Below are 72,089 nucleotides of genomic sequence, written 5' to 3'. Positions count from 1 at the left end.
GCTCGTCTGCCGGCGGTGGTGCCACATTATCCATTCTCATGCCTTCATCAACGCCCAGATGCACGGTGCTACCTATGGACTCCTTTTATGCCCCCTTCTGCCACTTCATCCACTTTATGTAACAGCGGACGCAGACGGTGAAATCCACACATCTGAGCTAAATCACATCTCCAAATGGGGAGTTCTTGCTACCTGCAACGGTTTGGTTCTGGAGATTCTGGAGATGGACGCCAAAGATTACTGCCTCCTTGTGAATCCTGCAACGAAGCAGTCATTCCTCCTCCCAGCATTACCTAGACGCCTATCCTATGGCTGGCTCAAGTATGGTTTTGCATATTCTGCAGCTTCCTTGGCGTATAAAGTGATTCAACAGTACACTGTTTGCCAATCGCCACCACGCCTAGCAGCTGACTACGGTGTGTTGGAGTTTTAACTCCATACTAACTTACCTAATTTTTGGGGATTTATTTTGTTAGTGTGCGTTAATGTGTGTGTTATGCTCACATGTACTCCAACATTATCGTTTTTGTTTTGCGCTTTCTTCATCGTTGTTTTGCAGAGAGTATGTATGCAGGGGGAGTTTACAGCAAGGGGGAGTGTATGTGTTTTGTGTTTACAGCAAGGGGGAGTGTATGTGTTTTGTGAAGAAAGGCAAAAATGGGGAGTTTGTTGGAGTTATTTTTCTAACTCTAAATTAAACTCACAAATGCTTTGTTATTATTTTGCTCTTTCTTCACGTCTTTGGTTGATAGGGAACTGACCAAGTCAAGACTAGGAAACCTTCGGCTCCTACAAAGAAGGAAGTGGAAAGGAGAGAGAGAGAGAAGCTCTTGTTGAGAGAAGAAAGGAGCTTGTTGGGCAGCTCCTAAAAACAAAGAAGGAGTGGCTTGAGTAGACTAATTCTTTCAACCAACTCAACGGTCACTCAGTCCACTACCCAACCCACGAATTCTTACCTTGGAGATCAAGTTCAGAAGATCTATAAATACCAAGGAGGAATTCAGAACAGAACACGATTTGAGCGAAAAGATTTCAAGCTTTAAGAGTGATCTGTGTACGAGTGTTGTGTCTTGTGTTAGGTTAACATTAGAGATAGCATTCATTTGTTTGGTCAGATTTCGGAGCATAGCTCTTGAATCTAGTTTTTGTTTTCTTGTAAGAGTGTCGGGTGTTCAAATCTTAGTCATTGTAAAGGTTTGAACGTGAGTGTTCACTCTTCATTTAGTCATTTTGCCATAAGGCGTCTTCAAGTTATAATTAATAACTTGAAGAATTTTTCCATCTTTTTTGTGTCTTCCATTTTTATTTCTGCTGCAATTTTTCTTTGTGTGCACTGGTGTGGTTGCCCTAACACAGTGCTTAACATCAAAGTATGAAGGAAGCAACACTTTCAATTGGTAACAGAGCCAACACTCGACACACTGAGTGTGATCCTCGTTGTTATCGTAACAGTTGCTTCCACATGGAGCCTGGCAATCTGGGTTTTATGCGACCACCAATTCTTGATGATGAAGAGGACCCTATTTCCAACAGGTATGGTTCAGATTATTATTCAAATTTTATGTGCTTTAATGCCTGTGTAGGTGACACTGAAGAAAGCACCGCAGAGGTCATACATGTCGTCATAGAGCTCAAAAAGCTTTATGACGAGCTCCTTGGAAAATGGAAGAAGCAAGGGCAGGAGCTTGAAAGTTCAAAGGATGAGAACACCAAGCTAAAAGCATCCTTGGCGAAGCTTGAAGTATTGGTTACTCAAAAGGAAGTCAAGCTCGATCACATCACAAACCAACTGGACGAAGCTCAAGCTACCATCAAGAAATGGAATTCGAGCCAACATAGGTTTGATGATTTTGTGTCCGCAGGTAGCATGGAAACCACTGGATTAGGATTCAATGTTATGCCCACACCTGCGCCCGCTGTTAACCCCACACCGGGGAAAACAAAAGTAAAATCAACCCATGGGAATGAGTTTGTGGTTGAAGGAACTCCCATAGAGCAGAAACAAAAACGGAGAAAAAGGTATGTATGCCATTATTGCTTTGAAATTGGTCACATACAACCGTTTTGTTTTAGGAAATTCAACGACGAGAAGAGGATTTTTGTTAATGCAAAGAAATCTAAAGCTAAGATGAAGAAAAAATCACAGAAGGTAAGGAGGAGTGTGATGAGATGGGTAAGGAATGATGAGATGAAATGCAATGTTGTGTTTACTGCTTTTAAGACTAACATTTCAGGCTCGTGGTACTTCGACAACGGATACTCCCGTCACATGACAGGTGACAATGCGCTCTTGAGTAAATATCAGGTATGTGACGGAGGATATGTCTCTTTTGGTGGAGGATTGAAAGGTAAGATCATCGGTAAAGGTATTTTAAATGTGCCTGGACTACCTACTGTTAAGAATGTGTTTCATGTTAAAGGGCTTATGGCAAATCTCATTAGTATAAGCCAATTATGCGATGATAATTTGCATGTTAAGTTCAACAAAGATTCTTGTGAAGTGAATGATAGTCAAAATTGTTGTATTATGAAGGGTCAAAGATCGGTTGATAATTGCTATTTGGCTGATGAACCAAAATGCAACAAGGCAAAAATAGACGATAGCATGTTGTGGCATCAACGATTAGGGCATACTAACTTCAAAAATCTTAACAGGCTATCAAAGATGGAGGCAGTTCGTGGACTTCCCATACTGACACAAAAGGAAAAATTTGGGTGTGAGAATTGCCAAAAGGGAATGCAGATCCATGCTACACACAGTGCTGTCCAGCATATTGAGCAACATTTCGGCACAACAAGGTGCTTCGAGCTGATTCATATGGATTTGGTAGGTCCAGTTGAAATCGAAAGCATTGGAGGAAAATGGTATGTATATGTTTTGGTTGACGATTTCTCAAGATACACATGGACATTCTTCCTACGTGAGAAATCCGAAACCTTTTTAAAACCTGGTTTACACGAATTGCTAATATGTGTGGTGTGAGAATTTCAAGAATAAGATCTGATCATGGCCATGAGTTTGAGAATGCGTCATTCTCAAAGTTTTGTGAAAATAAAGGAGTATTTCAATAGTTTTCGGCTCCCAAGACGCCACAAGAAAATGGAGTGGTTGAACGAAAGAATCGGACACTGGTGGAAATGGCAAGACTGATGCTAACCTCGAAGAACTTGTCAAAACATTTCTGGGCAGAGGCTGTGAACACAGCATGCCATATTAACAATCGGGTTAACATCAGACCAGGTACGTTCAAAACTCCGTATGAGATATTGTGGGGTAAGAAACCAAATCTCAAATACTTCCATGTTTTTGGTTGTGTGTGTTACATACTGAATGACAAAGAATACCTCATAAATTTGATGATAAATGTGATAAAGGTATTCTTCTAGGGTATTGTAGTAGCCCGCTCTTTTATTTAATTTTTATTAAGATCAGTGATTGCAATAATTGTGATATTGCATCTTCAGTTATGGTAAATCCAGTGTTTAGTTATCAACTAATTCAGCTCAGAAATCTGAATTTGATGCCATTGCGTGATATGATCGCAATTGAATTATTGAAGCATTCAATAATTTATTATCCAGTTTAATAACTGACTTAGCGAAGTCAAGTTATTAATTTATATGCGATAGAAATATTATTTCTATTATTTACTTGGAAGTCGTGATCTAATTCCGAATTTAAGAACGAGTTAAATTAGATATTTAATTCGTAGAGAGTTATAACGAAGCGTCGTTATTTAGTAGAACCCAATATTAGTTTTACAAATACTTGATTAATTAATCAAGGCAAGAGATTTTTATTAGTCACCTCAATTCTATTTACTTACAATCATCATTTTTTTCACACTCCCTACGCTCCTACACTATCAATAGAGTATACAAAATCAAGAAATAAAATATGGATAGTACACGCATAGCAGCCCCTTTTCTTTAACTCTGCTAAGGCCATACTCTTTTCCCTGCAAAAGTCACAATTTAATATTTGAAGCCATGCTAAGATACAACTAGGATCAGACGCACCCTATGATGAGTACTCCACTTTTCAAAGTCGCACATGGAATTCCACTATTAGTCAAAAAAATATGGCAGCCACCAACCAATTTCATTTTTGTCAAAAGTTGCAGCAAAATTTCCACTCTTGCTGTAAATAGTTTTTCAAGTTTTGCGGGCTAATCTGCCTATAAATTGAGGGCTTCATAGAAGCCTGAAAATCACCAACTACGATTCCCCCTCCTTCCTTTATGCACCAAAAATCATAGAGAGTTTATTTCAGCTGCAATCTGGACCCCAAGAGTTTATTCACTCCTGAATTCATTAGCACAGCAGCCAACCAAGCACAAAACACAACTTTGCATACTTCTTAAGCTCAAGTGAGCTCCCTTCGTCGGCCCGTTTTTTTTCGCCGACCAGCCACTAGGCCGTGAACCAGGAACGTGTACTTGTTCCTCCATCTTCAGGCTACCAAATCCAACAATCGAAAGGCCGAAGCCTTCTTTGTATTTGCCTGACCAAAGGCCGCAATATCCTTCGGAGGCCAACGTCGAATTCCCGACTTAGCCACCGGCCAACTTACGGCCTTCGTTTCTCACTATCCTTACGAGGAAAAAGGATCGAGAAACCACCGTTGTGTAGCCTGATCTACCTCGCACGAGGAAGACTAAGTCGTAGACCTTCGCGGCTAAACACCATCGCGGAACGACGACCAGAAAAACCCCCGGTGAACAACTTCCATTAGTGCTCACTTGGACAGGGGTAAGTTGACGCCCTTATTTCGATGCATTCCCGTTTCTATTATATTATGGGAAATTTCTGGGGTATAGATGGGAGTGTGGTGAATATTCGTACAAAGTTTCATGTCATTTGAACTTTGTTTACTACCCTTTTAAAATTCAAGATGTCTACTGCCAGTATCTGCTGAAACTGTCATGAGGAAGATGATTAGGTTAATTATTTCAGTAACCATATGTTGATATTTAGCTCTCAAATTTTTATTGTATAACGATATATGTGTTAGCTAACTGCATATACAATTGGAGGTCATTCCGGTAACGTTTGCTAGTTTTCAAAAATCTGGACTTTCAGTTGGCAGAAACTGCCGAATCTGGTAGGCGATGGGAAAATCGCTATATCTCTTAAACTACTTGGAGTTTTTCAACATACTTTTTTTTCAATTAAACTAAACTCAAAGAGGTTTCTACTGATATAAAATTAGACTCCATAAGAGTTCGGAGTCAAAGCAGTTTATTAGTTGAAGTTAAGTCTCTACAGTTTTGTTGAGATGAAATGATTCAAAATAATTCATATTAAGGATTTTAAAGTTTTATTCGACCACGCTAGACGAGAATTAGCTAAATCTATTAACGAGGATTAATAGTAGAATTCCCGATTATCGCTCAGAAGATTAGTTCATGCATACAAGATTCATGCACAGTTAAATTACGCTTTCTCATTAATTGAGAATTTTCCTCGAGCCAATGTCTTATTTTATATTCTCGTGATTAAGGTCAAACGCGAGAGTAAGAATTACTCAAGGAGTCACAGTACCTTAGCAAAACCTTGTTATCAGGTGGGCAATTTCTTACGCGTAAGATAAAATGCTATTAAAGAACTATGCAAGTTTTATGTTTTATTATGCCTAAATGAGTTAAGCTTTATTATGCTTCACGCTAAATGATTTACGCTATGCTATTTATACTATTTACGCCTATGTAATTTATGCTTTGTTACGCTTTAATAATTTACACTATGCTATTTACTTTATTATGCTTAAATGAGTTAAAACTTTATTTCTCTTTATTATCTACGCTTGTCACGCTTTAATAATATACGCTATGCTATTTACGCTTAATTACGACTTAAATTTTTATTATTTATTATTTATGCTTTGTTACGCTTTTAAGTGATTTACGCTTAAGTGAGTTACGCTTTGTTACGCGCCTATGTAATTTATGCTTTGTTACGCTTTAATGCTTTACGCTTATTATTTAACGCCTATGTGAGTTACGCTTTAATGCTTTATGCTTATTATCTAATGCTTATGTGATGATGTTAACGAAATCGATTCCTGAGCGGATAGCTATCTTGTCAGGATATATATTTATATATGCAACGCGACCGTGAGTCAATGAGAGGGTTGGCCGGTCAAACGTCCGTTGAGGGAGGCCTCCCTCAACGGTACGATGCTAGCGTCTGTTGGGGGAGGCCTCCCTCAACAGTACGATGCCGTGTCCGCTGAGGGAGGCCTCCCTCACGGCGCGATGCCTGTGTTCGTTGAGGATCTTCCTCACGACACGATGCTTATTGATATGACTTTTGATGATGAGGAATGCACTTACGCTATTTATGAATTTGAAAATGATAGTATGCAAAGAACTTGAAAGAAGATTCATGTCGCTTATATGATGCTGTGGTTGATGATAAAATGTTAAGCTTATAATTTAGTTTTTGGCAACTGCCCACTAAGTACTTTTGTACTTAGCCCTGCATATGTTTATGAATGTGCAGGTTGAGCTGTGATGAACGATGAAGTGTTGCTGAGTGGAGCTTTTGTCGAACTTAGAATAGGCTCAGAAAGGATATGTGTCTGCATACATGTATCTCAGTCTTGCCTTCCGCTGCAAACACTGATTATGATTTAGTCAAGTCTATAACTATATGCCAATTACTCTTCAAAGAAATATCTAATGCTTACTCGGGTTCATCGAGTATTTTTTTTTAATTAAATGCGTCAATGCTTCAATGTCTTAAATTTTATTTCAAGAATTAATGCTAGATATTAATGTCTATAATCGAGTTATGAATGAGTCAAATGTGCCCTTTCTAAACCCCGCTTCTTAAATCCCTTCCCTAGTCACGATTTCCCGGATTAATTATCTCTAATTAAGGCCGGTCGTGACAGAATGGTATCAGAGCAGTTCGTTTGCTCTGAGTCTAAGAGTTTATTTAAGCCAAACTTAGAATGGAACACTAAAGTGTCTAGAGTTCAATCGACAAAGCTCAGCACTTCATCGCATCACACTCAACGAAGCAGAATGGTAAGCTCTTCCATGTTTTGAGTAAATGTTTACGAAAAGTGCGAATTATCGTAATAACAAAGTGTGTAACTGTCAATAGCTATGTTATGTTTGAAGGAAATGATTTACGCAAGCACGGTTAAGTATGCCTATGGTAAGAGTCCCTATGAACATAGAGCTATTAAGATATGAGATCACCACTACGACAGAACATAGAAGCAAACATACAAGAAATTCGACTGTATCTTTTGGTGACTATAGTGAGGACAACAAGATAAGTGATACGTATAGAATAAATTTTTAAACTCGTGATTTTATAGCCGCTATAAATCTCCATGACTTATGCCTAAGTATCCAATTTAGATGATGTGATATTATATGCTTAAGAATTTTTATGACTCATGGATTTGAGATGCTAATGACCCTTAAAGCTTATTACATCAATGTTGTCATTGAAGTCATGACTTGTTTACAAGTTATAATAAGTTGACCTTACAAGAATTCTTTTGAGGCTTGTATTAGATTATGCTAGAGTGTACTAATTGACACATCCCTGCTATCAGAATACCGCCTAAGAGGGGTCGCTCTGTGAGAAGCAATAACAATCGCAGAAACCATAATGCCATACCGGAAGAACCCAAAATGATCGAGATACTTGAAATAATTTGCGATCAAGAAGTGTAGAAGATAAGGAACAAATTAGTTACCTTAAACATCTCAGAGTATGCAAATTTCGGGACGAAATTTTGTTAAGGGAGGTAGTATGTAGTAGCCCGCTCTTTTATTTAATTTTTATTAAGATCAGTGATTGCAATAATTGTGATATTGCATCTTCAGTTATGGTAAATCCAGTGTTTAGTTATCAACTAATTCAGCTCAGAAATCTGAATTTGATGCCATTGCGTGATATGATCGCAATTGAATTATTGAAGCATTCAATAATTTATTATCCAGTTTAATAACTGACTTAGCGAAGTCAAGTTATTAATTTATATGCGATAGAAATATTATTTCTATTATTTACTTGGAAGTCGTGATCTAATTCCGAATTTAAGAACGAGTTAAATTAGATATTTAATTCGTAGAGAGTTATAACGAAGCGTCGTTATTTAGTAGAACCCAATATTAGTTTTACAAATACTTGATTAATTAATCAAGGCAAGAGATTTTTATTAGTCACCTCAATTCTATTTACTTACAATCATCATTTTTTTCACACTCCCTACGCTCCTACACTATCAATAGAGTATACAAAATCAAGAAATAAAATATGGATAGTACACGCATAGCAGCCCCTTTTCTTTAACTCTGCTAAGGCCATACTCTTTTCCCTGCAAAAGTCACAATTTAATATTTGAAGCCATGCTAAGATACAACTAGGATCAGACGCACCCTATGATGAGTACTCCACTTTTCAAAGTCTCACATGGAATTCCACTATTAGTCAAAAAAATATGGCAGCCACCAACCAATTTCATTTTTGTCAAAAGTTGCAGCAAAATTTCCACTCTTGCTGTAAATAGTTTTTCAAGTTTTGCGGGCTAATCTGCCTATAAATTGAGGGCTTCATAGAAGCCTGAAAATCACCAACTACGATTCCCCCTCCTTCCTTTATGCACCAAAAATCATAGAGAGTTTATTTCAGCTGCAATCTGGACCCCAAGAGTTTATTCACTCCTGAATTCATTAGCACAGCAGCCAACCAAGCACAAAACACAACTTTGCATACTTCTTAAGCTCAAGTGAGCTCCCTTCGTCGGCCCGTTTTTTTTCGCCGACCAGCCACTAGGCCGTGAACCAGGAACGTGTACTTGTTCCTCCATCTTCAGGCTACCAAATCCAACAATCGAAAGGCCGAAGCCTTCTTTGTATTTGCCTGACCAAAGGCCGCAATATCCTTCGGAGGCCAACGTCGAATTCCCGACTTAGCCACCGGCCAACTTACGGCCTTCGTTTCTCACTATCCTTACGAGGAAAAAGGATCGAGAAACCACCGTTGTGTAGCCTGATCTACCTCGCACGAGGAAGACTAAGTCGTAGACCTTCGCGGCTAAACACCATCGCGGAACGACGACCAGAAAAACCCCCGGTGAACAACTTCCATTAGTGCTCACTTGGACAGGGGTAAGTTGACGCCCTTATTTCGATGCATTCCCGTTTCTATTATATTATGGGAAATTTCTGGGGTATAGATGGGAGTGTGGTGAATATTCGTACAAAGTTTCATGTCATTTGAACTTTGTTTACTACCCTTTTAAAATTCAAGATGTCTACTGCCAGTATCTGCTGAAACTGTCATGAGGAAGATGATTAGGTTAATTATTTCAGTAACCATATGTTGATATTTAGCTCTCAAATTTTTATTGTATAACGATATATGTGTTAGCTAACTGCATATACAATTGGAGGTCATTCCGGTAACGTTTTCTAGTTTTCAAAAATCTGGACTTTCAGTTGGCAGAAACTGCCGAATCTGGTAGGCGATGTGAAAATCGCTATATCTCTTAAACTACTTGGAGTTTTTCAACATACTTTTTTTTCAATTAAACTAAACTCAAAGAGGTTTCTACTGATATAAAATTAGACTCCATAAGAGTTCGGAGTCAAAGCAGTTTATTAGTTGAAGTTAAGTCTCTACAGTTTTGTTGAGATGAAATGATTCAAAATAATTCATATTAAGGATTTTAAAGTTTTATTCGACCACGCTAGACGAGAATTAGCTAAATCTATTAACGAGGATTAATAGTAGAATTCCCGATTATCGCTCAGAAAATTAGTTCATGCATACAAGATTCATGCACAGTTAAATTACGCTTTCTCATTAATTGAGAATTTTCCTCGAGCCAATGTCTTATTTTATATTCTCGTGATTAAGGTCAAACGCGAGAGTAAGAATTACTCAAGGAGTCACAGTACCTTAGCAAAACCTTGTTATCAGGTGGGCAATTTCTTACGCGTAAGATAAAATGCTATTAAAGAACTATGCAAGTTTTATGCTTTATTATGCCTAAATGAGTTAAGCTTTATTATGCTTCACGCTAAATGATTTACGCTATGCTATTTATACTATTTACGCCTATGTAATTTATGCTTTGTTACGCTTTAATAATTTACACTATGCTATTTACTTTATTATGCTTAAATGAGTTAAAACTTTATTTCTCTTTATTATCTACGCTTGTCACGCTTTAATAATATACGCTATGCTATTTACGCTTAATTACGACTTAAATTTTTATTATTTATTATTTATGCTTTGTTACGCTTTTAAGTGATTTACGCTTAAGTGAGTTACGCTTTGTTACGCGCCTATGTAATTTATGCTTTGTTACGCTTTAATGCTTTACGCTTATTATTTAACGCCTATGTGAGTTACGCTTTAATGCTTTATGCTTATTATCTAATGCTTATGTGATGATGTTAACGAAATCGATTCCTGAGCGGATAGCTATCTTGTCAGGATATATATTTATATATGCAACGCGACCGTGAGTCAATGAGAGGGTTGGCCGGTCAAACGTCCGTTGAGGGAGGCCTCCCTCAACGGTACGATGCTAGCGTCTGTTGGGGGAGGCCTCCCTCAACAGTACGATGCCGTGTTCGCTGAGGGAGGCCTCCCTCACGGCGCGATGCCTGTGTTCGTTGAGGATCTTCCTCACGACACGATGCTTATTGATATGACTTTTGATGATGAGGAATGCACTTACGCTATTTATGAATTTGAAAATGATAGTATGCAAAGAACTTGAAAGAAGATTCATGTCGCTTATATGATGCTGTGGTTGATGATAAAATGTTAAGCTTATAATTTAGTTTTTGGCAACTGCCCACTAAGTACTTTTGTACTTAGCCCTGCATATGTTTATGAATGTGCAGGTTGAGCTGTGATGAACGATGAAGTGTTGCTGAGTGGAGCTTTTGTCGAACTTAGAATAGGCTCAGAAAGGATATGTGTCTGCATACATGTATCTCAGTCTTGCCTTCCGCTGCAAACACTGATTATGATTTAGTCAAGTCTATAACTATATGCCAATTACTCTTCAAAGAAATATCTAATGCTTACTCGGGTTCATCGAGTATTTTTTTTTAATTAAATGCGTCAATGCTTCAATGTCTTAAATTTTATTTCAAGAATTAATGCTAGATATTAATGTCTATAATCGAGTTATGAATGAGTCAAATGTGCCCTTTCTAAACCCCGCTTCTTAAATCCCTTCCCTAGTCACGATTTCCCGGATTAATTATCTCTAATTAAGGCCGGTCGTGACAGGTATTCCTCGAATAGTCAAGCCTTTCGGGTTTTTAACTTGAGAAGCTAAACGGTTCAAGAATCTGTCAATGTGGTATTTGATTATTTGAGTAGTGTTACAGATGAGAATGACATGGAATATCAAGTGATAGAAGTACTAGTCCCTTTGACAGATGCAACAGAAGATGCTGAGGCAACATAAGCTACCACATCAAGGAATGCAACAGAAAATGCTGAGACAACAGAAGCCACCACATCACAGATCCCTGAAGATCAAAGTGACAACGAAAAAGATATGGTAGCAGATGTTCAAAAAGGGAGTGAGAAATGTGAGCCTTCTCGAAGAATACGCAAAAATCATCTAGTCTCTCAAGTGATAGGTAATGTGAGTGATGGTGTGAAGACACGAGGTAGAGCACCATTAGATTACCGAAAAATGATTTGCTTATCTTTTATTTGCACGTCTTTGCCTGATTTTATGTGTTTTGTCTCAAAACTTGAACCAAAAAATGTTAAAGAGCCTTTACGTGATGAGTTTTGGGTATTTGCCATGCAAGATGAGTTAAATCAATTTGTTCGGAGTGATGTTTGGTATTTGGTTCGTAGACCTACTGACAGGAATGTGATCGACACAAAGTGGATATTCAAGAACAAATTCAATGAATGTGGAACGATCGTGAGGAACAAAGCCCGGTTGGTTGCTCAGGGCTATACTCAAGTTGAATGGGTGGATTCCGATGATACATTCGCATCTGTGGCACAAATTGAGTCGATTAGATTGCTGTCGAATTATGGTGTGATGTGCGATGAGATGATGGTGTACTGTGATATCATCAGTGCAACTAATATCTCGAAAAATCTGGTTCATCACTCAAGAACCAAACACATTGAAATCCGACATCACTTTATTCACGATTTGGTGGAACAAGAGGTAATCAAGCTAGACTTTGTTCAAACCAAAAATCAAATTGTGGATATTTTTACAAAACCCTTGGTTTTTGAGAGATTTACCACATTAAGAAGGTCACTTGGCCTTTGCTTTCGTGATTAAATAAAGAGGGTTTATTTGTTGCATCATGTGTAAAGTGACTATTCTTTTGGATGCAACGTGTTTTTGCCCGTGTGATGGTCTCTGTTACTATAACATGTTCCTCTACACTAACTCAGCATATGTGTGTGTATAATTTATTTAAAGCACAGAAAAAACCAAAGTAGTTTGGAGGCACGGCGTTCGCTGCGACGATGCTACCTTACAAAATGGTCATCCTCGATTGCTTTCACAAGTTTAGACTAGGGGCACGTCGTTCGCTGCGACGATGCACTCTATGTCACTAAAAATGAGTGAATTTTACTTGATAATGTGCTTGTATGTGTGAATTATGAAAAGCTGAGATATGTGTTAGTGGATGTTATGGTAACATGGTAAATCATATTAGGCGTAAAATCTGTAACGTTTGGGAAGTTACCAGTGTCCGATTTTTTGTGGGATCTCTCTCTCTATCCACGGTTTTTTGTGAATCTTGAAGCTTTCCATGATTTTTGATTTGTGCCTATCTCTATCTTGGTTTCCTTAAGTTCTAACCCTAAATTTCAAAATTGTGATGAAGAGATATTTCAACGATTTTGTTTTTTGAGTGTTTGAATCTGTTTTTCTCTATATTTTTTGCCATGCAATCACATCATCTTCATCACTCTTCATCATCATCTTTGTTTGACGTAGACAACCTTTGAACTTCTCAAGTTGTTTTTAGTGTTGCGGCAGATGCTATGGTCACAGTACCAGTGGCAGATCTTCGTCTCCAGAAATTCTTGGATTTCTTGCAATATGAGATTTAATGCCATAACTCTTATTTGTATTTTACTTCTTATTGGTGCTGTTGGGAAATCTGCACAGATAGGATCGCATACTTGGTCACCCGATGCTATGGCGGTTTGGCCCATTGCTCGAAAGAAGTTTTTACGGGATCCTTATCCACCAAAATTTTTACTTCTGGTTCCGGCGAACGAATAATCATTGAGTCCTCCTCTTTCCGGACAACACATACATCCGCTTTAGCTACTCATATTGATTGAACTCTCCTAGCAAGCCTAGCTACACATATTAGTTTAGCTCTGAACTCTCCCCTCAACTCTAGCTCAGGTGGACCGTGTCCAGAAAGGAATTTCTCTAGCAACGCGTCAACGATATGGAACTCTACCATTTGAAAACAAAGAAGAACTTTGTCGAGTTTCTTTCTTCCCAAAAAGGGGGAGTAGATGATGCTGCAGCAGATGCAGAGGAAGCAAGAGAACATGCAAAATGACCAAATCAAGAGATCTTTAGAGGAGACAGGGGGAGTTTGTTGGCAGTTGGTTTTTGATGAACCTTCTGTTTGTTTTTGGTGACTTGATGTTGTTTTCTGAACTCTCTAATCGGTTTTGCCTTGTATTCCTTGCATGTTTTGACGACTGTTGTGTTAGTAATTGCTTGTGCAGGGGGAGATCGAAGAAAGGGGGAGATCTTGGTTGTGTTTTGTGAAGAAAGGCAAAAAGGGGGAGTTTGTTGGAGTTTTAACTCCATACTAACTTACCTAATTTTTGGGGATTTATTTTGTTAGTGTGCGTTAACGTATGTGTTATGCTCACATGTACTCCAACATTATCGTTTTTGTTTTGCGCTTTCTTCACCGTTGTTTTGCAGAGAGTATGTATGCAGGGGGAGTTTACAGCAAGGGGGAGTGTATGTGTTTTGTGTTTACAGCAAGGGGGAGTGTATGTGTTTTGTGAAGAAAGGCAAAAATGGGGAGTTTGTTGGAGTTATTTTTCTAACTCCAAATTAAACTCACAAATGCTTTGTTATTGTTTTGCTCTTTCTTCACGTCTTTGGTTGATAGGGAACTGACCAAGTCAAGACTAGGAAACCTTCGGCTCCTACAAAGAAGGAAGTGGAAAGGAGAGAGAGAGAGAAACTCTTGTTGAGAGAAGAAAGGAGCTTGTTGGGCAGCTCCTAAAAACAAGGAAGGAGTGGCTTGAGTAGACTAATTCTTTCAACCAACTCAACGGTCACTCTGTCTACTACCCAACCCACGAATTCTTACCTTGGAGATCAAGTTCAGAAGATCTATAAATATCAAGGAGAAATTCAGAACATAACACGATTCGAGCAAAAAGATTTCAAGCTTTAAGAGTGATCTGTGTACGAGTGTTGTGTCTTGTGTTAGGTTAACATTAGAGATAGCATTCATTTGTTTGGTCAGATTTCGGAGCCTAGCTCTTGAATCTAGTTTTTGTTTTCTTGTAAGAGTGTCGGGTGTTCAAATCTTAGTCATTGTAAAGGTTTGAACGTGAGTGTTCACTCTTCATTTAGTCATTTTGCCATAAGGCGTCTTCAAGTTATAATTAATAACTTGAAGAATTTTCCATCTTTTTTGTGTCTTCCATTTTTATTTCCGCTGCAATTTTTCTCTGTGTGCACTGGTGTGGTTGCCCTAACACAGTGCTTAACATCAAAGTATGAAGGAAGCAACACTTTCACGGTGGTCTTAACGTGCTCACTGTTGGAGTCGAAGAATCCTGGAGGCACGTCGAGGTTCACCACCTCCCCGACCATGTCAAGTTATTTTTCTTCTGTAAGGCTCCCTTGACTAGTGAAGGGTTCTTGCATTGGGGAGGGGGGAGATACTGCGCAACGATGGATGTGGAGACGGAGATCATTACACTGAGTGAAGCCCCTTATGAGTACAATGAATGCGACTATTATTATCTGTCGACTGGGAGGTGTCTGTCGCTCCTGGTTGCGTGTGGGGATCTGTCGTGGGAGGTTTGGGAGATGAAGGAAGAGATGGGCGAGTGGAGGAAGGCGCTGCCCAACGTCGACTTGGGAGCTCAGAAATGCAGGATTCAACCGTTAGCTCCTGAAGATGGTGCAGTTCTTGAGCCACTTGGTTGGGTTAAATATCCACATGTTTTGGCGTTTAATTTTGACGAATATTATTATTTTGGGAGGGAATGGCGGCATTGCATTTTGTACAATCTTGATACGCATCAACTCGACTCCATAGAGCTACTGCAATCCTATAGTCGTGGCTATGAAGCTTTTCCGCATAAGAATAGTCTGATGTGGTTAAGTTAAAAGAGTATTAGAATCGGTATTGTTTATCATCACTTTGCATGGACAGATTATGACCTCACAATTGCTATTCCATTGCAAATCAGCGTGTATTCTGTTTCAGAATATTTTGAATGGAATTATGTAATACAAAGAAGATTGTTTGAGGTCTCCAACAAGGGTAGTCGTGAGCCAGAGCACACATATGAAATACTGGTGTATATGACATTTCGTGGAACAATGTGATAAAATATGAGATGTTCTATGATCTTGTGTGTGAGTTTGGTTTTAGTGCAAGGTATGGCGATTTAAGTTAATTGTAGAAGTTTTTGAGTCTGTCAAAACTTCATACTACTAATTTGGTGCTCGTTTGGTTCAAGTAGAGGAATGGAAAGGAAATGGAATCAGATAAATGAGTGGAATGGTAATAATAACTATTAATTTTATTGAGTGTTTGGTTTAACTATGGAAATGAATCATTAGTAAGAGATTTTCTTTCTTTTGTTTCTCTTCCATTTTGAAGGGTAACAAATTAGGTGACTGAATTACCCTCAAGTTAGGGTAATGGTTACTTTATTATCCACACCAAACAACAAACAATTGATTTAATTAATTGAATTCGTTTCCAACCTCCAAAAACACGCAACCAAACATGAGCTTAATGTTTCTAGTAGATATTGGATATTGTTAAGTATAACAGTTACTATAGCGTGAATAGAATTTTTTTTAATTAAAATTGATAAAATTATATTTGCCGATTACCATGTATGAAAAAATATTAAATGTGCTAACAATTTTGTGCATTGAAAATGAGATACTAAAAACATGTTATTAATGATTTTGCTTTTCAAAAGCTAAAAGTTCTAAATTATTTAATTATTGTTATTTAATTTATTGTATTTAATAATTACTCCATTCGTCCCTTTAGTAGTGTCCTATTACTTTTGGGCAATGAGATTAAGGAGTGTGTAAAAAGTAAATAAAGTGAATTAGAACGGAGGGATTAATATTGAAGTTATGTAGTCACGCGGGCATGAAAGACAATCACGGGCTATCTCTATTTGATGACAAAAATCTCATTTTCTTAAAGGCCCTTTTTTTTTTTTTCGTTTTCGCCTTGTAGCTACGGCAATCATGAAGTGACATACTATAATAAATCAAATAAGACTGTTTGGGGTCTGCAGCAATTGGTTCCTCTTCAGCATCACAACTCGAGCTCCAACACTAATGTGATGAAAGCCTGCTTCAAGCATATTATATAGTAACCAAACTCAAATTTGAAATAAGAGATGATAAAGCTACTATATCAAAATAATATTATACAATAGTACTAGCAATAATTTTGAACTTGGTTTGACTAATATACTCGTTCCCTTATGATTTAGTTTGACTATTTTTCTAGATAGAGTATATTGAATTATGAGATTGGAAGTTTTATTACTTTCACGTACTCAGAAATGTTGGATAGAATGATAGAAATCAATCCAATAATATTGTATGACTTCGTTCTTCATCATCCGAGCTCCGATTCAATCATTGTTTGCATTCACACGAATTTCTATCGAACTTTACTTCAACTCCATTGATACGATCCGTATCAATGGTGGAGCAATTCGAGTAGCTCAAACTCCAGAAATCAAGAGAGAAGAGAGAGATTTGATAACTATCAACCAAAATATTCATTCCATCCTCAATAAGCTTAGAGATTACATTATTTATATCTAATAATAAAAACCTAATGGGCTAATGGGCTGAAGCATAATAGGGTCGAGCCAGAGATGGGCTGGGCGTAACATTCCCTACTCCTTCACAATCACCTTGTCCTCAAGGTGAAGCTGCTTTCGCCTCAACAGCATAGCCAAAACTTAAAAAAAATAGCAACCTGAGACTATGAAGATGTAGGCTGGCCTCCTTGCTTAGAACCCTTAGACCCCAATAGTTGGGTTGCCAAGTCAGCAAAAAAAAAATGCTATCAAGTGACCATAACACAAATGTCCCTAATGCATCAATGGAGCGATTATTTATCCAGTCAACTGATGTCTTGTAAACAGAGTCAGAAATATAAGAAACAGGAACATCAGCAATTTTAGTCACGGCAGACTCCCTGAACAATTTGAGCCACGGAAACTGTGACACAATCACTGCCGAGAATGCTCGCCCAAAATAGTCCGCAAACCTCATCAATTGAATGCCTTGCTGGTCTTCATACGATTCTGAAATGCTGGAGAGAAAAGCGGCGAGATCATCAGCACTGTTGTTGGCGGCGGCCTCCGCTACCGTGATCTTAAGCTTCTTAATCTTCTTCGGCTTATCCTTACTGCCCTTGGCAGAGTTCTTGATACGATCCCTGCTTGATACAAGCTCCGGCTGAAAATCAGTTAAAAGCTTGATAAAGCTATGCCCACCATATGCTCGACAAAAGTCCCCACTAAAAACCTGTGCACTTGGGCTGTGGGCAGCCACAATCAAAGCTTTTGGGCCACTCGTAATGGGCCCAAATATCACGATTGGGTTGGGCTCTTCATTTTTAGACCCAAGCCAAATGTGAATCTCAAACGGCTGATTAAACAAGTCAAGATAAACCCTAGCTTGTCGTAGAGAAATTGAGATTATCGGCGGGGTTTCACCCACAATAACCTCATTGCCGACTGCTGGAATAGGACTGCCCGGTGAATCAAAGTCAGTGTATCCATAATCCAGAAGGAGTAACATTTTGTTGCGGCAATTGAGGGTCGGAGATGGTGGTGATTGACTGAGTGGGGAGGGGATTGACGGAGGACTCACCGGAGGAGTTATTGGTGGTGGTTGTGGTATTGCATGTGAAGGCGGAAAGCCTGGGGGTGCCTCGGTTGGTGGAGGTTGTATTGACGTTGGTGTTGGTATTGGCGGCATCGGCAACAACGATTGGGAAACTATCAGTGGTAGCGGTGATGGTGATTTGAGTTCTGTAAAAACTGTTGAAAGGAAAGAATCGATCAAGAGAAAATCACATCAATTTGGATCCCTTAATTTATGTTTCCTTTTCTTAACTTTCCATGTACTAGTTTCTTCTCCCCTATAAAGGGTGATTGTATTCTACAGATCAAAAAAGCAATACAAGAAACAATCTTCAATCTATCACTCTCTCTTACTATTATGACGATATCATATTTTAACATGGTATCAAAGCAGGCTGCATCCTTGAAACTCAGAAAATTATCATCATAGTTTCAAAAACCCTTTCTCAAACCTTTTTTTTTCGATCAAACCTGTTCTTGTCCCACGTTGTTTCCCCTGAAAACAAGCCACAAAACAAAACATGTCAGAAGAAACCCAAATTATCAATCCAAAACCAACAGCAGCCTCACAAGAATTATCCCTACAGATTGCAAATTTAGTACAAAACTCAAACACTGTCTCGCTGGGACTCAAGCTAGACGGCAATAACTACGCCCTATGGGCTCGCCTCATGAAGGTGGCCATAGGAAGTAGAGGGAAATCCGGCCACATCACCGGCAGACCACCACCTACAAAAACAACGGATCCCGACTACTACAAATGGGAGGAAGCAGATCTCTCCGTTTTTTCATGGCTCATACAGAACATGGAAACGAAGCTAGTGGTAAACTTCGCTCAACACCAAACGGCAAAAGCTGTCTGGGATAGCCTCGCCATCACCTATGGAAGCGGAGTTGACCCTTTTCAGATCTACGACCTTGAAGTTAAGGCCAACAAAGTAAGCCAAGGATCACTCACTCTAGAGGACTATTGGAACGAACTGCAGGCGATTTGGCTCACCATCGATCGAAGGGAGCCGAACCCTCTCGGGTGTTGTGAAGAAGGAATCAATAAATACCGGAAATTAATCGAGAACCGGAGACTCTATCAATTCCTCTCTGGGTTGGATCTGAAATACGATAACATCCGGCGAGACATCCTCAAGGAGACGCCCATTCCCTCAGCCGAATCGGCTTTCTCAAAAGTAAGACGAGAGGCCGCCCGACTACAGATCTTGCAGCCGGCAACCAACTCTACCGAAACCAATGGCTCATCATCGGGAGAAATAGGGACTGGACTCGCCTCCTCCCGCCACCACTCTGGAACGCAAGGAAGACCACCTCTGCCACACGCTGCCAGTACCGCCGGCGGCAGAGGCCCCGGCATGCCATCATCGAAAACAAGAAAGGAGGACAAATCCAAGCTCGTTTGCACTCACTGTGGAATGACGAAGCACACCAGAGAGGGGTGTTTTCGACTCATCGGCTACCCCGAATGGTGGGAAGACAATCACAAGCCTCAAATGGCAAAAGGGAAGGCGGCGGCCGGCGTTGATGGCCGAGAAACCGCCGGGTCGGCGGTAGCAGTGGGTGGAGGCGGAAAATCCGAGAGAGGCAGGGGAGAGAAGGAGGCGGCTCCTTTGAGAGAAATGGAGGAGATTTCAGGTATAGGGTTTGATGAATATCCATCAAACCCTTCCACTTTTCCTTATTATCAATTTCAGTCCCCTGAGTTCCGAAAATTACAAAAGAAACCCCATTTGTTGCACTCTAGTCCCTTAAGTTTAGAGAAACCCCAGAATGAACCCCATGTTATTCAAAACAGCCCCACAGTTATGCACAATTTTATTTCTGACCCTAAGCTTTGTGAAAATTCGAAAAGAACCCCTACTGCATGTCAAGTATCAAATAAACAAATCAATAGGGAAAAAAATTGGATTTTTGATTGTGGGGCTACCGACACTATGACTTTTGACAAATCTGATATACTTGAGTCATCAAAATCCTTTAGAACTCATGTGCAAACTGCTAATGGTGACATAACTCAAGTAGAAGGGGCCGGAACTATAGAAATCTCCCCAACCTTGCGATTATCCAATTGTCTATATGTTCCGTCCCTATCTCATAAGTTGTTGTCAATTAGTCATGTTACTAAAGAACTCAATTGTACCATGCTAATGCATCCTCACTTCTGTTTTCTTCAGGATATCAGGACGAGGGAGATTATTGGGCGTGGCACTGAGAAAAATGGACTGTACTATGTGGATGAGATTGCTCAAAAAGGCAATGTGATGCTGGCTCACGGAACTGCAAACCGGGAAGCTTGGCTTTGGCATCGCCGGTTAGGACATCCTTCCACAGGATACCTTAAACTTTTATTTCCCAAGTTAATCCAAAGTGATACTCTTTCTTGTGAGACTTGTGTCTTAGCTAAAAGTCATAGACAATCTTTCAAATCGAATGATACACAAGTGAACTCTATTTTTTCTTTAGTACATTCTGACGTTTGGGGTCCTTCACCCGTGGTAGGGGGACAAGGTTTTAAATATTTTCTGTTATTTATTGATGATTGTACTAGGATGACATGGGTATATTTTTTAAAACACAAATCTGAAGTTTTTGAAAAATTTACTCATTTTCATACTATGGCTCAAACTCAGTTTCAGAAAAACATTCAAACCCTTAGAACTGATAATGGGGGGGGAGTTTGTTAATAATTCCATGAAAACGTTTTGTCAACAAAAAGGGATTATTCATCAAACTACTTGCCCCCACACTCCTGAACAAAACGGGGTAGCCGAAAGAAAAAACCGAATTTTACTTGAAATGACGCGTGCTATGATGATTGAGTCTCGTGTCCCCTCCTCGTTTTGGCCCGAGGCCGTGGCAACCTCGGTTTACCTTGTCAACCGTCTCCCTACTAGGACTCTTAAACTTAAAACCCCACTACAGAAATTGTCTACCCTTGCCTCCATACCTCTTGCCCTTACTCTTCAACCACGGGTCTTTGGGTGCTCTGTTTTCGTTCATATTCCTAAACATGAACGCACCAAACTCTCTCCTTGTGCAGTCAAGTGTGTATTTGTGGGATATGGGGTTAATCAAAAAGGATATAGGTGTTACAATTCCCAAACCCGTCAAATCATCACCACCATGAACTGTGATTTCCTTGAAACTGAGTATTTTTACAATAACCACCTTACCAGTCAGGGGGAGAGTGAGAATGAGATCGACTTGTTAAGTTGGTTACCAATGCCAAGCAGCCCGGAAGCAGATCCAACAGAAAAAGTTAACCTTGCCACAGAGCAAACTCCATCCACTCCTGCACAAAGTCCGCCTCTCCACCCAATATCTCCTCCGCCGCTGGTATCTGAGGTAAGAACCCCTGAACTTACCACTGAAATTACTGGTTTCACTGATCATATGTCTCAAGATGTTGAAAGGGATCAGGGGGAGAATCAAGATGTTGAAAACAATCAGGGGGAGAATACAGCAAATGAAGGTACAAGGGGATATGTTCTACCGCCCAGGAGTACTCGGGGTATCCCTCCCAAGCGGTATACTCCGGAAAAGTTTGGGAAGAATTCTCGGTACGCAATTGGGAATGTCGCCAAAGGAAACCTATCCAAAACCGCCGCAGCTTATGAGGCGGCCCTGTATGATGAAGAAATACCACAAACAACAGAATAGGCTCTGAAAAATGAACACTGGAGAAATGCCATGAAGAAGGAGATAAATGCCTTGAACAGAAATCATACATGGGAGAAATGCAGACTGCCAAAAGGAAAGAAGACTGTGGGATGTAAGTGGGTCTTCACAATAAAAAGGAAACCCGATGGATCCATTGAGCGATACAAAGCTCGATTGGTCGCAAAAGGCTACACACAGATGTATGGGGTCGACTATGAAGAAACCTTCTCACCTGTTGCCAAGATGAATACTGTCAGAGTCCTTCTTTCCATTGCAGCAAACAAGGATTGGGATCTTCATCAGTTCGATGTCACCAATGCTTTCCTTCATGGGGAACTCGAGGATGAAAGGGAGGTTTACATGGATGTCCCTCAAGGTTTTTCAGGTGACTTTGAAGAAGGGGAGGTGTGCAGACTGAAGAAAACTTTATATGGCCTCAAACAATCTCCCAGGGCCTGGTTTGGACGCTTCACCGAAGCCATGAAGAAGTTTGGGTACCAACAAAGCAACGCCGACCACACCTTATTCTTGAAAAAGCAAGGTGATCTTATTTCGTGCTTAGTCATTTATGTTGATGATATGATCATAACAGGAGATGACTTAGAAGAAATTCAGAAGTTGAAAGAAAGCCTGTTCAAAGAGTTCGAGATGAAGGACTTAGGGAGACTGAAGTACTTTCTTGGCATTGAAGTACTCAGATCAAAGAAAGGAATCTTCATCAATCAAAAGAAGTACACTCTAGATCTTCTGGCAGAAACTGGGATGTTAGACTGCAAGCCAGCAGAAACTCCTATGGCCGTAAATCATGGTCTAGAGATTGTGCAAGGAGCTGAATCAACCGATCGTGGACAATATCAGCGTCTAGTAGGGAAACTCATCTATCTTTCCCATACTCGACCGGATATCGCATATGCTGTTGGTGTTGTGAGTCAATTCATGCACCAACCACAAGCGGATCACATGGAAGCTGCACTAAGAATCATGAGATACTTGAAGGGAACCTTCGACTATGGTGTGCTATTCAAGAAGACTGGACACCTCGAGGTACAAGCTTACACAGATGCTGACTGGGCTGGAAATCCAGTGGACAGGAAGTCAACAGCCGGATACTTTGCATTCATCGGAGGGAATCTGGTCTCATGGAGAAGTAAGAAGCAAAAGGTGGTAGCTCTCTCAAGTGCAGAAGCAGAGTTCAGAGGGATCAAGAGTGGGTTGACTGAAGTCCTTTGGTTAAGAAGACTGTTAACCGAGTTGGGCCTCCAACCAACACAAATATGTAAGATGTTCTGCGACAACAAAGCTGCAATCAGCATCTCAGAAAATCCTGTTCAACACGACAGAACAAAACATGTAGAAGTTGATAGGCACTTTATCAAGGAAAAAATTGAAGGAGGTATTGTGACGCTCCCATTCGTAAGATCTGAAGACCAACTCGCAGACATCCTTACCAAAGCTGTGAATCCTAAGAATTTTTCAGAGGTTCTTGACAAGTTGAGCATCGGGAATCCCGTTACACAACTTGAGGGGGAGTGTTGAAAGGAAAGAATCGATCAAGAGAAAATCACATCAATTTGGATCCCTTAATTTATGTTTCCTTTTCTTAACTTTCCATGTACTAGTTTCTTCTCCCCTATAAAGGGTGATTGTATTCTACAGATCAAAAAAGCAATACAAGAAACAATCTTCAATCTATCACTCTCTCTTACTATTATGACGATATCATATTTTAACAAAAACAAGAGAAGGGGTGATACAGGGTGAATAGCTAAGATTTATCCTTGCAGGAGGTGGCAGAGTGGGTGGATGTAGAACAGAGTGAAGTGGAATAGCTTTGGGTGGCAGATGGGACGGAACATCAGTAAATGGTCGATCTGTTGGGCTGGGCGCTGCAGGAGTGATCGGTCGTACAGGGGAAGATGGAAATGAGTCAGGTTGCGATGTTGGACCATCGGTGGTGGCGGAGGCTACCGACGGTGAGAAAATCGAGGGATGGTTGTGAGTGGTCAAGATTGGTGAAAGAGGTGATATAGTTGTGGGATCGGATGGTGGGTCTTGAGATACAAAAGAGATAGAGGACAACTGCTGAGATGAAGGTGGTGGATGTTCAGAGACGCAACGACTTGAGACATCCTCCATAGTAACCTCAACTCCAGCCATGAAATATGGAGATTTAGGTTCGCCAAAGTCATCCTCATCATTGGTGCCAAACAAAATCAAGTATTTGCTGCGGCATCGATGGTATCGGACCAGGTTTGGTCACAATTGTAACAAAGCCCGCGGTTGTTTTTCTCTTCGATTTCAGATGGGCTAAGACGGCGAATAGGAAGATGTGATGTGGAGTGAGTTGTATGTAAGATTGGGGGAAATGATCGTGGTGGATAGGGAGCTGGAGTAATGGGTGGTGGGGAAGGAGATGGAAACAGGGAGGAATCTGGAGTCGTAGTCGGTGATAGAGGGAATGGTTTTGTGACCTGCAAATTGGCGTAAATGGAGTGTTGCAAGTTGTAGATGGAGGTGTGAAGCTCTTCAATGGCGGCACAGATTTCAAATCTTGACATCTCTTTTTTTTTTTGGATAAAAATGTGATATTTCAAAGAGAGAAACTCTCAATGAAAGCACCAATTGATACGATCTGTATCAATGGTGGAGCAATTCAAGTAGCTCAAACTCCAGAAATCAAGAGAGAAGAGAGAGATTTGATAACTATCAACCAAAATATTCATTCAATCATCAATAAGCTTAGAGATTACACTATTTATATCTAATAATAAAAACCTAATGGGGTTTAGAGATTACATTATTTATATCTAATACTCCCTCCGTCCGCCAAAAGTATGGCACTTTGGTTGGGCACGAGATTTAATAAAATTGGTGATGATGTTGATGTAGTGGAGAAAGGGTCCCACCACTTTTTGAGATGTGTGGTTGAGATTGAATTTGGGGTGAGTTTTTTTGTAAATAAAGAGTGTTTGTAAGGATAAAATATAAAGGTGGAAGGTGGATGGTGGGACCATGGCTTTAAAAGGATAAAATATAATGGGCTGAAGCATAATAGGGCCAAGCCAGAGATGGGCTGGGCGTAACAACTTTCATATATCTCTAATTTTTTTTTTAATTTTCTTTAAAATCATACCAAAAAGCATCAAATTATCGTAAATCTCAACACTACGGCACAAATATGCATTCACAAGCAAAATACGAAAGGAAATGACAACAATTCATGATAGGTTAAGGTACGGAAATCATGTTCGTCAACCCCTCAAACTTAAAGCATTGTTTGTCCTCAAACAATAAAGAGGAGATAAATAAAAGATAACAAATATTTGATAATGAATTGGTGTCATCTAAAGAGCTTCAAATTTGTAAAAGTTTTCCAAAAGAATATCACAAGTAAATATGCAATCAAGAAATCACTAGTGTCAATGAGTTCAACATTAGAGCCTTCCTAGCTTGAATTTTCACAAGGTGAATATATCAATGAAGCACTCAATTCTCATGTTGATATGTAATGACAATTTCCACGTATGCATGAAGAGTGCATGTGCGAATATACACTCTTGAGGGACTCAATTGCAAAATGTTATAGTGTCAATTATAAAGAAGAGGGTTGAAGGAAGAGAAGATCAAAAACATTGTGGAACGTTGTTGTTTTATGTAGGAGTCTACATTCGGTTATTCGGTTCGGTTTTTGTCAGAACCAAATCAAATCAAATTTATGTTTGGTTTAAAAAAAATCGAACCGAACCGAATTAATCAGAAAAATCAATTTTTCTTAAAAAATAATTTTTTTAAAAAATGCTCAAAATTAGATTATATCATTATCCATCATTCATTTTAAAAACATATAATTAAAATATTATAATTATGGCTAGACTAGAAGTTAGATACTCCCCCGTCTCATAACAAGTGTCCTAGTTAGTTTAGTTCAGAACCACCTTTGAACCTTGACAGACATACGTACATAGCTCCAGCTTCACCTCTGAAACGGAAACCCATTAAATAATAGCGAATGAAGTTAGTTTAGTTTAGAGTTAGCTGTTAGTTTAGAGTTAGTTAAAACTAACAGCTGACGTGGCAAAATTGTTAGGAAGTTAAAGGAGTAAGTTAAACGTTTCTTTGTAAACACGTTTTCTGTAACCCTGCTCTATATAAAGAGCTTATACTGGAATGGAGAAACTGATCTTTACTTTCATATTTCCATAGCCAAATCTCCATTCCAGCCATGTCTACCACTACTCAATCATCCTCATCTCTTTCAACGATGCATCCAATCAATCTAAAATTGGATCGCACAAACTACAATTTCTGGAAAATTCAAGTGATCGCAACAGCGCGAGCTTATGGCTATTTTGGGACAAAGGATCCCATGTAGTAAAACATGTCATGCATATTTTTGTGTTACAAGGTGATATAAATAAATGTTTTGAATTTATGAGACCATTACAGACAATCATGCATGGCATAATGAACTAAATAAATAAATAATTTGTACCCATCTATACTATATTAAAGAGGGAGTTCTCGATTTCAAATTGATTTCAAATCAATTTCAAAATTGAATGACAATTTTGTAGTTATAATAAAATTGAAGGTTTATGTTTAAACTATACTATTTTCCATTTTTTTAACTTCTTATTTATTGTTTTATTTCTTTCCAAAGTTGTGAAATTCGATTAATTATTAAATATTTAATATGCATATCAAATTAAAGATCACGATAAGAGTTTTAATTTAATATATTTTATGTAAGTATTTGATTTAAAGTGTACAAATTAAATTTGTTTTAATATTAAAATTTTATAAATTTCTCTCTCCTCTGTCATCTTTTTGAAGAAAAAATGTATTTTTAATTCTTTTCTATTAGTAATTTATTTATTTATTATTATTTTTTTGCCTTTCATAATATCAAATTTTATAATTGTAAATTATTATTATTTTTAAATTTTTAAATATTCATTTCAAATATATTTAGTTAAAATTAATTTTTATATAAATATAAAAAATACAAAATATTTTTCCGTGCATTGCATGCGAGATACAAATGCTAGTCATAATATAAATAAGAGACTATTTCTTTATAAAGACGTTTGGTCTTGGTCAGCAACGTCAATTGCTAGAGATCATAATCCATCATAATCCACGCTAATTATCCGGTTAACATAAAACCAAACACGTCCTAACCCAATATTAATAATCCATCATAATCCACGCTAATTATCCGGTTAAATATTATCCCCCCTAATCCTTTACATAAAACCAAACACGTCCTTAAATTGGTAACTTAGTGCAACAACACGCGATGAGACTCTTGGATTAATTTAGGGACTTGCGCAAAATCTAAAATTGCACGACATGAAAAATAAATTCAGTCAAATGAAAAAGTTCGGTCACTTACAAGGCCTAAATTTGATGGTACGCTTGTGAGATGTCTTAGGTTTAATTCCCTATGCGTGCGGATAGCTTTCTCATTTTGTGTGGTAGTGATTTCGCCTGCGTGCAATTATTTTTTCATTTTTATGTGGTGTAGAGGTCTCGCCTTCGTGTTAGTTACTTATTTGATTTATATTAGATACATCTTGTAATTCAGAAAAAAATAAATATGAAACCATTTAATTCCATAGTTTTTTCAGGACTTGGTCAGAAACGATGATGGGATTAAAGGATCAAAAGTCTAGTCAATAGGTCAATATTTGGTCAAATTGGTAGTATGTTGATTTTCTTCTTTTCTACAAACTAATATTATACCCGTACATGCACGGTATGAATATTTTCTTTTTAAGTTTTTCATTTATAGAAAATAATTCATAAGGTTATTGTTGATACATAGAGTTCTATCTAGAGAAAAACTATAATAAATAATAATATACACTAATTGTTGGAATTGTGTTAAAAATGAAAGTGGGGATTTTTGTCCCACATTGGTTTTGCTATCAAAGTAGGTGGAGACCCTTAGGTTATTTAAGGAGTTCCAAGGTCTTTGATACAATTGCACCAATCACTACCTTTAGTCTTGTGATTACTTCTAGTTTGAAATTCCTTGCTCTTTGTTTTAGAGGGGTGAGAGGTTTTCAAAGGCTTGTAAGAGTGTAGTGGTTGTGAGTCGAGAGGGTGAGAAATACTGTGTGATTGTAGAAATTTATCATATAGTAATTTTTCAGTGTGTCGTGGTTTTTCTCCGGATTTGGAGTTTCCACGTTAAATTCTTGTGTTGTTAAATTGTGTCTATTTTTATTCTTATTTCTTGCTTCTACCAAGTTTGGATGGGGAACTGATTTCCCAACACTAATTCATAAGGTATACACCACTTGTCACCCTAACATTACATTTAAAAAAAACACCTAACAATTTTTTATAAAGTGCTTAAAGCTACTAACATACTAGTATATATAATATTTTGCGAGAGCAAATTAAACAAATTAGATCATTTTTTTTCTTTTCTTTTTTTAAATATTTATTTTCAAACACTTCAAAACATACTTAATTTATAAGGTTCAATATATTATAAAATGTTGCTAAATTTTATTGTGACCCTAAAATGAAGAATGAAAAGCAGAATGCAGTCTGTCTGGGCCGACCCAAGACTTTGATGGTTGGGCTAAAAGTAAAGTTCCCAAACAAACTTGGACACCAGTATATTTTTTTAGCCCATAACTGAAATTATAAGCTGCAAAATAAATGAAATATATTCTTTCAAAAATAAGAAAATTGATAATATACTATTCAAAAGATAACTTCGAATTTGAAATCAATTTCAAAATTACGTGGTAATTTTTTCTTTATCTTTTTATTTGTTTGTTTTATTTATTTATAAAATTATGAAATTTGACTAAACATGATAATAAAAAATTTAAATATGATAATATTATATCTATATTTATATTTCTTTCTCCTAGTTTATCAAAATATCTTAATCTTTCAATTATAATATTTCATCGATGCAAGGACTGCTTCGCATCATAAACTAATTCAATCATCGATGCTGGTGAAAGTCAACATCAAACACCAGCAATAAGTTTGATTAGCAGCAAACATGTAATTAATTGAATTAATGGCAGTGGTTATATTTTAAGAGCGACGTGCTTATTCAGACAACGGCAGCACATTTAAATATTCCATGTTGACTTAACCTCTATAATTGCACATATAAAAAGTTTGAATCCAACAACTGCAGCTTATTTTATTGATTTCAATAATGTTGCACATGACTTGTTCATCTGTATCTGCTATAAAAAGTTTCAAATCTCAATTGTGGAATCATAATACCTGATTAGCTAATTGCCTTCTTTCACCTCTCAAATATTAGTATCAGATATTTTCATTCACACTTCCCATAAATATATACATTATTCAAAGTGTTAATCATGGCGGCTTATGGAGCTCTGGTTTCTCTTATGCATATCATAGATCGCCTTGAAAAACATCCTTCCCCTCCAATTTCTATCCACAAACAGCAACTTGAATCTCTCACTCAAAATGTTACCTTCTTGCAGAAATTTCTTGATGCTTATATTTCCCCAGTTGTGGATGACCATGAGGTGGATCCATTGGAGCGTCGCATTGCTGATGCAGTTTATGCAGCTGAGGATGTCATCGAATCCCAAATTGTGCTTCAAATTGAAAACCAATCCACAATTCGTGGGAAGATGTCCAGTTTTATCAAATTGTTTGGAGCTTGGTGCAAATGCGCAACTATTGATGTAAATGCAGCTGAGGACTTCTATCACGATCTGCAACAAGTGATAGAAGAAATGAATTCAATCTCAACCGCAGCTGATCAACTGCAGAGAAAGGTCTCCTCAACTCATGCTGCCTCCTCTTCCACTGTTATCAAGAAGGATGTCTTGGAGATTGTTGCCGCAGCTCAATTGCCGAGAAAGGTCTCCTCAACTCATGCTGCCTCCTCTTCCTCTGTGAAGGAAAGCATGATGGTGGGCTTCAAGGAGGTGTTACTTGAAGTGCTGGATAAGCTCACCGGAGGCCAACGCAGTCGCCAAATCATCCCAATCATGGGGATGGGCGGCATTGGTAAGACCACTCTTGCCCGACATCTATTTGAGCATGCGCTTGTTAAAGAGCATTTTGATATTTGTGCTTGGACTACGATTTCTCAAACTTATAATGTCGGAGAAACACTTAGAGAAGTTCTTTTCCAAGCAAGTAGGGATTCGGGTAGTGATCTGAATGAGGTTGAATTGGGAGAAAAATTGTACAAGTATTTATACGATAGGAGGTATCTCATAATTATGGATGATATGTGGAGTATAGAGGTGTGGGACAAGATCAGGTCTTCCTTTCCTGATTGCAATGATGGGAGTCGAATCATTGTAACAACTAGGCTGTCAAACTTGACTTCGCAGTTGAGAGAGTCTTATGGCGTTGGTATGAAATTTCTAGATGAGGCTAGTAGTTGGGATTTGTTCACCAACATTGTGTTTGGGGGAGAAAGTTTCCCTCATGAGTTGGAGAACATTGGAAAGAATATTGTAGCAAATTGTAAAGGGCTTCCTTTATCAATTGCTACAATTGGAGGTCTTTTGGCAAAATCTGAGCGTGCAAGAGAATATTGGGTGCGTATAGAGCAAAATTTAAATTCAATTGTGATTACGAATAATGATGAATTTTGCTTGAAAATATTGCGATTGAGCTATACCTATCTGCCCAACTATTTGAAGCCATGTTTTTTGTATATGGGTGTTTTTGAGGAAGATCGTTCAATCCGTGCCTCAATGCTGAAGAAGCTATGGGTTTCTGAAGGATTTTTGAAACCCGTGAGTGGAAAATGTTTGGAAACAATAGCAGATGAGTACTTGAAGGAGTTGGTAGATAGAAATCTGATTTTAGTTGATAAGTTGGGGGAGTTTAGTGGAAATATAAAGTTTTGTAAGATTCATGATTTGTTGAGAGACTTATGCTTGAAAGAAGTTGAAAAAGAGAGGTTTTATGATATCATAGAAAAGTCTCCATCAGTCATAGACAATGAACGCCGTCGGGTTGTTTTTCAAAATGTTGGAAGAGGGGTAATAAGTGAAGTCTCGCGATCTTTGTCACATGTTCGTTCTATAATATGTGATGGGAATAGCTTTGTAAGGCCTCACAATTTCAGATTGTTGAGAACATTCAAAGCATATGATACAGATATACATCAATATGGAGATGATGGTGATCATTTCCTAGGCGATGTTTTTCAATTGGTGAACTCACGGCACCTTGCTGTTAGACTTCATAGGAAGTCAAAATTCCCGTCTTCAATCAATTTGCTTTGGAATCTATCTACGTTAATAGTTAAGCAGTGTACATTCCATGAGTCTTGGGATATGATAAGATGTAGTATTGTTCTTCGTTGGCCTGATGTTATTGCTCCGATTGAGATTTGGAAATTGCATCAACTTAGGCATCTCGAGTTTGTGGAAGACGCATTGATTCTACCAGATCCTCCGAGTGAGATGGTTATCATGGAGAATCTACAAACACTGAGAAGAGCAAATAATTTGTATTTGAATGAGGATGTGGTTAAAAGAATCCCCAATGTCAAGAAACTGCATCTACTTTACAGATCCGAAGAAATGGAGAGTTTGAGTGAATTGAAAGAAATGGAGAGAGCAAACTGTTTGACGTATCTTGAGTGTCTGAGTAAATTGGAAAACTTCTACTGCGACATCAGTGATAGAATAAGTATTTGCAGAGGATTAGTTTCCCACACTCCCTCAAGAAGTTGAGGTTATCTCTCAATTATGTTACGGAGTTGGAAGAGATATTGGAAAAGATAGGGTGGTTGCCCCTTCTTCACAAGTTAGTAATTGAACACGGTGTCTTCAAAACAGGCAAGTGGGACACTATTGAGGGCCAATTCCGGAGCCTCAAGCTACTTGAATTGGACAGGTGTAGTGGTCTACAAAATTGGACGATGGTAGAGAGCTCCCACTTTCCACTTCTCCAGGAGCTTCGTCTTCGATATTTGGATGAATTGGAGGAGATCCCTTCCGAAGTTGGAGAAATACCAACGCTGAAATCAATTACTTTGGAATATTGCAGTGAATCAGCGGTAGAGTCAGCTGCAAAGATAGTAGAAGAACAACAGGATTTATATGGAGACCAACTTGACCTTCATGTTCGAGTTCTACTTTGGGACAGAGACGAAAGACTGCAGAGCTTGGCAAGTCCCAACTTTGAAGTTACAGTGAGTGGTTAATTATTAGAATCATCCAAGATTGTTAGTTACAAGTTCAGACCTTTTGTTTCGTAAGCTTATAAAACTTTGAGCTTTTGTTGCTTCAATTCATTACTGTAAGTTATCTCCACAAGTCTATCTTATTGTTCCTTTTGTTCTACTTAAATAACCGATTTATTAGTTTCTCTTCCTTTTGGGAAACTTAAATGCTTAAACTTTCTTACATTACATCATTAAATTGCCGTTGCTGCTCATTTCTGACCACAATAATAATAATGACACATTGGCAAACATAAATGCGTTATCAATTGATGTTTTCTAATTCCAGGTTCTTTGATACTCCCTCCGTCCGCCAAAAGTAGACCATTTTTACTATATTGGGCGTCCGCAAAGAGTAGACCACTTTCCTCTTATGGAAATGGTCCTACCACCCACTTTAATCTTTTATCCTTACAAACACTCTTTATTTACAAAAAAAACTCACTCCAAATTCAATCTCAACCACACATCTCATAAAGTGATGGGACCCTTTCTCCACTACATCAAAATCACCACCAATTTTATTAAATCCCGTGCCCAACCAAAGTGGTCTACTTTTGACGGACGGAGGGAGTATAAAACTAGAATGGTTACTGTGTGTATAATATACTCCCTCCGTCCCATAAGCTTAGGCTGGTTGAGATTTTTTTACAAAGATTAAGAAAAATCATTGGAAATGAAAATATATAAGTAAATTTCCTATTATGCCCATATTTATTATTTAATGATGTATTAAAGTGGAAGTAAATTAAAGAATTTAATAAGGATATAATAGTAAATGAGTAAAAAAATATTACTTTTTATGGTAACAAGCCTATATAAATGAGACATTCAAAAAAGGAAAACAAGCCTAAGCTTATGGGACGGAGGGAGTAATAAAGAAAGTTACTATTTAATAACCTTAATTTTTGCTTCTGTAGGAACGACCTTAATTTGTTTAACAAATAATACCAAAACTATATTATTGTTATTATTATAGAAAAGAAAATTTGTGGTTCTAGACTTTCCCGCTAAAATAAATACCTACTCCCTCCGTCCACTAATTGTTGGCATAGGAGGCAAAACACGAGTTTTAAGAAAAAATGTATTTTTATTAGTTGAGTGGAGAAAGTGACCCACAATTTATTAACGTCAATGCAATTAGGCCATAATTTATTAAAGGGACCCACAATTTTGATTAAAATATAATTATAAATTTACCCAAAATAGATAGGACATAAATTGGTGGACGGACAAAAAAGACAAGTAGGCTAACAATTAGTGGACGGAGGGAGTAATTTTTTTTTTCTTAAAAAAAGTTGCCCAAATTAAAAGTTATTTCCCTTTGGCATAATTTCTTAAGGCGCGAAGAGGGTGTTTATTTTGAAGGATTAGTCTTGATAAATATAAATAGTAAGGGTAATCCCTTGTTTAGTTTGATGGATTGAAATTTTGGAATATCTCAAAGTCCTTAATTATTTTTATCATTTAAGCTAGTTTTATTTAATTCTTATCCATTGTAAATGTGGGATTAGAGAAATCCTACTCATAAGAATAAAATTATTCAATTATATATATATATCCTATATATACTATCAATCATGCAGTAAACGCCCCTAAGCCTCGTCGTATTCCCTAGGCGATTTCTAACTCTTTCTTTTTAACTCACTTATGCATGCAATTCCTTTTATTTACCTTCATTTTTTGTTTTATTTTTTCATTTACATTTTTGAGAGGCCAAAGTTTTTTTAGGCCCGTAACTTTGATAGTTTTGCAAATAGAGGACAATTTTTTTCAGGCTTGTAATTATAGGACAATATTTAAAAAAATAGACATTGGTAGGACAAATTGAGCCCGATGCCTACGTGGCTGACAAGTAAGCTATCCAGTCAGCTTACTTCTCATAAGGCTTACTTCTAGATCAGCTCTGGGGTCAGCTCTATCAGTCAGCTCTGGCGATCAGCTCTGGCGGTCAGCTCTGGGGTCAGCTCTGGTGGTCAGCTTTGGGGGGTCAAGCCTCAAACTTCAGGGCTGACCACCAGAGCTGACCGCTAGGGCTGACCGCCAGAGCTGATCGCCAGGGCTGACCGCCAGAGCTGATCGCCAGAGCTGACCCCAGAGCTGATCGCCAGATCTGACTGACAGAGCTGACCCCAGAGCTAAGAAGTAAGCCTTATAAGAAGTAAGCTGACTGGATAGCTTACTTGTCAGCCACGTAGGCATCGGGCTCAATTTGGGCTCAATTTGTCCTACCGATGTCTAATTTTTTAAATATTGTCCTATAATTGCAAGCCCGAAAAAAATTGTCCTATATTTGCAAAACTACCAAAGTTACGGGCCTAAAAAAACTTTGGGCTCTATTTTTGATGATGATAGGTTTAAAATTTAATAGATATGTAAAATTAATTATGGAGTTTTAAATTTTTACTATAATATATACCTTGAAAATATAAAATAGATTGCATGTGTACATATAAAAAATATATATATGCACATCGTTTCAAATAACACTACATATCGAATTGCATAATGAAAATACTCAATTGTGGTTCTATTTTAAAGTTTACACAATTTAAATCAGGATGCGGTTCGGGTCGTGATACGGGTCAGGGTCTGGATGCGGCCCACTTGCACTTAAGTTTTTGTGAACTGAAATTATAAGCTACAAAATAAATGAAATATATACTTTCAAAAATAAGAAAATCTATAATATATTAAAAATGTAACTTCCAATTTGAAATCATTTTCAAAATTAAGTGGTAATTTTGTAATTATAATAAAATTAAAGATTTATTTGTAAAACTATATATTTTATTTTTTATTTCCTTTTGCTTTATCTTTTTATTTGTTTGTTTTATTTAGGAATTTATACTTGCCCACACTAAATCATAAGTAATTTGGTGATTGAGTCTTTAAAATTTCTTATGAATGGATCTTCGAATTTCTCTTAAGAGTTTGGATTCATAGTGAATGGATCTTTGTTTGAAACTTTATTGTTTTAGTTTTCGTGAAATTCATAGTGAATGGGCATTTGGAATTTCTACATAATAATGTGGAATAGCTCATCTTGATTTGTGTGGAATAGCTCATAGTGAATGGGTATTTTTTCAGCTACGGAATTAGTGTTTTTAGCTACGGGAAATAGATGCCAATCAATGGGTTCTGGTTCCTACATATTTGTACATAATAAGTCCTACAACCAGGAAATAGCTACAATGTATCGCCAATATTTCTGATTCTTGGTCACTGATATGAATAATAAGGTGTAGGGAAACTTGCACCCATTTAGGTAAAGATCAATATCACTGTCAAAATAGGTTAGTTTGTAATATTATTTGGACAAAAATCACAGGACCATCAGGTAATTTATTGGAAAAAGTCGAAACAAAGCGAAAACTAAAAGTATCAATGAAACACCAAAATATCAAAATTTCTTCTCATGACTTTTACTCAATAGCAATATATATCCACCAAAAGTAAGACAACAATATCTCTGTAAACACCATTACTGCCAAATCCTTTATAGACAAACCTGGTCTAGCTCTAAACATGTTGAGATACTGCATTGATATCCACTTTGATGTAGCTAGTTTATTGTTCATTGATCTAGGGCACACATGTTCTCCCGTAAGAGTCTTAATCATAAATACATACTGCCATAACATCTCTACTTACAAGGAGGATTGCATTTAGCTTCCATTCGAGTCTTACATACGCTACTAAAATGAAGAGGTCGTCCATTCTCTATTGCAACTGTAGTCAATGCCTCTTTAGCCTAATAGCCATATATCCTCAAATCTCATACCAAGTGTGATGTGTAATCTCTTGTGGACATATTTTTTAATCATAAACTACCCTATTTCTCCTTGGTTTTACATTAGCATATTCATCTTCAGTTGAAGATGAATAAACTTCTGCATTAGATTCATTATAATCAGATATAGCCCCATCGCCATCTCTATGGAACTCATGCACAACTACATCAACATCAATATTCTCAAAAGAGACACCAACAAATCTATCAAACACATCTCTTGGAACACTATTAATGTTTTTCAAATTCTTCCTAGCATCTACATATTCATCATGCATCTTCAAGTTCCAAGTCATTATCACTTAAAGAGTCATCTGTTTCACATTCAAATGGGATATAATCTATGTCGTCTTCTGAGTTTTCATCTGTATCCTCTTCCCTACCCCTAGTTTCCACATCCAGCTTACCTTCATCATATATAGTTCATTGTTGTCAAATAGCTCAAGTCTGGACAACCATGTATAGGATTACTGGATTCGGCTATAGATTTAGCCTCCACCTTAGGGGCTAATCTGATACTTAACCCAAGAATAAATTATCCCAATACACATGGCCCAACTTTTGTACTTTATTTTCGAGGTCAAGATACCCAAATCTATCTTCATCAAAACCAACTAAACTTCCTCCCAAATAAATTGTATGTTCTTCCATCCAAGAAATACATCCCCCATGGTATATATATACGGAAAATGTTTCACTGCAATATAAATTAAATGAGTTGCAATTAGTTAAATAATTTAACCACAATCAACAATCCTAAGTAAACCCTTTATTGTGCTGTGATATACCCCTTAAATCGTTACAAAATGTGAAAAGACACACGAATTGAAAGAGACAAAATATACATTAAGAAAAACAAAGAGGACCTACCCGTCGGCCATACTCTAACCAAAACCATCCAAACACTGACATAATAAGAATACTCACGGTATATTCCTTCGAGCAAGAAAAGAAAAAAAGTTTGCAGTTGAAATGTTAGATTACTCCCTCCTAAAAAAAAAAGAATAAGAATTGTCACTATTTTTTTAAAAAATAAAATATCATCAACTTTACATAAGCAATAGTTATCTTCTGAAAATTTTAATTCTAGTTTATTTATTCATTTATTTTTTTTCCAATTTTAAGTTTATTTATTTATTTATTTCCAGTTTATTTATTTTCAAATTTTAAGTTTATTTATTTATTTATTTCCAGTTTATTTATTTTCTAAATTTTCAGTTTATTTATTTATTTTCGAATTTTCAGTTTATTTATTTATTTAATTCCATTTTATTTATTTTCTGAATTTTCAGTTTATTTATTTATTTATTTTCGAATTTTCAGTTTATTTATTTATTTCCAGTTTATTTATTTTCTAAATTTTCAGTTTATTTATTTATTTTCGAACTTTAAGTTTATTTATTTTCTAAAAAAAATAATTTTCCAGATTTTAATTAAATTATTTATTTATTTTTGAATTTTCAGTTTATTTATTTATTTAATTCCAGTTTATTTATTTTCTAATTTTTTTTCCAGATTTTAATTTATTTATTTAATTCCAGTTTATTTAATTTCTGAATTTTCAGTTTATTTATTTATTTATTTTCGAATTTTCTGTTTATTTATTTATTTATTTTTAGTTTATTTATTTTCTGAATTTTCAGTTTATTTATTTATTTATTTTTGAACTTTAAGTTTATTTATTTTCTAAAAAAATTATTTTCTGAATTTTCAGTTTATTTATTTATTTATTTTCGAATTTTCAGTTTATTTATTTTCCAGTTTTCAGTTTATTTAATTAAAGAGTAAAAAAAAGAAAGAAAGAAATAGCTTATAAAAAAAAAAGAACACTTTAATAAGTCAAGGCATTAAAATAATAATGTCAAATAGCTAATGAAAGATTAATAAAAGTAATCAAAATATATTATCACTACACTTTTAGTCTTTTACACCACCTTTTTCAGCTTTCTTAGTTTCCGTGCCGACCATCAAATGGGTAGTTGATTGGTGGACGGAGGGAGTATATATTACTCTGTAGTTCCTTTCGATGAGAAGAAGAAAAATATGCTTTAAAATTATACAGGAAATTAATCCAAATATAAAAACGTTTCTTATGGTTTGGGCGGGGTGCAAATGCTAGTTTATTTTAATGAAGAAGACAAGATATATAAATAAAATCAGAAATTAAATAGAGTAACATAACTAACAGTGACAGTTAGTAAGATATTCGGTGGAATTTTCTTTTGAATCAACCTTACTTATATATGGTTTTTTCTTTAACATTGCAACGAAGTAGTGAGAAAATGAAGTAGAAGCTACGCAGAATTTTCTTTTGAGTCAACGTATTTAATATGTGGTCCTTTCTTTGACACTAGCGAGGAAATTAAGTAGAATCTTCCCTCACAAAAAAAGGATAAAATATCATCTCATATATTTTCATTCACACTTCCCACAAATAAAAATATTCTGTCTGCATTCAAGGAGTTAATTATGGCGGCTTATGGAGCTCTGGTTTCTCTTATGCATATCATAGATCGCATCGAAAATCATCCTTCCCCACCAATTTCTATCGACAAACAACAAGTTGAATCTCTCACTGAAAATGTTACCTTCTTGCAGGATTTTCTTGATGCTTATATTTCTCCAGTTGTCGATGACCATGAAGCGGATCCATTGGAGCGTCGCATTGCAGATGCAGTTTATGCAGCTGAGGATGTCATCGAATCCCAAATTGTGCTTCAAATTCATAACAGATCCAGAATTTGTGGGAAGATGTCCTGTTTTATCAACTTGTTTCGAGCTCGGTGTAAATGCGCAACTATTGGGGAGGACTTCTACCACGATCTACAACAAGTGATAGAAGAAATGAATTTGATCAAGAAGGAAGCCATGGAGATTGCAACCGCAGCTGATCAACAGCAGAGAAAGGTCTCATTAACTCATGCTACCTCCTCTTCCACTGTGAAGGAAAGCATAATGGTGGGCTTCGACGAGGTGTTACGTGAAGTGCTGGATAAGCTCACCGGAGTTCATGGCAGTCTCCAAATCATTCCAATTATGGGGATGGGCGGCATTGGTAAGACCACTCTTGCCCGGCATCTATTTGAGCATGCGGTTGTTAAAAAGCATTTTTATATTCATGCTTGGACTACGATTTCTCAAACTTATAATGTTAGAGAAACACTTAGAGAAGTTCTTTTTCAAGCAAGTGGGGATTCGGGTAGTGATGATCTAAGTGAGAGAGAATTGCGATTAAAACTATACCAGTATTTATGGGGCAGGAGGTATCTCATAATTATGGATGATATGTGGAGTATAGAGGTGTGGGACAAGATCAAGTTTTCCTTTCCTGATTGCAAAAATCATGAGAGTCGAATAATTGTAACAACTAGGCTGTCAAACTTGAATTTGCAGTTGGATGAGTATTATGGCGTTAGTATGAAATTTCTAGATGAGGCTAGTAGCAGGGATTTGTTCACCAACACTGTGTTTGGTGGAGAAAGTTTACCTCATGAGTTGGAGGATATTGGAAAGAGTATTGTAGCAAATTGTAAAGGGCTTCCTTTATCAATTGCTACAATTGGAGGTCTTTTGGCAAAATCTGAGCGCACTACAGAATATTGGATGCGTATAGAGCAAAATTTAAATTCAATTGTGAATACGAATAATGATGAATTTTGCTTGAAAATATTGCGAATGAGCTATACCTATCTACCCAACTATTTGAAGCCATGTTTTTTGTATATGGGTGTTTTTAAGGAAGATCGTTCAATTCGTGTCTCAATGCTGAAGAAGCTATGGGTTTCAGAAGGAATTTTAAAACCCGTGAGTGGAAAATGTTTGGAAACAATAGGAGAAGAGTACTTGAAGGAGTTGGTAGATAGAAATCTGATTTTAGTTGATAAGTTGGGGGTTAGTGGAAATGTAAAGTTTTGTAAGATTCATGATTTGTTGAGGGACATGTGCTTGAAAGTAGTTGAAAAAGAGAGGTTTTATCATATCATAGAAAAGTCTCCTTCAGTCATAGATATTAATGAACGTCGTCGGGCTGTTTTTCAAAATGGTGGAAGAGGGGTAATAAGTGAAGTCTCGAGATCTTTTTCAAACAGAGAGAGCAAACTCTTTTAGCTATCTTGAGTGTCTGAGTAAATTGGAAAACTTGTTATGCCGCTTCCATTATGGATATGATGAGTATTTGCAGAGGCTTACTTTCCCACACTCTCTCAAGAAGTTGAACTTATTTCTCTATTATCATGCGGAGTTGGAAGAGATATTGGAAAAGATAGGGTGGTTGCCCCTTCTTCACAAGTTAGTATTACATCGTGGTACCTTCAAAACAGGCAAGTGGGACACTATTGAGGGCCAATTCGAGAGCCTCAAGCTACTAGAATTGAACTTCTGTCAAGGTCTAAAAAGTTGGATGATGGCAGAGAGCTCCCACTTTCCAGTTCTGCAGGAGCTTCGTCTTCGAAGTTTGGATGAATTGGAGGAGATCCCTTCCGAAGTTGGAGAGATAGCAACGCTGAAATCAATTTATTTGGAAGATTGCAGTGAATCAGCGGTAGAGTCAGCTGCAAAGATAGTAGAAGAACAAGAGGATTTATATGGAGACCAACTACACTTTCATGTTCGAGCTATAGTTGCAAAAGCACACGAAAGACTGCAGAGCTTAGCAAGTCCCAACTTTGAAGTTACAGTGAGAGCTTATTAGAATCATCCAAGATTGTTATTTACAAGTTCAGACCTTTTGTTTCGTAAGCTTATAAAACTTTGAGCTTTTGTTGCTTCAATTCATTACTGTAAGCTATCTCCACAACTCTATCTATTGTTCCCGATGGGCTAGCCCGAAACCCGAATACTTAACATAAAATATTTAGATATAAAAATTAAAACATGAAAAAATATTATAAAGTCTCATCGTTTCATTTTTTTGTATTTTTGAGATGCTTTGATTCTATGAGTTCAAACTATTGTCGGATATTTTATTATTTTTTCTTTAACAAAGTTGAACATTTTATTGTTACCAACTTATTTTATATGTTATGTAATCTTGATTTTTTTTTTCTTCAACATCTTATATTTTTGCATTTCATGCTTGCTATATAATTTATAGGGTTAATTGCATGTAATATCATGAACTTAATGCGAAATCCAAATTTAGCACGAATTTAAAAAGTTCCAATTAATATCACTACCTATGCCCCGTGTCCAATTTTAGCACCGTTTTGTTTTCCGACAGAACCACGTGGCAATGACGTGTCTTCCGGTAGACACGTCATTGCCACGTACTCCGAAGAGAGAGAGAGAGAGAGAGGGGGCTAAAATCGGCGGGTTTGCAGAGGGCGGCGCGACGACCCCGACCCCCCCTCCCCCCACCTCAGCCTACCAGAATGATGAGGGTGGCGGCGTCGCGAGGAGGGGAGTCTCCGAGAAGGGGAATCGCGCGAAGGGGAATCGCGCAGAGGGCGGCGGCGGCGCGACTGAAAATTCTGGAATTGGGGGTAGGGTTTGAAAATTCTGGAATTGGCGGCACACGTCGCCGGAATCGCGAGGAGGAGGTGAGAGGTGGAGGCGGCAGCACTCGTCGCCGGAATCGCGAGGAGGAGGTGAGAGGCATGGGCGGTGGAAGAGGAGGAGGTGAGGGTGGAGGCGGCGGCACTCGTTGCCGGAATCGCGAGGAGGAGGTGAGAGGCGTGGGCGGTGGAAGAGGAGGAGGTGAGAGGCGTGGGCGGTGGAAGAGGAGGAGGTGAGGGTGGAGGCGGCGGCACTCGTCGCCGGAATCGCGAGGAGGAGGTGAGAGGCGTGGGCTGTGGAAGAGGAGGAGGTGAGGGTGAAGGCGGCGGAAGAGAGAGAGAGAGAGAGAGAAAGAGAGAGAGAGCTTAGCTCGCCGGTCGGAAGCTTGTACCGGCAAGCCACGTAGGATCGAAGCATGTGCCGACAAGCCACGTCAAAAAACGGTGCTAAAATTGGACACGGGGCATAGATAGTGATATTAATTGGAACTTTTTAAATTCGTGCTAAATTTGGATTTCGCGTTAAGTTCATGATATTACATGCAATTAACCCTAATTTATATCTTTGATTTCTATGTATATTTTATACATTAATTAATATACATTGGATCATTAAGAATTACAAAATATAAATGATTATTTTATTTTTATGCCTTCAACTCGATTAGCCCGATGGGCTAGCCCGAAACTCGAACGTTTAGGGTTAGGGTTGAAAATTTATAACCCGACAAAATCCTCAGCCCGATTAGCCCGCACCCGATTAATCCGAAACCCTATAGAGCTGGCCCGATTGACATTCCTCAACAAAGCTTTGCTACAGTTCAGTGACTCCTTGACTAGCTCTCACTCTTGTGATTGACCTTTAATCCGAGAATATAAGGTAAGATAAATGTCTCAAGCAAATTCTCGATTAATGAGAATCTGTTATTTAATAACTCATGATTATTATTCAGGTAATTATTATTCTAGGACAATAATCCGAGAAATTCTAATAATAATCCAAATTATAGGATTAAAGCTTTATTTTTTTTCCAATTGAAATGGGCATAAATTTCATGACTTAACAGTGACAGTCTATAAAATTAAATCTCATTACAATATGCCAAGATGGTAGACTTATGTAAATGAAAGAGGACTTTGGTGAAACCCACATTGCTCCCCCTCCCACAACTGACGAAATAATCACATGATATTGTTGTATGGAGCTATAGTATTAATTTTCGATTGTTACTAACATTAGGGTGAAGAAAAATAAATTATTAACTTTTAAAGCCTAACAAGTTAATTTATAGATCAAGTTTAAGAGGCAACCCTAATGAAGCAAACATATTGACATGATTTGTTAATTAATAACAAATCAACGTATCAAACCACTATCGTCTCCAGACCTAATGGTAAAAAGAGGACCGTAACTTTCAGGATTTTTAGAAAAATGACTATAAGTTACGGATTTTGAAAATAAGGACTATAATTTTTTTTTTACATTTACACTCCTGTTTTGGGCCTAAAATTAATTATTCGGACTTTTGATGCCACCTAGAGCCCGTTGCTGATCTGAACTGCCATGTCAACTTTTTTGTAATTTTTTTTTTGTTTCTTTTTTGTATTATCATTATTTTAAGTTTCGCTTTTAAGCTTAAATATGCTTAAAATAATGATAATACAAAAGCTTAAAATAATGATAATACAAAAAAGAAACAAAATTTTTTTTTGCAAAAAAGTTTACATGGCAGTCCACGTCAGCAACGGGCTCTAGGTGGCATCAAAAGCCCGAATAATTAATTTTGGGCCCGAAACAGGAGTGTAAATGTTAAAAAAATAAATTAAAATCTTTATTTTTAAAATCCGTAACTTATAGTCCTTTTTTCTAAATATCCTGAAAGTTATGGTCCTATTTTTAGCATTAGGTCATCGTCTTCGTGACCTAATGCTAAATCAATGCCGATCCCATTTCTGCAAAACTTACTCGAATAACTCTTTCAACAACTCATAAAAACAACTTCAAAGTTGGGACTTGCCAAGCTCTGCAGTCTTTCGTCTCCTTTCCAAAGTAGAACTCGAACATGAAGGTCCAGTTGGTCTCCATATAAATCCTGTTGTTCTTCTACTATCTTTTTAGCTGACTCTACCACTGATTCACTGCAATATTTCAAAGTAATTGATTTCAGCGTTGCTATTTCTCCAACTTCTGAAGGGATCTCCTCCAATTCTCGTAATCTTAGAAGACTGAAGGGATCACTTGTTGTAGATCGTGATACAAGTCCTCCTCAATAGTTGCGCATTTACGCCGAGCTCGAAAGAAGTTGATAAAACTGAACATCTTCCCACGAATCGTGGATCGGTTATGAATTTTGTGGAGTGTTGGCCCAATTTCATTAACCCCCAAGCCCAAGCCCAAGCCCAAGCCCATCCCCTTTATACCCTAAGTCCAAATCAGCCCCCCCATTTCTTCACTCCCGTGCGCCGCTGATCTCTCTCTCCCATCTGCGCCCTTCCAGTTCCCTCCACCTCCCGACTCCTCGGTTCTCCTTCCGTCTTCAATTCTCCACCCCCTTCCCGATGCCTCCCATCCTTTTAAATCTGGCCCTAATTCTTCACAGCAAGGAGAAGGTCTTCAGGCAATTTCTCAAGAAGGCTCTGCTACTCCTTCTAAGATTTCTCTCCTGTGTGTGAACGAGGCCTTCCTTGTTGCTGTGAGAGTTATCACCGGATTCCTGCCCACCGGATTCCTGATTGGTGATACTCTGGTTGATTGTGTTGTCATCGGAATTCCTGCCCTTAGGATTCCTGCTGTTGGTGACTGACCATCTGAGATTTGAGCGCCTATCTGCTCTCACCATTCCTTTGTGCTGTGATCATTAACGCTGCCGGAAGAAGCTCTGCCTACCGTGGGAAAATCTGAGCCAAAGTGTCCCGAGGACACATTTTCCCACTTCAATCATTTCTGCACTTTCCTGCTCTTCTGTCTCATTTTGCTTTTCTTCACTTTGTATCAGTTTACTTGTTGGTTTATTGGTGTTCTACAGGTACAGGTACAAGAGGAGTGAAGACGACGAAGAAGAAGGAACGTGAAGTGGATCTTGGCACTAGAGTGTCGAGTGAGAAGGACTGGAGGTTCGGGAAACAAGAGGAGTAATCCCGGCAAGGCGAAGATACCCAACAGTGGTATCAGAGCCACGGGGACCTTGCCGGGGCTCCCCCCGAAGACATCCCTCTCACCCCGCCGCCCTTTGGCTGCGCCGATTCGCTCCCGACGAGCAAGGTTTTGGTAAGACCGACTCTTCCCCTACCTGGGAAGTCGGCTCTGGTAAATTGGCTGAATCACTAAGACTCCTAGATTCTAGGATTGGTGTTGCCTGCTATTTTTTTGTTCTTTTACCTGTTTTTGTCTGGTATCTTGCGATCCTATTACCCTTTTTTGCTTCCGCGTGTTGCCTTGTCATCTCGATATACCCCTGGCATTTCAAAGCCAAGTGAGATTCTCCCTTGCATTTGGTCCAGTTCGTCTGGATTCTCCTTTAAAGGAGTCTCCTCGTGCGAGTACCCTGGAAATCAAGGGAGAAAGGGGGCTATCTAGATAGGCTGTATGTGATTTGATTCCTTACTGTTTCCGCTGTTGTTTTGCTCTCTCTGGTGTTTCTGCTTTGTTCTGTAAAATCTCTCTTGGATTGAGAGTTTTACCGTTTTCTGGACTCAGATAGTCCTCTTGGAACTCCTTGGAGGGATCAGTGTGAAACCTTGCTCCACAGATCAATCTGTGCTGAGATCTGGGCTCTTCCCTGCTCCTGAACTCCAGAAGTTTCCTTCCTTGAGGTCCTAGTGACCTTTTGTTGTGGTGTTATTTGCTCTGTGGTCTGACTGACCTGTTACTCTGTGGTTGTTGTGGTTTTCTGTGAAAAGTGTGTTTGCTTAAGTGCTGCATCTGCATTCACCATGAACAACTTGCATATGGTGCCATTCAATGGCCGGGATGATTTTCAAGATTGGAAAACCAAAATAGAGTGCATTTTAGTCAAGGAAAAGGTTAATAAAGCTCTGTTGTCTAAAATTGACAAATCTGTGACTGATGAGAAACTGCATGATATGAATGATAATGCTAGGGCCATTATCTTGTTAAATCTGAGCAGTTCTGTGGTTAGGAAAGTGTCTCATCATTTATGTGCTAAAGATTTATGGGATGATTTGAACTCTATTTACTCCACTTCATCTGAAGAATCTGCATGGACCTTACAAAATCAATTTATGAATTTTCAAATGGATCCTTCAAAGGATGTTGATTCAAACCTTGATGATTTTCACAAACTGTTGCATGATTTGAAAATTGCTGGTGATGACAATATTGAGAAGTATGCCCCTCAGATTTTGTTAAGTTCTATTCCTGAGTCTTTTTCTGAAGTAAAATCAGCTTTAAAATATGGTGGGTCTAAGGTCTCTTGTGAAATGATTATCAATGGTCTTAAGACCAAAGAAAGTGAACTTAAACTGCAAAAACCCAAGTCTCTTCAGGGTGACGTTATGTATGTGAATAAGGATAATCAGAGAAACCCTCACCATCATTTTTCTAAGGGCCAGAAGTCTGATCATCATAAAATTGCTGCATCAACTGAACAGAGGGAAGACAATAGGTTTGATCATAATCAAAATCAAAATAGAAATCAAAATCCTGATCAGAAACCTAGGAAAGTGTGTTGGAATTGTGGAAAACCAGGGCATTTCATAAATAGGTGCAGGTTGCCTAAAAAGAATAAGAACTTTGTTCCTAATGAGCCTAAACAGCATGCAAACAATGTGTTTGAAGAAGATGGTGTCTATATGGTACATGACTATGATTTTCAGTTTATAAATTACTCAAATGCTGTGTCTAAATCTGTAAGTTCAAATGAGTGGCTGATTGACTCTGGTTGTACCTTTCATGTGACCCCTTTTGAGCATATGTTTCAAAACCTTCAGTTGGTCAAGTCTGGGCATGTTTCTTTGGCTGATGGTCAAAGTTGTGATATTTTGGGTAAGGGTGATGTTTGCTTGAAATTTGAAAATGGGAGTCTTCTTACCTTGAATGATGTTAGATTTGTGCCAAACTTGAAATTTAGCTTGCTTTCAGTGTCTAAGATTGCTGATAAAATGCTGAATGGTTCTGTGAACTACTTGAGATTTCAATTTGAAAAGGACTCTATGCTTTACTTTACTGCTCCAAGAAAGGGAGATTTGTATGCTGTAAGTGCTAAGTCAGTTCCTTTACCTGTTGCTAATGTGGTCCATGAGGACAAATCTGCACTCTGGCATGCTAGATTAGGGCACATGAGTAACAAAGGCATGGAAATTTTGAAAAAATCTGGTGTGTTTGGCAATGATAAGATCTCTGAAATTCCTTTCTGTGAACCATGTGTGATGGGAAAACATCATAAGTCTGCTTTTCCAGTTTCTGTTCCTTATCCTAGGAAGCATGTTAGCACTGAAATACTTGAATACCTGCATGCTGATGTTTGGGGTCCTGCTAAAGTGCCCACTCATGGTGGAAACATGTATTTTCTATCTGTCATTGATGATTTTTCAAGAAAAACTTGGGTCTTTTTAATGAAAAACAAGTCTGATGTGTTTGAAAAATTGTCAACGTGGGCTACGCAGATTCAAAATCAAACTGGAAAACGGATTAAATGTCTTAGAACTGATAATGGTCTTGAATTCTGTAATCATGCTATGGATAATTGGTGCACTGAGTCTGGTATCATGAGGCATAAGTCTGTCCCTTACACTCCACAGCAAAATGGAGTGGTTGAAAGGATGAATAGAACTCTCCTTGAGAGAGTTAGGAGCATGCTTGTTGCATCTGGTTTGACTAAACATTTTTGGGGTGAGGCACTCATGACTGCTGTGTATTTAATCAACAGATCTCCTTCTGTTCCCTTACTTGGCAAACTCCCTGAATCTGTGTTTTTTGATAAACCTGTCTGTTTGAAACATTTGAGAGTGTTTGGGTGTGCTGCCTATGTTCACCAAAATGTTGGGAAATTAGAACCTAGGGCTAAGAAATGCATATTCCTTGGTTATCCAGAAGGGGTAAAAGGCTATAGGTTGTGGGATAGGTCAATTCCTGGATTCAAAACTTGTGTGAGCAGAGATGTGTCCTTTAATGAGTTTAACTTCCCTTGTCTACTTGAACCCTCACACTCTGCTACTCCAAGTGAGATGGAGAAAATGCATGTCTATGACTTCAACAGGTATGAGTTTATGTTCACCCCACCCATGGATCCTCCTGAGGTGGATCCTCTGCCTTATGATCCTCCTACCATGACTGAGCATACTGAAACTAACCCCACTCCCAACCCGGAACTCAACATTGATCCCACCAACTCAGCACCTCCTGATAATACTCCTTTGAATGACTATCAACTTGCTAGGGACAGAGAAAGGAGGAACATCAGACCTCCTGCTCGGTTTGATGATTATAACTTGTCTATGTATGCATTCAATGTGTTCAACAATGTGGATTACTCTGAACCCTGCACTTATTCTGATGCTGTTAATTCTGCTGATTCTGATAAGTGGCTGACTGCTATGAATTCTGAAATGAAGTCTCTGCATGATAATGAAACTTGGATTTTAGTCAAGAAACCTGATGATTGTTCTGTTGTTGAATGCAAATGGTTGTTTAAGGTCAAGCATGAAACTGATAACATTAGATACAAGGCTAGGCTTGTAGCTAAAGGATTTACTCAAAAAGAAGGCATTGACTATAATGAAATATTTGCTCCTGTTGTTAAGTTCACCACTGTGCGCATTATGCTTGCCTTGTGTGCTCACTTTGATTGGGAATTGAAGCAAATGGATGTTACTACTGCTTTTCTTCATGGTGACCTTGAGAATGACATTTATATGAAACAACCTGAGGGATTTGTGAGTGATGAGTTTCCTGATCATGTGTGTTTGCTGAAAAAGTCCCTATATGGTCTTAAACAGTCTCCAAGACAATGGAATCTCAAATTTGACCAATGCATGCAGAACTTGAACTTTTCTAGAAGTCAATATGATCATTGCTTGTATTACTCAAATTCTGAACCTCCTGTGTTTCTAGTATTATATGTGGATGACATGCTTTTACTTGGCCCTTGTCTGCAAACCATTGAAAATGTGCAGAAAAAGTTGTGTGAAAACTTTGACATGAAAAATCTTGGTGATGCCAAGAAGATTTTGGGCATGAGCATAGAAAGAGATAGGGAGAAATCCACCTTGCTGTTGCATCAAAGTGATTATGTGAAACAAGTTCTTTTGAAATTCAATATGGAAAATTGCAGATCTGTAACTGTGCCTCTTGGTTCTCATTTTGAACTTAGTAAAAAGCAATGTCCTAAAACTGACCTTGAACTTGAAGAAATGAGAAACATTCCATATGCTAATGCTATAGGCTCTGTCATGTACTTGATGATTAGTACTAGGCCAGATATTGCGTATGCTGTTTCTTGTTTAAGTAGATATATGGCAAATCCTGGTGCTTCTCATTGGGAAGCTTTGAAATGGTTGCTCAGATACTTGAAGTCTACTATGCATTATGGTCTGAATTTTGCTAAGGCTCAAGATGGCATTAAATGTGTTGGATATGTTGATTCTAACTATGCAAATGATATAGATAGTAGGAAGTCATCTACTTCTTATGTATTCACTTTGTGTAATGCTTGCATTAGTTGGAAATCTCAATTGCAAAACGTTGTTGCCTTGTCTACTACTGAATCTGAGTATATTGCTGCAACTGAGGCTGTGAAAGAAGCTCTTTGGCTTGATGGATTGCTGTCTGAAATTAGATACATTGATGATAAACCCATTGTTTTCTCTGATAGTCAATCTGCCATTCAACTATGCAAAAACCCTGTGTTCCATGATAGAACTAAGCATATTGCTGTTAAATATCACTTCATTAGGGATGTAGTTGAAAAAGGAGATGTTTTGCTTGATAAGATTCCCTCTGAATTCAATCCAGCAGATATGGGCACCAAGTGCCTTCCACTTGCAAAGCTGGAATCTTGCTTGGAAACTTTGAATATTGGTCCTGGTTAACTTTTCTTTTGTGTCTTTGTGTGACAAGTTCAGCCTCTGTGGCTGCTTGTCTCTTCTTTGTCTGTGTTACTTCTTTTTCTGCATGATGTTTGTTGTCCTTGAGCTGCATGCTGTGTTCTGGTCTGTGTACCTACTGCTGTCCAGTGTGAGTTTTTCCGTTTATGTCTCCTTGTCCTGTGTGTGTGTGACTGCCTTGTTATGCTTTGTTTTTCTTTGTTGTCTGCTCTGGTCTGTTTGTCCCTTCTGTGTGTGTATTGTGTGATGTTGCTTGAGTGCATGTGTGTGTGTCTGTTGTGTCTTCAATGATAACCCTTTGGGTTTGAGAAATGGTGATTTCCCTTGGGTTGGTCTCTGTTGTTGAGATTGAGTTAAATATGCATAATATTTTTCTCACCCTCTATTGTCTTGTCTTTGTGATAGGATGATAGTAAAAATGGCTGTGATGATAAAGCTCGAATCAAAGGCTGGCTCTTCCCTGGTGACTTAATGATCATTGTGCCAAAGGTGGAATGTGGAGTGTTGGCCCAATTTCATTAACCCCCAAGCCCAAGCCCAAGCCCATCCCCTTTATACCCTAAGTCCAAATCAGCCCCCCCATTTCTTCACTCCCGTGCGCCGCTGATCTCTCTCTCCCATCTGCGCCCTTCCAGTTCCCTCCACCTCCCGACTCCTCGGTTCTCCTTCCGTCTTCAATTCTCCACCCCCTTCCCGATGCCTCCCATCCTTTTAAATCTGGCCCTAATTCTTCACAGCAAGGAGAAGGTCTTCAGGCAATTTCTCAAGAAGGCTCTGCTACTCCTTCTAAGATTTCTCTCCTGTGTGTGAACGAGGCCTTCCTTGTTGCTGTGAGAGTTATCACCGGATTCCTGCCCACCGGATTCCTGATTGGTGATACTCTGGTTGATTGTGTTGTCATCGGAATTCCTGCCCTTAGGATTCCTGCTGTTGGTGACTGACCATCTGAGATTTGAGCGCCTATCTGCTCTCACCATTCCTTTGTGCTGTGATCATTAACGCTGCCGGAAGAAGCTCTGCCTACCGTGGGAAAATCTGAGCCAAAGTGTCCCGAGGACACATTTTCCCACTTCAATCATTTCTGCACTTTCCTGCTCTTCTGTCTCATTTTGCTTTTCTTCACTTTGTATCAGTTTACTTGTTGGTTTATTGGTGTTCTACAGGTACAGGTACAAGAGGAGTGAAGACGACGAAGAAGAAGGAACGTGAAGTGGATCTTGGCACTAGAGTGTCGAGTGAGAAGGACTGGAGGTTCGGGAAACAAGAGGAGTAATCCCGGCAAGGCGAAGATACCCAACAAATTTGAAGGGGAAGGATGATTTTCAATACGATCTATGATATGCATAAGAGAAAGCAGAGCTCCATAAGCGGCCATGATAAACTCTTTGAATGCAGACACAGAATTTTTATATTTGTGGAAGTGTGAATTAAAATATATGAGAGATGTTAGCTATCTGGTAAAGTGAACTGGAAATTACACGTGATAATGAAATTGTGTTTATCATAAAAATGAAGAAGCCATGTGCAGCATTCATTTAAATATGCTGCAGTTGTCGGAATAAGACTGTCATTAATTTAGTTAATTACATGTTTGTTGCTAAACTTATTGTTGGTTATCGATGTTGACTGTCACGAGCATCGATATGATTGAATTAGTTTATGATGATCCGCTCTGTCATGAAGTTCCCGAGTAGGTGCGATGCAGTCCTTGTATTGTTTACTTCCGATTTTTCGAGCATATATATACATCTATCTTGCCCCCAAAATATAGATTATTAATTGTATCAATAACTCACTATTTAAATAAACACAAAAAACTGGTGTGAAACTGGTTTTATAGAAAAACCGGGTTGTACCCTGCCCACATTGGTGACCCTGACCCAGAACCATTTATATTACTCCCTCCGTCCCAGCTTTTGGTATCCAGTTGAGAACGGCACGAGTTTTAATAAAGTGATTGATGTGTTGTGAGTGGAATAAGAGTCCCACATTTTATGTGAGAGTTAAAATAATTAAAGTAGAGTAAGGGCCCCACCTAGTTTTACCAAAAATAGAAATGGATACCAAAATGTGGGACGGCCAAAAAAGGAAAGTTGGATACTAAAAGTTGGGACGGAGGGAGTATAAAAAAAATCCTCCCTCTTCAGTCTTAACTTATTATTTATTATTTTATTTCTTTCAAAAGTTGTGAAATTCGATTAATTATAAAATATTTAATATGCATATCAAATTAAAGATCATGATAAAGTTTTAATTTAATATATTTTATGTAAATATTTGATTTAAAATGTACAAATTAAATTTATTTTAATATTAAAATTTTCTAAATTTCTCTCTCCTTTGTCATCTTTTTGAAAAAAAAATGTATTTTTAATTCTTTTCTATTAGTATTTTTTTTTGCCTTTCATAATAGTATCAAATTTTATAATGAGTGAATTTGTAAAATGTCCACTTTCATATTGTAAAGATAAAAAATGTCCACTAAAATAAAAAACTTAAAAAATGTCCACTATTACCAAAATGCCCTTCACATTAAAAATTAAAAAAATGTCCACTTCATTTTACCTTTAAACACTACCCCTTTAAAAAATCCCGCATTTCACAACCAGTCGAATTCACAACCAAAATTTGGTTGTGAATTAGACTGAATTCACAACTAGTCAAATTCACAATTTTAACTTAATTCACAATCAGAATTTTTCACAACCTGTTAAATTCACAACCAAAATTTAATTCACAACCAGAATTTTTTGATTGTGAATTCACAACTAGTTAAATTCACAACCAAAATTTAATTCACAATCAGAATTTTTTTTTGTTGTGAATTCGACTGGGTGTGAATTCACAACCAAAATTTAATTCACAACCCAAATTTTTTGGTTGTGAATTCAAAACTAGTCGAATTCACAACCAAAATTTAATTCACAATCAGAATTTATTTTGGTTGTGAATTCGAGTTTTAGTTGTGAATTCATAGATCTGGTTGTGAATTCAAAAACATTAAGTTGTGAATTCATAGATGTGGTCGTGAATTCAAGAACATTAAGTTGTAAATTCATAAATTTGTTTGTGAATTCGAGAATATTAAGTTGTGAATTCATAGATGTGGTTGTGAATTCACAGACCTGGTCGTGAATTCAAGAACATCAAATTATTAATTCATAAATCTTGGTTGTGAATTTAAAGAACATTAACCAAAATATTCAAATTTCACAAAAATATTCATAGATTTAGTATTGATTTCATCATATGAAGAGAGAGAACCTCTTAGGTATTTCATCGAACACCATCGCGAATATCCCTAAATCCCCCAAATCCGCCGCACACTTACGGTAGAAATTCAAGAGATTGTTCATCACAACGGCGCAAATCAATCTTTAAAACATTATCGTGCACGATCTCGCCGCATAGCAGCTTACCAAATGACGTGAAACATATGAGCAAAATAAGTTGGCGATATGGCCGACTCTCAAGCGGCGACAAATGATTTGTGATGATGAGATTTGATCATATCAAGCAATTAATCCGATTGTTATGGAATATGAGATTTGTGCTCAGCAAAATAGTTATTAAATCTATAACTCTATATTGTAGATTGAATGATTGAAACACAATCACATAGTGTCACAGCCCGCAATCCCTAAGGATGGCTTAACCGGGGTTATGACTCGGGAAGGGGATTAAGAAGCGGGGAAAGAAAGGGGCATTTACTTAACAATCAAACATTTTACGAAAAGAGACATTTATTATATAACACTAGGATCATAACTGATCACTTGGGCAAATACAAGACGTTTGTTCGGGAAGGCCCGTCGAAGTGGATTATCAACAAAAGAGTATCATAATTAAAATAAAAACCTTAACATAATCAGAGTATCTTTCAGCGGAAATACGTGTGAGTTATACATATGAAGATGTATACTCAAGGTTACATTATTGTTCTATGTCAAAAGGTACATCCGCTCAACTCCACTCCATTCCATCACCCGCTCAACCTGCACATTAGGGAAAACAACATGCAGGGCTGAGTAAAAATACTCAGTGAACATATGCCGGAAACATAACATTTTATATAATTTATTGTACTGCCAACAGTAACACACAGGGTTTTACTTGAAGGACCCGTGCTTACTAAACATTTTCTTTCATTTCATAAAGTTGGATGCGCATCCCATTTTCAGTCTATATGATCCATATCTGTTCCTTTTACACGCCGGGAAGGAGGCCTCCTTCCACGGACGCTAAGACCGGTCGCAAGCGACACACAGTCTCCATGAGTGTACACGTTAACCCTTACTAGCAAACCTTCGTCTAGCGTAGGGTCCGAATTCGATTTCCTTTATAGTTGGCGAACCAACACAGATAGGATACATACATAAAACATAAACATTTTTGGCAGACAATCATTTCATAAACATTTCCTTTCCTTTCATAAGAAACATTCATCATTTAATCATTTCCATAAACATTTCATTTCATAATAATCATTCATCATTTGAAATATCACAGTTATATCATGTCATTCATTTCATTTCGTATAAGAGGCCTGTATCCAGGGGATCTCTATATACGTGTTTTAAGAAAGCCCACCTTATTCGTTCCCACTAGGGGCGTAGAGTTACCTCCTTCTTTAGCTTTCACTTCCCGTCTGGACCTTTATTGACGAAGAGTCGATAAGTTCGAGAAGAAAGTCGTGTAAGAAAGGAAGATAGGTCTCTAAACTAAACTATCTCCTTTAATGATTTTAGGGTTCTAGCATCCATATTAATCTTGTCTCGTTCAAAACCTTAACTCAAAACAGTTATCACATAACTAACATTTAGGTTCGAAACTATTTATTCGAACATCATCATGCACATAAATCATAACTCGTTCTACTCACGCCATCAAGTCAGACATTCCGTCATTTATTAATGAATCATATAATATCACATAGACAAATTATACAATCATAGATCATGCTTTCTCATACGTAAAACAATTTAATCCTTTTCAAATAATCCATATTAATAAGTCATTTGAAAAGAATTAATTTAAATAAGAGTTTAACTCAAAATATTTTATTTTAAAGTCCATTTGTAAAAATACTTGAAATAAAAGAACTCCATTTAAATAATTAATTTAAAGGTCAATATATAATTAAATTAATCAAGCTCAATTTAAATTAATAATTAAGAGCTAAAATAATTTAAATAGATATAAGCCCAAATTAATTAGATAAATTAAGTCTATCATGTTTTTCTTTGAATAAGGCCCAAACAACCCATCAGGATTTAAAGGCAAAATGAGCCCAACAGAAATTAAAATAAGGTGTCCAGCATTTAAAATTCGGCCTACTGATTTAATGCAAAATTCGGCCCAGTCCTTCTCTTTTCTTTAAAATTTTCGGCCCAGCCATTAGAGGTTTAAGCCCAATTAAAAAAATAAAGCCTAATCCTAAAATATAACACACACATAACACACCAACACACACACAAGCTTCTCTCTCTCTAACTCTCGGCTCTCTCCCGGCTCTCTCTCTGCTCTACCTCTGCTCGGTCGAGTGCGGCGCCGCCTCCGGCGCGCCGCCTCGCCGAGCGCCTCCCTTCCCTTCTCATCTCTTCCTTCGTTCCCTCTGGCCCTCTCTTCCCTTGCTTTTCTCTCTCTCTCTTTCAGCCTCCTTTCTCTACCTCTCTCACTCTGTCTCGCCGGAAGTCAGCCGCACGCCGCCGCCTTGGGTGTTCACGGCCATCGCCTGGCCGTGGAAGAGCACGGCCGCCGCCTGCCCGCCCTGATTCTCTCTCTCGGTTTCTAGATCTCTAGATCGGAACAGGGCATGCGCCCTCTCTGCCGGAGTCCAAGCCAGGCCGCCGTCTCTTCGTCCTCCATCGCCGCCGTTCGTCGTCGGATTCGCTGTGAGGAGCCGAGCACCGTCTCACAAAGGTAAGCCCCCGGATTTCCCTATTCTCATTTTCTTTTTCTTTTTCCTCATCTTTTTCCCCCTTTTTTTAAAAAAAATTAAAATCTGAAATCCCTCTCTTCTTTTTCCCTTTGGCAGAACGGAACCACGGCAGGTTCACCGCCGCCGCTCCGTCGCCGGCGACGAGCCACAGCGGCTGCCGCCTCCCTCTGATCTCGACTCACACACACACAGCAGGGTCAAGCCTCACATTCAGTTCACAAAATAGCATAGGATTTCTTAGCACATATCATTCTCAAACTGTAATTGCTTAATCAAATCTGAATTTCTTTTCTTGCAATTTAAACACTCAATTAAAAAGTTTTAGTTCATATGTGCATATGTAAACATGTTGTGAAATATCAAAACAGTCGTGTATGAATTCCCTTGGTGGTTCTCTAAAAATTGACAACGAAAGGGTGATGATACCTTGAATAGGTGGATTTTTGTCTCTGCATAATTATGTGTATAGCATAAGTTAGAAATCTGTAGTGAAGAAAATTGAAAGAGGGAGAATTTCCTTTCATTATTACCGTAAATCTTGCTGTTGAAAATGGGCTGCAGTAGTTGAAAATGGTGGTGTGAGAATGGTGAAAGTGGATGTGGTTTTAAAGAAAAATGGGGTGGTTTGGATGGATGAGGATCGTGTAATTTTCAGCTGACAAGTATGAACACATAATTCTTTTTCAGCTAGCTTTGTATGACTGAAGAATTTCTTCAGCATGCGTAGTAAATTCTTCAGCATGCTTAGGATTCAGCATGCTTAGGATTTATTCAAATTTAATCATTAAAATATCTAAGAGATTAATATATTAATTATATGGTTCCAAAGTTCCAAACTCATTTAAATACATTAAGACATATAAGCCTAATTCTTATTGAAGCATAAAATCCATTTGAGCTTGCTTCTAACATAAATTAAATTACTCATGGGCTTAAGTAAACAATCGATAAAAGATTTATATTTAACACTTCAGTGTTAAATTCTCCACAATAAATTAATGGACTCAAAATATATTTTGAGTGCATCATCTATTGAAAATAAAAATAAATCATCACATATATAAATTATCAAATTCATATAAGTTCGTATTTTATTAATGGATGCTGAACCCTAATTACCATAATCAATCCTTAAATCAGTAATTAAAAGTATATAATCCTTAATAAAAAGTCGGGTCATTACATACTATCCCCCTTAAAAGAAATTTCGTCCCGAAATTTGTACCGCAGAAAACAACTCTGAGTACTTCACTTTCTTGTTAGACCGTAGTCTATTCTTGACCATGATATATTCATAGGTCCCTTACTATCTGTATCGACTTAGTCCTTAGTACCTGAACTTCGATCTAAGATAGATTTGGATCTTCCTTCGTAACTCAAATATTGACTAATAACAATGTTGTTCTTATGGATCATATGTTTTGAATCGTAAACATACTTGTCTATTTGCGACACATGAGATACATTACGCACATTCTCAAAGCTTAGCGCTAACGCCAACCAGTAAGTCAGTGGGCCTATCCTTTCTACAATCTTGTATGAGCCTATAAAACGGAGTTTAGGTTTACCCTTCACATTGAATCCAATGATTTCTCTTGATGGAGAAACTTTTATGGAAATTATCTCTCCACTTTCACATCATAGGTCAATTCGTCATTTGTCAACATATGACTCTGTCAATCATGGCCCTCTTTTATTCACTATCAAATTTTGACGGATGATTTCAATCGTCTAGCCATTTCATCCCAACAAAGTGGTGATCTATATTTCCTAAGGTATAACGCCTCATTTGCCAACCTATCGATAGTCGATTGATAACTGGTATTATATGTCTCACAAAGAGTGGCAAAAACATGTTCTCAGCTTTCACCCCGGTTTAGCTCGGTCGTCTTCAACATACCTTATTAGTAATTTCTATGTCGTTTAAGCGGAACTATAATGACTAATATCTCTAATGTAACACCCGGGCTTTTGATGACGTGTTAATTGCTTAAGTTTGAGTAATTAGGGTTTAGATCCCTTGTTTGATTTACTTTGTAAAGAGATGAAGAGTTATATGAAGTTTTGTTGTTATATTTTAAAGATGTTGAGATGTTCTTTTGATGATGTGAGGATGATGTGGGATTTTATATCCGTATTTGAGTTTGAGTATTTGAATAATTCTAGATAATTATTTGAATGAGAACGGTGAACTCGGAAGTGAAATCTGAGTCCGTTAAGACGTTTTTAAAATTTTTGACTTTTTGACGATGAATAGTAAAGTACGGCTATTTCGTCTTTTTGTCGACTTTCAAAATCTTACGTGCACGTCGTCGAGAAATATTCTTAGTTTTTCGATACAAGTCCAATAATGAAAGTTTTTATTTTTGGACGACGAGTGAATAGTAAATCGGGATTTCTCGATAAACGAACCGAGCTCGTTTATCAGAATTTTGAGAACGAGCTTGCGTTTTCTATATTTATATAGAATTACGAGTGCAATGAAAGTGAGTAGAGGTTGAGAGGGCGAGTAACAAAGAGTATGGGTTGTTAGTTGTTAAAACGAGACGAGACGAGATATTTAACGACTAACGGGTTAATATCCTAAATATCTAACCTACCCTACCCCTAACCACCCCCAAACCTCCCAAAACCCCTTTCCCCTCACTAACTCACGCTATATCAGCCCACACCACACACACAACTCACATATTCACACACACAACACCTAAAACACACACTACACACGCCATTTTCCATTTAAGCTTGGACGGAGCTTTTGACCTCCGATTTGAGCACCGAGACGAGCGCCGATCATCTTTTCGATCACGTATCTAAGTAGGTAAGATCTTTACCTACGTTTTGATGGTTTTATTTTCGATTTTCGTCGACGTCGAAAAACGTCGATTCTCGACTTTATTTTGAAACGACGTCGGATCGTCGTGAAATTTTAGTATGTTGTTCTTGGGTAAATGTTGAGCATGTTTAATGAAGGGAGTAAGAACGGAACGAACCGTAGCTATGAAACCCATGAGGGCAGCCCCGTTTTTCACATATTAGCTTGTCTTTCGATTTTTGTTTGATCGTTTTGACTTGATATTTGTGCTTAGGGGTATGCTAAGATCGATATATATTAAATTCGTATTTTTCCAAGCACGGAAATTGTATAAATTTTTAGAGTATGATTATTTAAATTCGTGAAGTTTGAGACGTTGCATAATGAATATTATTGCGTATATGTGTTCTACGATATCACATGAGCATGCTAATTGATTTACAATTTATGGATGATAATTGTTGAACGAAATTAAAACTGGAATTCTGTCAAAATTTTACAGCAGTTTCAAGCTTATGTTTCGATGAGTTTTCATTGCTTGATGGCTCTGAAATTTTAGTATGTTTATCTATGATATGTGTATTTCGTTGCTGCAAAATTTCATGTCTTTTGGATGATGTTTGCTATTTTAAAAATATTTTGAAAAATCCTTGACAGAATCTGTCAACTATTGGTAGACTTCACAAAAACGTTTATATCTATTAATCCATGAAGGATTTTGCATCACCGTTTTTTTTAAACGAAACTAGACTTCAATACTTTTCTAAAAACATAAGATTTCGATTTTTATGACCTCTGAAACAGAGCAGTTTATTATTTCAAAAATGCCCTGTTCTGCTGTCATATTTGTCCAACAGTAAAAGTGTATGAGTTTCATTGTTTATTTGGCAGATCATATGAACGTTTTCTCTTGTGAAATTTTAACCAAATCTTCAAGGATACCTTTAGTTTTGGATGATTAAATTTGATGGAATTTTATTAAGGTTTGCCTTGGTTTCTAATGGCCTAAACAAAATTGGCAGAAACTGTCAATCTTTGACAGCCTGCACTAAAAGAGCAATATCTCCAAAAACCTTTAACCTTTTTGGTTAACTACCATTTTTAGAGTGAACTACACTTCATGAAGTTTTTGAGATCAATTGGTATGAGAGTTTATGATGATTGAGTTGGTTGTTATGAATTTTTAAAGATGACACAAAAACAGCAAAACTTTCTAGAAAACAACTTGATTATATTTGTTTTGATGGATGATACGATATGACTAAATGGTGTGAGTTGTGAGAGTTATGATTAACGTACATAAATGTTGGTATCTGACACTCGAACAATTGGTGTCGAGTATAAATGATAGTTTACTGATAAAGAGTTTTGATGATTTTGAATTGTTTGGTTTGCGTTGAAAAGATGTCAAGATGTTAAGTTTTGAGTCGAGAGACGAGTTCACGTAGTGAGATTCACGCGTTGAAATCTCGTGGCTGACATTATATATGAATAGGTCATGCCGAAATTTTTAGTGAAATTAGAATTTGAGCATAGTCAATTCTTGTTGACCCGTGACTCAAATACATGCCTAATGGAAAGTTTAACTTTCTAATCGGTTAATTAGACGAGATGAGAGCGAATAGATCTGCTAAGAAAGTGGACTTTTCGATGTGTTAAATATTTCTTTTAATTGAAGCGCTGCTAATTATAACATAAGGATGTTATAATTAATGAGTAATGACGAGAGATAATAATTGTTATTGATTAACAATCAAGAGAGATGAACATTAGAGATACTAATGTTTCATAAAAGAGATTAGATTATTAATCGAGATTTCTTTTATAACTTCTCACCAATTCTTCATAACGATGAAGGTCCTTTTGGGAAGTAACGACTTGAGGGAGAGAGTGACGTTACTCATTGATACAGAGACACAACGAGGTGGGCATTACTTTTACTATACGTATATAGAGATCCCCTGCGTGTCGTAGGCCTCTTATACGAATGAATGCATGAGATGATCTAACTGTTAATTTCAGTTTCATATATATATCAAATGAGTTTAAATGTTACGTTCAAGCAAGTTATTTCATGACAAAATCTTTGAGTTAAAGTTATTTCAAGTATTGTCTTGCCATAAAATGTTTAAATTTTAGTATGATATCTATCTGCTTTGGCTTTGCCAATGATGCAATCGAATTCGGGTCCTGAGCAGTTGATAGCTATCCTGCCAGGACTAGTGTACACCAGTGACCGTGAGTCATCTAGCGGGTTGGCCGGTCAAGTGACCGTGAGAGGTGGCCACCTCTCCGGCACACAGTTTCAGATATGATAGATTACAAAAGAACTTAGTCTGATCAGACGAACTTTAAGAATCACAAATGAACTTAGTAAGCTTGGGCCTTTTTAGCGAAAAACTCCCTTGCTGTACTGTTTATGATGGCATGACAATTTACAGTTTTGAAGCATGTATTTTTATACCTAGGCATACGTGCCCACTGAGTGCTTTTGTACTCAGCCCTGCATATGTTTTCTAAATGTGCAGGTTGAGCTGATGTGATGATGGTGCTGCAATGAGCGGAGTCTCCAGGGTTGTTAATAAATAGTTAACTTGTCTAGAATATGTCTTCATACATATGTCTAGCTACTTTCCGCTGCAAGATGTTGTTGATGTTATAGTATGTTATGTCATACTTTGAGTCTTAAGAGAATGGTTTCATACGATGTATAACTTGATTAATGATATTAATTAAGTTTTATGCTGTCTTTCATAGACTGTTTTCAATTGAGTATTAATGAATAAAAATGACGAGTTTTATTAAGATGAGTAAGTTTTACGGCTATAAATGACGCCCCTTTTCTTCCCCTTCTTCTTTAACCCCATCCCTAGTCGTGGATCACTCGGCCTAACTATCCATAGTTAGGGCGGGCTGTGACAGAGTGGTATCAGAGCGAAGGAAAGCTCTGAATTAGAAGTCTTGAGTTTAGTCTAGAATGAGTCACTAGACTAATAGTTATTAACAACCGTGAGCTCAGCGCACCATCACACCAGGCTCAACGAGGTATGTAAAATTTCAAAGTTTATTTGACGTTAAATTTTGAAGAGCATGATGTTGAGGTTATATGATGAGTTATGATGTTATGCTTTGAAGATGCATAGTTTGAGTTTGAGGATGACAACATGATTAATAATGAGTTATTATGTTGTAAGAGCATATGTTGACGTTACATGATGAATCATGAGAGCGTTTATATCATATGATGTTATATGATTGAGGATGCATAATTATGAGTTATGATGTGATGTATTTGAGATGTTTTGTGATGAGAATTGTTTGAGCAGTTGTGATAAGTCACGATGATTTAGATGAAGGAATCTAATGTCATTGTTAAGAGAGATTTTTTTTACTAAGTAGAAGGATGAAATGAGAACTTAGAGCTAAAGCTTGAGAGAATTAGCAATTGCTTTAAGTACTTGTTGGTTTGAGTTATGAGTTTGAGTTATGAGCTTGAGTATAATAGCATGATTAATGATGAGTTATTAGCATGCTGCAATGAGATATTGTACGATATGTTGAGTTGTTTTGTGACGCGAGTTTTGCTCACGCAACCTTAATGGTACTTGAGGAGGTATCATGAGCCATAGTCTTTGGAGATGGCTTTGAGAGAGAATTGTTGAGTTGTCTTACTGAGTCACGATGATTTAGATTAAGGGATCTAATATCATTGTTTAGAGAGATTCCCTACTGAGTAAAGATGGGACGAGATGAGAATTTAGATGTTTTGAGCTTGAGTTTTAAGATAACAGTACTACTTAATAGGAGTTTTGCTAAGTTATCTTTTGTTTATTTCTGTTGCTGGAGCCAAGTAGAGTTAGTTCCTAGAGTCACCTTTAAGTTCTCCTTATAGGTTGGCCAGGACTGTTGGCACTGCACGAAAGTGGACTGTTGTGAGATCGAACTCAGGAAAGATCGGATACGAGGACGAGGCGTACAGTATGTGGTACAGAGATACCCTAGCAGATTTTCAAACACATGTTCATAGACTATGAAAGGATGAAAGCCTTATGGTTGTTACTAGACTGGATGGCATCGTGCACCTAGTCCCCGTGCTACCAATCGAGTGGTAGGATTGAGCAAGGAAGAAAGCCACTCAATATGATGGGACATGTCGTCTTGAGCATTGGACCCACAGGAGATGGGATTTGTTACAGATACCCAGATTTTCTATGCGGATCTACTGACCGGATGCCTGTTTTCTACTAGGGACTCTAGAAGAGTGTAGTAGATATCGAGTCGATCCTTGAGTATCAGTTACCAAAGATGATAAAATGATAAACGATAATGAGGATGAGAAGTAGCCGAGGAGGGCTAGAGTTGATGAGGATGAGAAGAGAAGTCGATGTAGGCTAGAGCTAAGGATGATCTTGAGAGTATGCGCGGTACACCCTCGTTTTTGATTAGTTGCAATTACATTGCGATGTATATAACTTACTTAGGAGATACTGGTACTTGAGATTTTGACATGATGATAGATAAGCATGCGAATTTAGTACCCTACTGATGTTAAATAGATGGATGTTCCTAGTGTGCTAAAGTAGCAACTAGATGAGTTAACTGGTAGCAATTACCGTAGGAGGTCCAGACCGAGACATAGTACTATTAATGGTGTCGATTTAGAAGGGACATTACGATAGATACTATGGTTTTTGTAGGGTTTAAATAACCCCTTTATGTAAGCCCTCTAAAAAGAGGCATTCTACTGATGGATATATTAGGTTGACCAGAGTGGTCTTTTTGTTAGCATTTCGTGAGTGCTTATTGCCTTACAGATGAATGTTAAGGTGACCGTGAGGGTTTCCTTAAAGTTGAGTTAGTAAATTGAACTTGAGTTTTGAGGATGCTTAGAGCGTTGGTCGAGTTGAGTTTTCCTTTTGTGATTTCAAAAATGCCTCAAAGATGTCATCAAGAGTGTGATGTGAAGGATAGGCGGGATAATACTCCGCCACCACCACCGCAACATGAGAGGAGAGTCAAAAAATATTGAACTTTCGAAACAAGAGTCTAGAACATAGGACCCTGAGTTTAAGCTTTTAGCTTGCTGGTGTGAACTTAAGTTTTGTTATGTATAGTATGTTGAGGGTTTAGAAGACACAGAATTTCCAAGTTCGGGATAGTATATCCCGTGTGACTGGGGAGTGATTATGTTGGACCTGGCCAGTCCGCATGATCCAAATCTCAGTAGACGTGTTTTGGGTTTATAAACCCATATGTTTCAACTTTTGGTTGAAAAGCCAGATGGGTTCTTACTCTAGGTCATTTTGTTCGACCTGGTAGTTACTTCATTCTACCCTCTGGTCATTCATTTGAGTCTCTTGAACAATTTGTTTTGATGTCATTCTAGGGTTGAACCCTTACAACTTTTGAGTTATCCTAGTAGGTTCTTTTGATGTATAAGACTAGTGAGAGGCACGTCAGAGGACTTTAACACCCGAGCAACTGGTAAACTACACCTGAGAACAATTCAAGGCTACTCTTGAGAAATATGTACCAAGGAGTACAGTAAGCAGCAAGAGGCTGACTATCGAAGTTTGATGCAAGGAAAGAAATCGGTTGTAGAGTATAACCGAGAATTCTGTGAGCTATCACGATTTGCTCATCAGAAGATGGATACTGATGATGAGATGTCCGAGTTTTATGTGCCGGTTTAAGGCAGAACTTTAAGGTAGTATTGGGCAAGTTATTGGATGCATCAGTTAGAATCCTGTTTAATACAGGAGCCTCGCATTCTTTAAGTGTTTGAAGCATGTTACCTTCAAACTCGAACCAAAACGAGCTAGTCCCAAGTTGAGAGTAATCACTCTTGTAGGAAGAGCTACTACAGTTTCTCACATGATTTCTAAATTAGAGTTTGAGTTAGGATCACTAAAGATGAAAACAAGAACCTTGCATTTAATGCCTATGTGGAACGTAAACATTATTCTAAGGATGGACTGGTTAGCAGAGAACTTTGCCCCGATTGATTGTAAGAAGAGACAGATAACTTTCCAACCACCTGGGAAGGAACAGACATGTTTTCACGACATTGATAGAAAGAAGAGAATTCCAATCATTTCGGCACTTCAGGCGTCGAAATTGGTAAAGAAGAAAGGAGCACAAGCTTACCTAGTTTACTTGAATGATGAAGGAGAATCAAGTAAAAACTTTGAGGATGTAGTAGTGGTAAGGGAATATAGAGATGTATTTCCCGAGGTCTTACCAGGATTGCCACCAACAAGATAGTTGGAGTTCACTATCGACCTAGAACCTGGATCAGCACTAGTGTCGAAGGCACCCTATAGAATGACGCCTAAGGAGCTACAAGAGCTGAAGATTCAGCTACAAGAATTGCTCGAGTTAGGTTTTATTAGACGTAGTGTATCCCCGTGGGGAGCACCAGTCTTTTTGTCAAAAAGAAGGATGACACGTTGAGAATGTGCATAGATTATCGAGAGCTGAATAAATTGACACTCAAGAACAAATATCCTTTGCCGAGGATAAACGACTTGTTTGATCAATTACGAGGAGCGAGTTTTTCTTGAAAGTTGACTTGAGATCATAATACCACTAGTTCAAATTTTGACAGGAGGATACACCTAAGACAGCTTTTCAAATGAGGTATGAGCACTATGAGTTCATAGTTATGCCATTCGGTTTGACGAAGGCACCAGTAGTTTTCATGGATCACATGAATCGAGTGTTCCATCAATAACTGGATAAATTTATCCTAGTTTTCATAGATGATATTCTCATCTATTCGAAGAATGAGCAGGAGCGCCAAAACATTTGAGAACGATGTTGGAAACGCTAAGAGTTGAGAAGCTTTTTGCCAAATTCACCAAGTGCGAGTTTTGGTTGAACGAAGTAACTTTTCTAGGACATATTGTATCATCCGAAAGAATTAAAGTTGACCCCGTCAAGGTACAAGTTGTACATGAGTGGAGATCACCAACTACGCCTAACGAGATTCGCAACTTTTTAGGTTTAGCAGGATACTATCAGAGGTTTATTAAAGGATTTTCCATGATAGCAAGACCGAGAAAAGAAGTTAAGTACAATTGGAAAGAGGAGTGTAAAGAGAGTTTTTAAGAGCTTAAAGGAAATTGACTACAGCACCAGTGCTGCTAGTCCCGGAAATGGATAAAGAGTATACCATCTACACAGATGCGTCAAAGAATGGGCTAGGATGTGTTTTGATGCAAGAAGGAAGAGTTATAGTCTATGCATCACGACAACTTAGATCCCACGAGATAAATTATCCAATGCATGATTTAGAGCTTGCAGCCGTTGTGCATGCCCAAAAAAAAAAAAAAAATTTTGGAGACATCATCTCTACGGAGTTAGATGTGAGATTTTCACGGACCACAAAACTTTGAAATACTTTTTCAAGCATAAGGATATTAACATGAGGCAAATGAGATGGCTCGAATTAGTAAAGGATATTAACTGCGACATTAACTATCACCCTGGCAAGGCCAATGTAGTAGCCGATGCATTGAGCCGAAAGGTCTCGTCAAAGTTAGGATGTATTCTCACGAGAGAGGATGAGCTTATAAAGGACTTTGACAAGATGAGGATAGAGATGATAAAACCACCAGGGACGATAGCAAGTATTGTTGCGACGATGCCTAGTTTGAGGAAAATGGTGATTGAAGCACAAGGAAAGATGAGACAATGAACAAGTTACGAGAAAGGATAAGAGTAGGAGATCTCAAGAGTTATAAAAAAAAAAAAAAAAAAAAAAAAAAAAAAAAATCAGACAATGCTATCTTATTTGAGGGGAGAAGATGCATTCCCCGCGATGATGAACTTAAGAATACGATCATGAGTGAGACTCATAACACGCCTTACACCGCCCACCCAGGAGGCACAAAGATGTATCAGACTGTAAAAAAATAGATTTTTGTGGGACAGAATGAAATGAGACATAGCTTCGTTTGTAGAGCGATGCTTAGCTTGTCAGCAAGTGAAAGCATTACACCAACGACCCTATGGGAAGTTAAAACCGTTGGAGATTCCCGAGTGGAAATGGGATCACATAGCGATGGATTTTGTGACAGCTTTACCCAAAAGTCAAAGAGGAAATACAGCAATTTGGGTGATTGTAGATCGACTAACAAAATCTGCACATTTCATACCGATCCTAATCACGTATGGACCAGATAAGTTAGCACAATTGTACGTTCGTGAGATTATAAGATTGCATTGAGTACCGGTGTAGATCACACCTCAGAGAGAGATCCGAAAAAAAAAAAATCATCACGTTTTTGGATGAGTTACAAAAAGAGTTGGGTACAAGGATGAATTTTAGCATAGCAGACGATGGAAGATATGATAAGAACTACTATCCTTGATAGAGGAGTACATCAGGAGAATGTGTTGCCACTAATTGAGTTTGCCTATAAGATGTGAGACAAAGTTTCGAGATTGGAGACAAAGTTTTCTTGAAGGTTTCACCCTCAAAAGGGGATGAATAGATTTGGAGTTAAAGGACAGCTTAGACCCAGAGTTATAAGTCCTTACGAGATATTGCAAAAGATAGGTCCAATAGCGTACAGGTTGGCTTTGCCACCTAGCTTTGGAAATGTGCATAACGTGTTTCACGTGTCACAATTGAGAGGATATATATTTTCGACCCAAACCATGTGGTTTACTAAGAAGAAATGATCTTAGAACCAGACTTGAGTTATGAAGAGAGACCTCAGATGATGCTAGATCATAAAATTCGGCAATTGAGTAATAAGTCGATTGCATTGGATAAGGTCCAATGGAGATATGATAGTTAGAAAGAAGTGGAAAGAGAGCTTGAGGATAAGATGTGAGAGAAGTACCCGAAACATTTACAGGAGGTACAAATTTCGGGACGAAATTTATTTTAAGGGGGAGGGTATGTAACACCCGGGCTTTTGATGACGTGTTAATTGCTTAAGTTTGAGTAATTAGGGTTTAGATCCCTTGTTTGATTTACTTTGTAAAGAGATGAAGAGTTATATGAAGTTTTGTTGTTATATTTTAAAGATGTTGAGATGTTCTTTCGATGATGTGAGGATGATGTGGGATTTTATATCCGTATTTGAGTTTGAGTATTTGAATAATTCTAGATAATTATTTGAATGAGAACGGTGAACTCGGAAGTGAAATCTGAGTCCGTTAAGACGTTTTTAAAATTTTTGACTTTTTGACGATGAATAGTAAAGTACGGCTATTTCGTCTTTTTGTCGACTTTCAAAATCTTACGTGCACGTCGTCGAGAAATATTCTTAGTTTTTCGATACAAGTCCAATAATGAAAGTTTTTATTTTTGGACGATGAGTGAATAGTAAATCGGGATTTCTCGATAAACGAACCGAGCTCGTTTATCAGAATTTTGAGAACGAGCTTGCGTTTTCTATATTTATATAGAATTACGAGTGCAATGAAAGTGAGTAGAGGTTGAGAGGGCGAGTAACAAAGAGTATGGGTTGTTAGTTGTTAAAACGAGACGAGACGAGATATTTAACGACTAACGGGTTAATATCCTAAATATCTAACCTACCCTACCCCTAACCACCCCCAAACCTCCCAAAACCCCTTTCCCCTCACTAACTCACGCTATATCAGCCCACACCACACACACAACTCACATATTCACACACACAACACCTAAAACACACACTACACACGCCATTTTCCATTTAAGCTTGGACGGAGCTTTTGACCTCCGATTTGAGCACCGAGACGAGCGCCGATCATCTTTTCGATCACGTATCTAAGTAGGTAAGATCTTTACCTACGTTTTGATGGTTTTATTTTCGATTTTCGTCGACGTCGAAAAACGTCGATTCTCGACTTTATTTTGAAACGACGTCGGATCGTCGTGAAATTTTAGTATGTTGTTCTTGGGTAAATGTTGAGCATGTTTAATGAAGGGAGTAAGAACGGAACGAACCGTAGCTATGAAACCCATGAGGGCAGCCCCGTTTTTCACATATTAGCTTGTCTTTCGATTTTTGTTTGATCGTTTTGACTTGATATTTGTGCTTAGGGGTATGCTAAGATCGATATATATTAAATTCGTATTTTTCCAAGCACGGAAATTGTATAAATTTTTAGAGTATGATTATTTAAATTCGTGAAGTTTGAGACGTTGCATAATGAATATTATTGCGTATATGTGTTCTACGATATCACATGAGCATGCTAATTGATTTACAATTTATGGATGATAATTGTTGAACGAAATTAAAACTGGAATTCTGTCAAAATTTTACAGCAGTTTCAAGCTTATGTTTCGATGAGTTTTCATTGCTTGATGGCTCTGAAATTTTAGTATGTTTATCTATGATATGTGTATTTCGTTGCTGCAAAATTTCATGTCTTTTGGATGATGTTTGCTATTTTAAAAATATTTTGAAACATCCTTGACAGAATCTGTCAACTATTGGTAGACTTCACAAAAACGTTTATATCTATTAATCCATGAAGGATTTTGCATCACCGTTTTTTTTAAACGAAACTAGACTTCAATACTTTTCTAAAAACATAAGATTTCGATTTTTATGACCTCTGAAACAGAGCAGTTTATTATTTCAAAAATGCCCTGTTCTGCTGTCATATTTGTCCAACAGTAAAAGTGTATGAGTTTCATTGTTTATTTGGCAGATCATATGAACGTTTTCTCTTGTGAAATTTTAACCAAATCTTCAAGGATACCTTTAGTTTTGGATGATTAAATTTGATGGAATTTTATTAAGGTTTGCCTTGGTTTCTAATGGCCTAAACAAAATTGGCAGAAACTGTCAATCTTTGACAGCCTGCACTAAAAGAGCAATATCTCCAAAAACCTTTAACCTTTTTGGTTAACTACCATTTTTAGAGTGAACTACACTTCATGAAGTTTTTGAGATCAATTGGTATGAGAGTTTATGATGATTGAGTTGGTTGTTATGAATTTTTAAAGATGACACAAAAACAGCAAAACTTTCTAGAAAACAACTTGATTATATTTGTTTTGATGGATGATACGATATGACTAAATGGTGTGAGTTGTGAGAGTTATGATTAACGTACATAAATGTTGGTATCTGACACTCGAACAATTGGTGTCGAGTATAAATGATAGTTTACTGATAAAGAGTTTTGATGATTTTGAATTGTTTGGTTTGCGTTGAAAAGATGTCAAGATGTTAAGTTTTGAGTCGAGAGACGAGTTCACGTAGTGAGATTCACGCGTTGAAATCTCGTGGCTGACATTATATATGAATAGGTCATGCCGAAATTTTTAGTGAAATTAGAATTTGAGCATAGTCAATTCTTGTTGACCCGTGACTCAAATACATGCCTAATGGAAAGTTTAACTTTCTAATCGGTTAATTAGACGAGATGAGAGCGAATAGATCTGCTAAGAAAGTGGACTTTTCGATGTGTTAAATATTTCTTTTAATTGAAGCGCTGCTAATTATAACATAAGGATGTTATAATTAATGAGTAATGACGAGAGATAATAATTGTTATTGATTAACAATCAAGAGAGATGAACATTAGAGATACTAATGTTTCATAAAAGAGATTAGATTATTAATCGAGATTTCTTTTATAACTTCTCACCAATTCTTCATAACGATGAAGGTCCTTTTGGGAAGTAACGACTTGAGGGAGAGAGTGACGTTACTCATTGATACAGAGACACAACGAGGTGGGCATTACTTTTACTATACGTATATAGAGATCCCCTGCGTGTCGTAGGCCTCTTATACGAATGAATGCATGAGATGATCTAACTGTTAATTTCAGTTTCATATATATATCAAATGAGTTTAAATGTTACGTTCAAGCAAGTTATTTCATGACAAAATCTTTGAGTTAAAGTTATTTCAAGTATTGTCTTGCCATAAAATGTTTAAATTTTAGTATGATATCTATCTGCTTTGGCTTTGCCAATGATGCAATCGAATTCGGGTCCTGAGCAGTTGATAGCTATCCTGCCAGGACTAGTGTACACCAGTGACCGTGAGTCATCTAGCGGGTTGGCCGGTCAAGTGACCGTGAGAGGTGGCCACCTCTCCGGCACACAGTTTCAGATATGATAGATTACAAAAGAACTTAGTCTGATCAGACGAACTTTAAGAATCACAAATGAACTTAGTAAGCTTGGGCCTTTTTAGCGAAAAACTCCCTTGCTGTACTGTTTATGATGGCATGACAATTTACAGTTTTGAAGCATGTATTTTTATACCTAGGCATACGTGCCCACTGAGTGCTTTTGTACTCAGCCCTGCATATGTTTTCTAAATGTGCAGGTTGAGCTGATGTGATGATGGTGCTGCAATGAGCGGAGTCTCCAGGGTTGTTAATAAATAGTTAACCTGTCTAGAATATGTCTTCATACATATGTCTAGCTACTTTCCGCTGCAAGATGTTGTTGATGTTATAGTATGTTATGTCATACTTTGAGTCTTAAGAGAATGGTTTCATACGATGTATAACTTGATTAATGATATTAATTAAGTTTTATGCTGTCTTTCATAGACTGTTTTCAATTGAGTATTAATGAATAAAAATGACGAGTTTTATTAAGATGAGTAAGTTTTACGGCTATAAATGACGTCCCTTTTCTTCCCCTTCTTCTTTAACCCCATCCCTAGTCGTGGATCACTCGGCCTAACTATCCATAGTTAGGGCGGGCTGTGACAAAAGCATTATTAAGGCAACTTAAACAGTTTGTAAGGAGACCAACCATTTCGAGCATGTAGGCAGTCAGCCTAAAATGCCGTTATAAACTTTTATTCATTCATCGAAGGAATCTCGAGTCATGTGGGCATTGACTGCCCCCTTTCGTGACAACCTTTGCTTAAGTCTGATGGATTCGAAAAATCCATCTCGACAACGAAATTCATTGGTTTGTTAAGGGCTCGGTTTGTCCCAAACATGACATTAAGCTTGACTTTATGAGCTCGAAGACTCAAAGTAACGATATGATATGTTGTAAAACCTTCACTTGCTAGCACGCAAGACATATTTCAACAAATGAGGTTACATCTCGTTTCATTTCTCCTAACTAGAATTTTTCTAGATCTTAATATATCTTAGTACTTCCTGGTGACAGTATATGGGTGCCATGGCTTTATCTTATTCTTAAGTTCATTGTCATGGAGATGCATATCTTCCCTTCAAAGAAGATAGCATTATCTGATTCATCGTTGTAATTCTTGAAATTTCTTATCCTTATTCTTACTCGTAACTTCTCATCCTTCCTTCGTGCTCCTACCACAATTTTCCTCAAGCTGGGTGGTTTAATCACTTCTATCATCATCTTATCATATCTTAGACGAGGCCTTCCAGCTCACTGTATCATCTACTACATTGGTCTTGTCCATGTGATGGTTAATACCAAAATCATAATCCTTTACGGGTTCAACCCATCCTCTTTGTCTCATCAGCTACTACAAATTCCTTATCAGGTTTTAGAATCTCTAGCACTACAATTCAAAATCATCAAAACTCTTTATCATTAAACTATCATTTATACTCGACACCAATTGTTCGAGTGTCAGATACCAACATTTATGTGCGTTATTCATAACTCTCACACTCACTCCATTTAGACACATAATCGATATCAAACTCAAAATAATAAATTATATCTTAACCATTTATCATGCTCATAGTTCTCGATTAAATCTCGGACTTTGTAATTAAATACTAAATTTCAACTATAATTAATTATCATGCTTCTCTAATTTATTTATCTCATTTAAAATAATAAATCTAATCCATGCTAATTTCTCATACTTAGCCATTTTATATGCATTTCTCATGCAATTCAAAAAAAAAAAAAACTCAATAACTTACTAATCATGCTCATCTCATAAATACTCAAATAATTCATATAGTCTTACTAACATAGCATTAACTCATATGCATTGCTAGTTCACTTACATGACTTCTCATACTCCACATATCTCAACTTAATAAATCATCGA

At 37.5% G+C, this 72,089-nt stretch overlaps 2 protein-coding genes and 1 long non-coding RNA gene across 3 annotated transcripts; all 3 read left to right on the top strand.

The window, feature by feature from the left end:
- Positions 1 to 29,156: 29,156 nt before the first annotated feature.
- On the top strand, positions 29,157 to 31,984 carry LOC130994465 (late blight resistance protein R1-A-like). Its single transcript, XM_057919508.1, has 2 exons — positions 29,157 to 31,467; positions 31,617 to 31,984. Exons 1-2 carry the CDS (start codon positions 29,157 to 29,159, stop codon positions 31,982 to 31,984), a joined length of 2,679 nt encoding a protein of 892 aa, XP_057775491.1.
- Positions 31,985 to 38,264: 6,280 nt separating this feature from the next.
- LOC130994464 (putative late blight resistance protein homolog R1B-23) lies at positions 38,265 to 40,485 on the top strand. The gene is made up of 2 exons (XM_057919507.1): positions 38,265 to 39,848; positions 39,976 to 40,485. The coding sequence occupies exons 1-2, from the start codon at positions 38,265 to 38,267 to the stop codon at positions 40,483 to 40,485; spliced, it is 2,094 nt and encodes a 697-aa protein (XP_057775490.1).
- Positions 40,486 to 57,567: 17,082 nt separating this feature from the next.
- LOC130995009 (uncharacterized) lies at positions 57,568 to 60,856 on the top strand. Its single transcript, XR_009091991.1, has 3 exons — positions 57,568 to 58,113; positions 59,965 to 60,031; positions 60,636 to 60,856. It is a non-coding gene; the product is annotated as an uncharacterized LOC130995009 (long non-coding RNA).
- The last annotated feature ends 11,233 nt before the right edge of the window (positions 60,857 to 72,089 follow it).

This window comes from Salvia miltiorrhiza, chromosome 7 (genome assembly GCF_028751815.1).
Source record: "Salvia miltiorrhiza cultivar Shanhuang (shh) chromosome 7, IMPLAD_Smil_shh, whole genome shotgun sequence".
NCBI lineage: Eukaryota > Viridiplantae > Streptophyta > Magnoliopsida > Lamiales > Lamiaceae > Salvia > Salvia miltiorrhiza.
This window is presented reverse-complemented; position numbering and strand designations above follow the sequence as displayed.

Bases quoted from the DNA above. Each gene is read 5' to 3' on its own strand.
- LOC130994465 (XM_057919508.1), top strand. From the start codon at position 29,157: ATGGCGGCTTATGGAGCTCTGGTTTCTCTTATGCATATCATAGATCGC. The intron at 31,468-31,616 runs GTATTTGCAGAG...TCTTCAAAACAG, and splicing joins CGACATCAGTGATAGAATAA to GCAAGTGGGACACTATTGAG.
- LOC130994464 (XM_057919507.1), top strand. From the start codon at position 38,265: ATGGCGGCTTATGGAGCTCTGGTTTCTCTTATGCATATCATAGATCGC. The intron at 39,849-39,975 runs GTAATAAGTGAA...GAGTATTTGCAG, and splicing joins TTCAAAATGGTGGAAGAGGG to AGGCTTACTTTCCCACACTC.